The sequence below is a fragment of the Helianthus annuus genome, chromosome 17 (genome assembly GCF_002127325.2).
Source record: "Helianthus annuus cultivar XRQ/B chromosome 17, HanXRQr2.0-SUNRISE, whole genome shotgun sequence".
In the NCBI taxonomy this organism is placed as follows: Eukaryota; Viridiplantae; Streptophyta; class Magnoliopsida; order Asterales; family Asteraceae; genus Helianthus; species Helianthus annuus.
In genome coordinates, this window is record NC_035449.2 from 18,595,932 (window position 1) to 18,667,027 (window position 71,096).

The 71,096-nt window shown below is 36.8% G+C and overlaps 8 protein-coding genes and 1 long non-coding RNA gene across 13 annotated transcripts in view; 7 read left to right on the forward strand and 2 right to left on the reverse strand.

Moving 5' to 3' along the window:
* Positions 1 to 3,355: 3,355 nt before the first annotated feature.
* LOC110926062 (pre-mRNA-processing protein 40C) lies at positions 3,356 to 14,205 on the forward strand. The gene is made up of 18 exons (XM_022169821.2): positions 3,356 to 3,577; positions 4,455 to 4,732; positions 4,882 to 5,001; positions 5,122 to 5,349; positions 6,307 to 6,742; positions 6,831 to 6,994; positions 7,266 to 7,303; positions 7,964 to 8,042; positions 8,492 to 8,914; positions 9,011 to 9,094; positions 10,003 to 10,143; positions 10,271 to 10,377; positions 11,087 to 11,210; positions 11,297 to 11,440; positions 12,178 to 12,324; positions 13,343 to 13,465; positions 13,712 to 13,952; positions 14,002 to 14,205. The coding sequence occupies exons 2-18, from the start codon at positions 4,463 to 4,465 to the stop codon at positions 14,073 to 14,075; spliced, it is 2,943 nt and encodes a 980-aa protein (XP_022025513.1). The 5' UTR covers positions 3,356 to 3,577; positions 4,455 to 4,462; the 3' UTR covers positions 14,076 to 14,205.
* A 3,420-nt stretch (positions 14,206 to 17,625) lies between these two features.
* LOC110920870 (pentatricopeptide repeat-containing protein At2g26790, mitochondrial) lies at positions 17,626 to 24,068 on the forward strand. Of its 5 annotated transcripts, XM_035986739.1 has the most exons (8): positions 17,626 to 20,426; positions 20,519 to 20,740; positions 20,820 to 20,964; positions 21,055 to 21,164; positions 21,557 to 22,044; positions 22,379 to 22,436; positions 22,914 to 23,067; positions 23,555 to 24,068. In XM_035986739.1, exon 1 carries the CDS (start codon positions 17,833 to 17,835, stop codon positions 20,275 to 20,277), a length of 2,445 nt encoding a protein of 814 aa, XP_035842632.1. In that variant the 5' UTR covers positions 17,626 to 17,832; the 3' UTR covers positions 20,278 to 20,426; positions 20,519 to 20,740; positions 20,820 to 20,964; positions 21,055 to 21,164; positions 21,557 to 22,044; positions 22,379 to 22,436; positions 22,914 to 23,067; positions 23,555 to 24,068. The 5 variants fall into 5 exon arrangements, with proteins under 5 accessions (XP_035842632.1, XP_022020771.1, XP_022020775.1 ...); XM_022165079.2 differs by having other exon boundaries at positions 22,379 to 23,067; XM_022165083.2 differs by having other exon boundaries at positions 20,820 to 20,931; positions 21,017 to 21,164; positions 22,379 to 23,067.
* Positions 24,069 to 27,208: 3,140 nt separating this feature from the next.
* LOC110925845 lies at positions 27,209 to 30,042 on the forward strand. Its single transcript, XM_022169674.2, has 2 exons — positions 27,209 to 29,534; positions 29,615 to 30,042. The coding sequence occupies exon 1, from the start codon at positions 27,230 to 27,232 to the stop codon at positions 29,531 to 29,533; it is 2,304 nt and encodes a 767-aa protein (XP_022025366.1). The 5' UTR covers positions 27,209 to 27,229; the 3' UTR covers position 29,534; positions 29,615 to 30,042.
* Positions 30,043 to 34,946: 4,904 nt separating this feature from the next.
* Positions 34,947 to 35,645, reverse strand: LOC118489119. The gene is made up of 2 exons (XR_004886277.1): positions 35,339 to 35,645; positions 34,947 to 35,247 (listed from the first exon to the last, which is right to left on the reverse strand). It is a non-coding gene; the product is annotated as an uncharacterized LOC118489119 (long non-coding RNA).
* Positions 35,646 to 36,631: 986 nt separating this feature from the next.
* On the forward strand, positions 36,632 to 38,022 carry LOC110923803. The gene is made up of 2 exons (XM_035986156.1): positions 36,632 to 37,882; positions 37,975 to 38,022. Exons 1-2 carry the CDS (start codon positions 36,632 to 36,634, stop codon positions 38,020 to 38,022), a joined length of 1,299 nt encoding a protein of 432 aa, XP_035842049.1.
* A 5,502-nt stretch (positions 38,023 to 43,524) lies between these two features.
* Positions 43,525 to 45,356, reverse strand: LOC118488798. The gene is made up of 2 exons (XM_035986157.1): positions 44,889 to 45,356; positions 43,525 to 43,638 (listed from the first exon to the last, which is right to left on the reverse strand). Exons 1-2 carry the CDS (start codon positions 45,354 to 45,356, stop codon positions 43,525 to 43,527), a joined length of 582 nt encoding a protein of 193 aa, XP_035842050.1.
* Positions 45,357 to 50,267: 4,911 nt separating this feature from the next.
* On the forward strand, positions 50,268 to 52,589 carry LOC110923804. The gene has a single exon (XM_022167862.1). It carries the CDS (start codon positions 50,268 to 50,270, stop codon positions 52,587 to 52,589), a length of 2,322 nt encoding a protein of 773 aa, XP_022023554.1.
* Positions 52,590 to 62,691: 10,102 nt separating this feature from the next.
* LOC110922170 (40S ribosomal protein S3-1) lies at positions 62,692 to 65,370 on the forward strand. The gene is made up of 6 exons (XM_022166482.2): positions 62,692 to 62,915; positions 63,001 to 63,148; positions 64,391 to 64,562; positions 64,654 to 64,708; positions 64,770 to 64,898; positions 64,992 to 65,370. Exons 1-6 carry the CDS (start codon positions 62,886 to 62,888, stop codon positions 65,196 to 65,198), a joined length of 741 nt encoding a protein of 246 aa, XP_022022174.1. The 5' UTR covers positions 62,692 to 62,885; the 3' UTR covers positions 65,199 to 65,370.
* A 5,431-nt stretch (positions 65,371 to 70,801) lies between these two features.
* LOC110921447 (transcription initiation factor TFIID subunit 15) overlaps positions 70,802 to 71,096 on the forward strand; it is a 3,567-nt gene continuing 3,272 nt past the window's right edge. The window contains exon 1 of the mRNA XM_022165767.2: positions 70,802 to 70,959. The gene's annotated coding sequence lies outside the window, so the exon portion shown is untranslated. The remainder of the gene's footprint in view (positions 70,960 to 71,096) is intronic.

A 71,096-nucleotide genomic window follows, 5' to 3' on the forward strand; every position in this document is an offset into this window, starting at 1 on the left:
CGCATTAAAGTATTATATGAGGTCTAGGCCATTGCTTCCACAATATCAGAAGACCAGGTGTAATACTCCAGATATCAAACAGTATAAAGACCTAGTATCTCAGAATCAGGCAATTTCTCAAACAAGATTTCGGGGGTTACCCATATATCCGAGAGATGTTCCCCACGAGATAAGCAAGTCTTAATATTTAGGTTTATATCTCGAAAACAATTTACTAATTATGTGAAGCCTACTGGCACATCATTAGTGAGACTTTGTTTAAAATCATTTTGACTTTTATAATTTGATTGTACTGAGATATATATGTATCAAAATGTGATTGGGCCTTTAATAGAATTTCACATGGACATTGACTTTAGTTAATTGATCATCACATGCACTTAACTCATGACAGCCGACAAAACTTATCACTTCATTGGACCAAAATATTATGCATTAATTGAACAGTGAATATGGTGATCTTTAATGTCCGACAATGTTGACTAAATGCTGATCGATCGGACAGGAGGTTGATCGATCGGACAGGATGTTGTTCGATCGGACAAAGTGATGTTCGATCGGTCAGCTGTTCGATCAATCTGACAGTCAACCAAAGTCAACAAATTTAATGAATGACAGTAATGTGTCAATGAATCGGCTTGCTGACAAATCGGTTGGCAAGTCAACAATAGTCAACAACTTTAAATGGAATGCAAAGTATGGTGCAGTGGATCGGATAGCTGATCGATCGAACAACTGTTCGATCAAGTAACACTAATGCTGTTCGATCGGATAACATGCATGAACAACCATGACGAACATTTAAGCTAAGTCGGCCAGAAAATCTCAGATTTCTCCCAAACGGCTTGGAATTTTAACCTGAAAATTTGTAGGCATATAGATAAGCTAATTTCGCACAACATATAAAAAACCAGCAAGTTTGAACCGTAAAATCTTGTGTAATTTAGCGATTTTCAGATAAAAATGTGAAAAAATGAAGAATGAAGAAATTAGACAAATCTGGATGAAATTTGGATCTGATTCTGATGAAATCCAGTACGAATCTCTGCGTTTGATCTTCGCAACCGAGCTCCTGCTCTGATACCCCTCATTAGGACCGGTTTTCGACTCCGAAACGATTGCGTATGACACGTTCGACGTGCGGAATCCGTGAACATGCGTGACCGAACACACGAGACGTAATATAATCGTGATTCTATTAATCAGATCTGAAATCGTACAAAGCACCACGAATCACCTTTTGCCTTTCTCTCTCTAGCCTCTAAGCTCCAAATCTCTAATGTGGCAAAAGTTCTAAACTTAACATCTAAGCTTCCTATTTATAGGCCAAGGGGCTTTAATGAGATTCCTCATTATTATAGAAATGCCACCTTGCCTTTTCCTAGATATCTCTAACTATTACAATATAAGCACGTAAATTCTTCTATTTCAGCTACGAATCGGATTGACGGATGCGATATACATAAATGCACTAACAACTTGAGAGCAGAGACTGTGGGCTTTGTTGAAGGTTTGAAGCCCGTTTGTAGATCCAGTTTATCGGAGGGGGCCGGTAAGCCCAAACAAGGTAAAGTGTAACTCACAAATTGCATTCTTATGGTTTGATGACATGATCAATCTGTGTAGTGTGTACCCTAACTTTTTTTTTTGTTACTTGTGATTTCAAAACATGAACACTTTGTATCCCTCGTGTATAGTTGAGCATCTGGTATTGGGTACTGATATTGTATTAGTCCCGTATTGGTATCGAATTTCTCATACCAAATTTATTTTTATCGGCACCTGCTGGCTTCCAACAAAAGTGCAGGTCGACAATAGGGGCTGGATTCGTGGTGGTGACTGGTGGTTTGCCGATTGCAGCTTCACAGTAGAACATAAACATCCAAAGGGGAAAAAGAGGGTTTCGGTGTTGAGAAATGAGACTTGAGAGCAGAGACTGTGTGGGCTTTGTTGAGGGTTTGAAGCCCGTTTGTAGATTCAGTTTATCGGAGGGGGCCGGTAAGCCCAAACAAGGTAAAGTGTAACTCACAATTTGCATTCTTATGGTTTGGTGACGTGATCAATCTGTGTAGTGTGTACCCTAACTTTTTTTTTGTTACTTGTGATTTCAAAACTTGAACACTTTGTATCCCTCATGTATGGTTGAACATCTGGTATTGGGTACTGAATTTCTCATACAAAATTTATTTTTATCGGTACCAGTACTTACTTTTTGGTATTTTCGGTATCGGTACCGGTTCGGTACGGTATCAGTATCGATAACATACCGAATTTTACCTTCAAATACCGATATCGTACCGGTTCTGTACCGATACCGTACTGTACCATATCGAATATTTCGATACCAGTACCTAGTTTTTACGATTTTCGGTACCGGGCCGGTATCGGTACCATGCTCATACCTACCCTGTTGTCATATCTCTGTTAAATTACCATGTGAAATTACATCTTTACCCCCAAGCCATCTAGAAGTTACATTTATCATCTCTCTCTTATATCCTTTACTTTTCTCTCTCTAGAAAACCACCACTATCGTGAACCTTCGCCACTACCGAACACCACCATCCTAACCTCCTTACAACCACCACTATTCCAATCACATCCACCGATGCAAAACCCCGCCACTTTATTAGTGTTATATATTCTGGTCTGAATTATATCATTCTATCTATCTTTATAGAAAACCACCACCATCATCATCTTCTCTGATTCCATTTCACTCTCACTCGTACGTATATTTATCCTATAATCTGAATTCTTCCTTTATGACGACATTTCACCACGTATCCACACATGAAAAAGCCCTACTTTAAATCCACAGCCCTCGTTCATTCATCGCTTAATTAATTATATGTATTTGACATTACTGTTTTTCGATTGTTGGTCTAGATGTGTTGACGTGCTTACTGTATTCCAAAGCTCGAGCTCAGCTTGAGCTATTTTGAGAACAACATCAAACGAGCTAAAAGCTCGGCTTGAACTCGTTTCAATATCGCTTAAACGAGCCAAAACTTGGCTCGAGTTCGGCTTGCCAGTGTTATCATCATTATTATTATATTATATAAAAAATAAATTTTTGTTTGTGCTCGTTTAGGCTCGCTGGTCTAAAAGAGCTTTGTATTTCAGGCTTGAGATCGGACTTGATAGTAAAACGAGCTCTATTTCAGGCTCGAGCTCGGACCCGTTAATGCTTAACTCGTTTGAGTTTTTAACCGAGCCAATAACGAGGAGCGTTTGGGCTTCTTCACACCCTACAAACTACGATCGTGTAGATAAAAAAAACCCGGACCGGATCCACAAGCCTACGATACACACCAAATAAAGCGAATGTGGGTTTAGGAAAAAAACAGTGGTAAAAACAAACAGAAAGCCCTAAATCAATCGACACGAGTGAGCAAAGATACACCACCGAAAACCCTCTCGTCCGTCGTCGTGCGTCGGTTCCGTCGCCGGCGTGCTCCGCCGTTAGCTTCATTGCAGCTATTCACCACTGTTATCTGTCACATCTTCATTTTAGGTCTACCGTCTGCTTCCGTGGGCTTTCGTCCACAACACAGGCTTGTTTACAATTTCACAAGTATAATTTTCTACACTATCGAGAATGCATCGAGTTTTAATTCATAATACAGCTTAAATTATTTGTTAAGGATCTTACGGAAAGTTTCTACTTCAAAAGTTTCTGATACTCTAATCATAATCATAGGAGAATGAGTATTTGTGATTGAATTGTAATTAGGTTTATTATTATCTGACTGTATGTTATATTCAACTGGACATATGAATGATTTAATTGTAGGTTAAATAGCTGCTATAGTTACTGGTGCTGGTAACTTCTATATGAAGATTCACTGATTCGTTACACATATGTTTCTGTTGAAAAATTTAAGTTGCACACTTGCTGTTGTAGATGAATTTAAGCTGCACATTTGCTATAATAGTTATTAATATCAAATGTTTTATGTTTTAAGGTTGAATGTTGTGATGGGTTGTATACATAGTTTATGAACTTTGTTCGATTAAAGTAATAAATTAGGATGACAATTGTGTTCTGTAACATTGGCATTTTAGTAGTTTGCTATCGCCAGGAGTCACCACTCACCATCCGATCGTAACAACATTGCTAATAATATACAATCCAAATGACGGTTTTAGAGAATACTACTGACTAGTGCATTGAGCCTGATTTCTTTCTTTTAGAAATTTCTAGAATCTAGATGATAGTAGGATGGAGTTGATTTACGTGGGATAGTAATATAGTATAGTGAATCTAAAATACTTGGATAAGGCCATCAGCCATCTTTGGTTCTGTTTTCACCATTTTGTAGAAATTTGCTGATGCCATAAATAATAGGCTGAACATTATGTTTAAGATGGAGACAATAACTATAGTTGTTTTTGATAATCAATATTTGATGAATTCTGATATTCTTTATTTTCCGGATATTATTATGCAGATAAGATAATGGAATCAACATCTCAAGGGCCAGGCTCTGATCCACCTGTTGAAGGGAAATCTTCTACATCTTTGACTCCAACTGTGGCACCTGCTTCAGTTGCTGGTACTCCCACTTTAAAGGATGAAGGCATTGTAGGCACTGAGTCAACGCATGACTCTGACTCAGCAAACCGTGTTAACTCACATGGTCATGTTGCTTCCACCCCTTCATTTTCGTACAATGTGCCTCCAAATGCTAGTATAAATTCTGAGAGCCCTCATCCATCTTCCAGCACTGTTAGTGGATCCCTTTGTAACCTATTGTTTTTCTGCTTGCTGGAAGCGTGATAAATTTTCCATTAAATATTACATGACCTCAATATTTTTCCAAATTAATGCAAACGTTATGTGTGTATTACAAACTAACGTTCTGATTATAACTGCAGGCTATGGTAAATTCACCAGGTTCTTCATCTCTTCCTAGACCTCCTGTTCCTGCTAGTTCTGGTCCTTCGTTTTCATACAACATTCCGCAAGCCGATATTGTTTCATTTCAGTCGACAATGGTAAGGATCGCTACGAAACTATTGTCAATTCACATTCCTGAAATAAACCTGTTAGTTATGTTTTCTGTTAACCGCTTTTTACATATTTGTGATGTCTTCTTGCTCTTCACTCCTTTTTAGGTGGCTGACTCAGCAAAGTCTGAAGCGCCAAAAAATGTCTCAACTTCTGCTACATCCTTGCAACCTCCTGTTTCTGGACACCCGACACACCCCGGTTCATTTATGCAAGGAATGAATACACAGGTCAGGCCACCACCTTCGTCTGTTGCTGTTCCAAGAGAAGTGGCATCAGATGCTGCTAATTTTTCTTATAATGGAAACCACCAGTTGCTGCAGAAGGATCAGTCTGTATGTACATCTTTTGAGTCTTATAATTGAAATTGTCTGCAGGCATGATTGGTTATACCTTTTTTGCACCTGATATTGGCATAATCATAGGCAATAGGCTGTATGGATTTTTTGTTGATTTAGTAATTAGCATGGAAGTTAAGAATTAGGGGTGCAAACGAGCCGAGCCAGAGCTCGATGAACTTTTGAGAGCTCGAGCTCGGCTCGGTTCGAGCTTTGTTTTCAAAGCTCGAGCTCAGCTCGTTGGTAGTTTCTCAAGCTCGAGCTCGAGATTGGCTCCTTTATTATATATTAATTAATATATTTAAATAAAAATAACATAAATAATAGACTCTTTTAGGCTCGCGAGCTCAATAAGTGAAGCTCGGGCTCAGACTTGTTTACCTATCAAGCTTATTTTTAGGTTTGGGCTCGGCTCGTAAACAAGTTTAAATAAGCTCGCCTCGGCTCGTTTACTAGACAACTTTAAATAAGCGGTAAATGTTATTAAATATTAATAAAAACTAATAATATTACACTAAGGCTCGACGAGCCTGACGAGCTTCACATGCCAGGCTCGATAAATAAACGAGCTTTATTTTGGGCTCAAGCTCAGCTCGGGCTTGATAAGGCTCGGCTCGTTTCAAGCTTTTCTCGAGCTGATCTTGAATAGCTTGTGAGCCGCTCGGCTTGTTTGCACCCCTAGTTAAGATCATAGTCAGTCCAGCAAATTAATTATGTAACAAAAGATTTGGACTGTGGTGACAAATAGTAGTTTAAGTATGTTGGATGTTGCTACAACTTCTGTACTGTTAAAAGAATTTAATGCTTATTGGTTAGTGTTTCATAATGATAAACATTACTATATGTTTTGGTTTTGTGATCATAACCATTACCATTACCAGTAGGAAGCAAATTGTACATTTTTTGAGAAGCTTCATCTGGAGACTAACATGTCATGCGATCTATATGTAACAGAATGTTACCGGGCCTACTGTGTCTCCTGCTACATCCGTTCCTCATCCTGTTTCACAGCATGCTTATTCGCCTTTAGGTGCCGCATCATCAAATCCGAACACTGCTTCACCACCATTTAGGATGCCACCTGGACCACCTTTTCAACCGCCTCCAGGTGTCCCAAGGACTCCTGTAACACCTCAGCAACCATTTTATGGCACCTATGCTTCCAATCCCCCCATGGTGGGCCCTCCTCAAGGAGTCTGGCTTCAATCTCCACCAATCGGAAGCTTGTCTAGACCGCAACTTTTACCATATCCACCTGCGTTTCCTGGCCCATTTCCTTTGTCAGCTCAACGCACGCCACTGCCATTGGTCCAACCATCCAATGCTCAGCCTCCTAGTACATCAATTGGAGTTTCGGGCAGCGTGGCTCAAGAATTACCTCCAGGGACTTGTATGTGTGAATAATAAATAATATTGTGAATTTGTGATTTTCAGATGATAATATTGTGCAATTTGTGATTCACGTTTATGTTTTGCAGACAATAACAAGCATCTAAATGCTGTTGGTGTAAAGGAAGAATCTGTTGCTGGTGATCTGTTGGATGCTTGGTCAGCACACAGGACTGAAACAGGAACCATATACTATTATAATGCTGTGACTGGACAGTCTACATACCAAAAACCTGTTGGTTTTAAGGGAGAGGTACATCTTTTTTGTTTTGATTGTTCTATGTGCATAATATGATAGATACTAAAACCTATGAAATGTCTACTGTATTTGAGTTTTAATTGATGTGGTTTTCTCTAATCTGGCGTTCAAATTCATGTAGTTTCCTTTTCTTTTAGGTAGCAAAATTTGAAACCAGCTTGATATATGTTAGCATCATTGTACTGATCTATTGTTTTATGTGTGCCTTTCCCGAATGAACTAATGGTTTCTTTTTTTCTTTTGTTTTCTACTTTTTTGTTGGCAGCCTGATAAAGTTTTTGCACAACCAACTCCGATTTCATGGTGAGTGATTTGCATGAATAGTTTGTTTACACTTTTTCCCTTTCTTCACTCTAAGTCGTGTTTGAGATCTATGCAGTTAATGCGGTAAAATATCGGATATCGGTCAAGGACCGATATTTGAAATATAGGTTATCTCGGTGAGATATCGGTGGGATATCGGTAATTTTAATATAATGCAGAATTTATATATATAGCAATTTAACACCAATAATTCAATGATATATCGGTTATATTGGTCAAACGTCGGTGATGTATCGGTTATATCGGTGATATATCGGTTATATCGGTCAATATCGCCGATAATACCGGTACCGGTATTTTGACCGATATTTGACACCGATATTTTACTAAGGGACCGATATGACCGATATATCACCAATATTAACTGCATAGTTTGAGATTCAAAGGAACAAGTATCAGTATGGTATTGTGAAATTACTCTTTTTTCAATAGAGAGAAATATAATGTACAACTTAGATCTTTTGGCTGTTCTTGAGTGAGGTTATATACTTCTATAAATGCTTTTAAGAAGATATACGGTGATCAACAGCCTCAGCCCTATATTAAAATTGAAGATAGAAATTTTACGATGAACTTTTTTTTATGGTATTACGTTACTGTAGCTTTCTGTTCTCTTAATTTATTTTGTATATTATTCAGGGAGAAGTGTGCTGGCACAGATTGGTCATTGGTCACCACAAATGACGGGAAAAGATACTACTACAATGCTAAAACCAAGGTAACACAAGCTTTTTGCTATAATGAAGTTTTATTACTTCAAGTTGACTTGCATTATTTTTATATGAGTAAATTGCCATTTCAGTCCCTGAGGTTTGGTCCAAATTGCCATTTTAGTCCATTTTCTTGCCATTTTGATCACATTCGCCTAACTCAGTCTAAAAATCTGGTTATAACCAGGGGTATTTTTGGCATAACTGTTGTGTAGTGATAACTAGGGGTAGTTTACAACATAATTTATAAACCTCATAATTATTTAATGCCAAAAATACCCCTGATTATAACCTGGTTTTTAGACTAAGTTAGGCAATGTGATCAAAATGGCAAGAAAAAGGAAAAGTCAAGGACCCAGAGGAGAAAAAAAAACTATTTGGACTAAAATGGCAATTTACACTTTTTATATTGACATGTAATCTCAGTTTCGATGTTTACAATTTTTTATTATTTCAGCTGAGCAGCTGGCAAATACCAGCAGATGTGGCCGAGTTAAGAAAGAAGCAGGAAAGTGATGCTTTAAAAGAACAATCAATATCAGTGCAAAACGTAACTACTTTAACTGAAAAAGGATCCGGCCCATTAAGCTTGAACGCCCCTGCTATTACCACAGGTGGCCGTGATGCCATATCTCCTGTCTCATCATCTGCACTTGATTTGATAAAAAAGAAACTGCAAGATTCTGCAGCTCCTGCTACCACTGAATCTGATCTGAACGGTTCTACACCAGTTGATCAAGCAGGGAAGGGCCCACATGGTGAGAACGGAAAAGACAAGGTCAAAGATGATAATGGTGATGGAAATGTTTCAAACAGCTCGTCCGATTCAGATGATGTGGACACTGGACCAACCAAAGAGGAGCGTGCTATCCAGTTTAAGGTATCTTTATGTTGTTGATAACTGTAAACCAATATTTTTTTTGATTTTTCTATTATGTTTTTTTATATTGAACTTTTTTACTTGTGGAATATCCAGGAGATGCTCAAGGAGCGTGGGGTGGCCCCGTTTTCAAAATGGGAGAAGGAGCTTCCTAAATTTGTGTTTGATCCGCGTTTTAAGGTTACTGATATGATATTTTACTGTTGTTTATATTTGCGTTATTTCCATTGCATTTTCAGCTGATTTTTCATGCCATATGCTGTTTGAAACACTGCAATACAAATTCGCAACATGCTGCTTAAATTTTCTGTCTACATCAGTTTGTCACCAAAGAAAACATTTAATGAATCAAACTATGATAATTGCGTTTTGGTTTTGGTTTTCCGCAGGGCCGGCCCATTAGTGTAATTGGGCTAGGCGACGGCCTAGGACCTCTGAAAAAACAGGGCCTCCAAAATTATAAAAAATCTATATTTATAAAAAAAGAATATTATATTTAAGGTTATTTTTGTTAACATTAATACAATTGTAGTCTAGTGGTAAGAATAAGGTTTGGTTTTTGTGGAGGCGTGGGTTCGAATTCCACCTCCTACCCATTTTCAAAATTATTAATCAGCTCACTCACTCTTTTAATAAAGGGTTATAAATGCATCTTTTTTTAATCACCTCTCTTAATTTAATAAGCTAAAATATGTTGTCCACACAATTTTTAACATGATATGTCCATGTAAAATTTTATTTAAAAAAAACGTTTCTAACTAATAACAATAGTATACTTAAAATAATTAACATGTTTTAATTCCTTGTAAATTGTTATTTGTTATGTTAAACTCTTTTAACCAACTTAATTTGATTTATGTATTAGATACCAACATTATTTGATTAGGAAAATCATCTAGTTTATATAATGGTTAAGTGTTTTATAAGTTTCTTCCTAATATATTTCATGTCAGATACAAACCGAAATTACGAGTCTAGAAAAATTGAATAGGGCCTCAAATTTTTAATTCGCTTTGGGCCTCCAAAATTCTAGGACCGGCCCTGGTTTTCCGTCTACTGAGTGTATAGGAACAATGTTCCTCTTGCAGGCAATACCAAGTTATAGTGCTCGAAGAGCCATATTTGATCATTTTGTCAGAACTCGTGCTGAAGAAGAACGCAAAGAAAAACGAGCCGCGCAGAAGGCTGCAATCGAAGGTTACAAACAGTTACTGGATGAGGCGAAGGAGGTTTGATTTAAGTCTGTCTCTAATTTAAATCTCAAAAGTTCCATTTATATAATCATAGCCTGTAATGTAATCAAATTATGAATAATATGAGTTATAATTTGTTGCCATTGCTGTATCTATCTTTTAGGATATCACCCACAACACTGATTATCAAACGTTTAAAAGAAAATGGGGCCACGATCCAAGGTTTGAGGCCTTGGACAGAAAAGAACGCGAAGCATTACTAAATGAAAGGTAGTTACTCTTTAATATTTATTTGCAATTTAGATACAACTCTTAGCGAAATGTGTTACACTTGGTATGTTTACAATGCAGAATCTCACATTTCAGTACATTCATGGGTTTTTTAAGGGGTGCTAAACGGGTCGTGTTCATGGGTTGGGGGGTTCAACCGGACCCGAACCCGAAAATTTTAGGCGAACTCGAACACGTCCTGAACCCTAAAATCGTGTCAACATATGAACCCGAACGTGACCCGAACATTCTCGGGTTGACCCGAACACGACCAATTCCACCCGATTTTATTTTTTAGTTTTTTCAGCAATTTAAAATAATAAAATTAAAATTTACTAAAAACACACAAATTTATATCATACAGTTACATTTAAACTATAAAATCTTATGTCAATTTCTCTTTTTAAGTGATAATTATGGCATAAAATACACACCCAATTTAATTTATGACATAAAATAAATTGTGAATTTTATATAATATAATATAAATGGGTCAACTCGCCCAACCTGACCGGGTTGACCTGAACCCGACCCGTTTAGCTAAACGGGTTCAACCTGAAATTGACCTGAACTCGTTTAGAACTTTAGACTAAATCCAAACCCGTGAATTTCGTGTTAGGTTTGTGTTGTATTTTGGGTCATGTTAGAAATTCACACCCCTAGTTTTTTTTATGTTGTTTATAATGTTCTGATATTTATTTTGTATCAGGGTTATTCCACTAAAGAGGTCTGTTGAAGAAGAGGCCCGTGCAAAACGGGCAGCTATTGTTTCTAGTTTCAAGTCAATGCTTAGGGAGAATAAGGATATTTCTTCAACTTCTCGTTGGTCCAAGGTTAGTAAATGTGTAGAAATCTGAATTGGACTTTGTTCTTTTTCGTTGATCATGCGTTAATTTGTTTTTAACGTTTGATCTTGAAGGTTAAGGATATGTTTAGAAATGATCCTCGATACAAATCTGTTAAGCATGAGGATAGGGAAGACATATTTAATGAATACATTTCTGAGCTAAAGGAGTCTGGCGTTGAAGCTGAAAGGGCAGCAAAGGCAAAACGTGATGAAGAGGTATAATAAGCTTTTTCTTAATTTCCTTTTTCTCGAATTCTCTTTTGGGCGTGGTTATTATGCTGCCTTCTAAATTTTCATGGAATTTATCGTAATTAATCACTAATTCATATAAACAAATTACTTTATGTTCTTTTATGTTTAGTCAATTATGTTCATTTGTATTCATTTATGTTTGTTCAGTTATGGTCATTTGTGTTGTTTATTGTTTGTTTGTCTATGTTCGTTTACGTTCATGAACTATTCGTTTAGGTTTTAAACGAACGAACATAAATGAACACGAACATGCTCATTTTTTTAATAAAAGAACATGGACAGAAATGTGTTTGGTTATACGTTCGTGTTCGTGTTCGGTTAAAGTTAAATGAACGAATACGAACATGCCTCTGAACATGCCTCTGTTCGTGTTCGCTTGGTTCATTTACAGGCCTAATAATATACATGCACATGTTGGTTAGTGAATGTATATACTAGCCCATAAGAAGGGCATTTCATAAATTACATATTTACTTTTTTGTGTTTCCAAAAGGTTATTAAAATCTCAAGTGTTACTAATTGTAGATGGTATAATATATTTATTCTCACATCTTTAAGGATTTAGGGTTTACTCTTTACACGAATCTCCTAATCATCGTGCTTTTTGTTGCTTTATCGAACCTTGTCTTAAACAAGTAGCTGGTATAATTGTTAGATATGTCTAAGGTTGTTATAAATGCTTATGTCATAAATAAATGCAGGAGAAATTGAAGGAAAGAGAGCGGGTATTGCGTAAGCGAAAAGAGCGAGAAGAACAAGAAGTGGAGAGAGTGCGTTCTAAAGCTCTCAGAAAGGAAGCTATCGAGTCATATCAAGCATTACTTGTAGAAACAATCAAAGATCCACAGGTCCTCTTTTATCAATTTTAAAATTAACTTCTTGAAAAGTTGAATATTTATATCCGATAGTTGGACTTATTTCAAACATATATAAAAGTCATACTCGATAATCAGATTCATTTGAAACATATACAAAGGTTACAACAAAAGTTGTGCATAACTTGAACCAATCTAGATAAAACGATGATAAAGTTCAACTATAACATAATTTGCAAATTGCAGTTCATATAAGAAACCTACATATCACATAAGACACAAAGCTCGATAAGAACTCGAACAAGCTTGTTTTATAGCGCTTGAGTTCGAACTTGATAATACTTTTTTTTTTCAGCCATGGCTAAGTAGTTAATGCGGTAAAATATCGGATATCGGTCAAGGACCGATATTTGAGATATCGGTTATTGCTTTGGGATATCGGTAATTTTAATATCATACTAAATTTATATATATAGCAATTTAACACTAACAATTGTAATAAGTAAGAACTGACTAAGACTTAAAACACTAACATTTAACAGTAACAACTAACAATTAAGACTTAAAACACTAATAGCAGCAATAAGAAGAAAAATGAACGGTAGAAATAAGAATGGTACTGGTATCGGGAAAATCGGTGATTTATCAATCAAATATCGGTCCTATATCGGTCAAATGTCGGACAATGTCGCTGATATTATCGGTACTGATATTCTGACCGATATTTTGTACCGCTATCTCGGCAAGGGACCGATAACCGATATATCACTGATATATTGGTTGATATATCGGGATATTAACTACATAGAGCCATAGTTACAAATGTACTGGTCTAATAAGAAGTAGAGTACAGTAGTTTTTTTAATCGTTCTACCGCTCATATATGTTGATGAAAAGGTGGATGCTATCAGTATATTTTGTATTTAAAATAATGTTAATAGAAGGTACCCGAAGTAACTAACCAAATTATAATTTCTACTTGTTAAATCATAAGTATAAAGTATAAAGCTATAATCAGTAATTCTTGATGTTTATCCTTTCGTATGTTCAGATTTCATGGATGGATGCAAAGCCTAAACTAGAGAAGGATCCTCAAGGGCGTGCAGCAAACCCTTATTTAGATCAATCAGATCTCGAAAAGCTTTTCCGTGAACACACTAAGTTATTGCATGATGTAAGTTGTTTAGACCCATGATGACTTTTTGTAAAGGCTCTTTAACCAAACCTGCGTATTAAAAACTACTTTTTTCGGCCTAAACTTGCTTTAACCAAACCTGCTATATTTTTTTTTTTCAATTATTTATTTATTTATTATTATTATTATTATTACTATTATTATTATTATTATTATTATTATTATTATTATTATTATTATTATTATTATTATTATTATTTAACTTTGTGTGTTGTCGTGTTTCAGAGGTGTGCAAATGAATACAAAGCTTTGTTAGCTGAAGTAATAACCACAGATGCAGCTACAAAAGAATATGAAGACGGTAAAACAGTTTTTACTTCATGGTCAACAGCCAGACACTTGCTCAAAGACGACACTCGGTACAACAAAATGCCAAGAAAAGACAGAGAACCTTTATGGCGGCGGCATGTCGAGGACCTGCAACGAAGGCGCAAGTCAACAGTTGACCAAGATATGGAAAAACATGGTGACGGTAAAACAGCTAGTTTAGTTGATTCTAGGAAACACCTTTCAGGGTATAAGAGAAGCCATGATCGCCGATAGCTTTATTTGGGGCTACATGTCCGTTGACATTTTATCAGCCTCTTAACTGCCTGCTCTGTGATCTCTTAAATATTCTTTGTTTTCCATGTATACTATGTTATGGCTATAGATATGATCGTATCGTCTAGTTAAGGTGCGGGTGTTATGGTTAAATTAGAATTTTTTTACTTCTGGTTTGCCGATGTTTTGTTCTTTTTTAACTCTAGGAATTGTTTTTATCTGCGATATTTTAAAAAGTAGAGAAGTACTTATCGGTAGAGCCAAAATCTTTTGCAAGATGTTATTAGCGACAGAAACTGGCTGCAAGGAAAATACCTGAAAAGAAATTTCCTGCAAACACTGTTTTTTTTGCACTTCTTGCCTACCCGTTTTCTATCTTTTTAAATATTTAGTAATATTGTTTTTTTCCAAGCTGTTAGTAAAAGCACTTTAAATTAATAATTTGTCATTTTTAAAGTGCAACTGTAGAAGATTATTTTAAATAATTTTACCTGTGAGTATAAATACACCATAAAATTGTAGACTCACACTGTATACGTTGAATTAATATTACAAAATTTCCTTATTAACACAAGGGTAGTTTGGGCATTTATAGGCACTTAACAGAAAAGCTTATCGTTTATTTTTTCAATTTCTGAGACCAAAGTTGCAATACATGCCACAAGGACCATTGGTATCCAAGCAATCACCTTGAGGCCTTTCACTACGTCACTAATGACTTGGTTGTTAGAGCAGACAACACTACATGTAACGTTTGGTGATAAATTAGTAGTACAATAAATAAATACGATTAGTTTTGGGCTTAATGGTATTGATTGAGAGGCAAACTTCATAGTTAAGTGTGTTTAAATAAGAGTAGTTTAAAGATAGGCGACCTCATCTCGGCAATAAAAAACAAATCTATGAGCTCCTTGTGGGTAAAACAGACAATATTAATGGTATGAAAAGCCCGATGTTACAGTGACAACCCACGTAGGCATCCACATAAGTATCATGTTACGATCATTGCCTACCAGAAATGTTATGTAGTCATCTTGTAATACTTCAACCAAATTGTGTGAATATATGTCACCACTATCAAAACATATTTTTATAATTAATAAAAAGAACATGCGAAACCAGTTGTGCACAAACCAAAAAGGCATGACTGAGTCGATTGACTAGTGAGCGGATAAACTATCGTTAGGAGCAATACCCATTGAGTGCACAACACCAACATTAAAGTTGGACACACAATTTGCTACTTATGTGCCACACGTCACGGCTTTTATGGAGTGTGGCCGGTATTACCATTCACCAAAAGAAACACACTTATATATCAAAAGTTTGATTCATACTCATCTACCAATTTCATGTGCTAAACATACGAAGAAACCCACGAGGGTTATCCAAATGCTTAACCGTGGGAGAGTTATCTGATCTTCACAAGCTCTGATTCAAAGATGATTCCTGCAAAACTAGCAACATTGTGAACTCGTTACAAGAAGAAGATGTTGGGGTTTATTCTCGTAACCATAATCCAGCGTGAGAACAAATATCATTCTTTCTAGAGAGAAAGAGAGTTTAGAGTGAGAGTAATGAGAGCAAATTGAATAGAATGCTTAAACCTTCGTAGAAGTGTGGTATTTATAGCCGAGCGGTTGGAGCAGGGCCGAACCTATAGTATAAGTAACTCAGGCTTGGGCCTAGGGCCACCAGAAAAAGGACCCCCACTTAAAAGAAAATTAATATGCTAAGTATTAATAATATTAGTGCAAAGTTATTGTTTTAGATTTGTTTGATTTTTATACAAGTAAACCACTCTCCGTTATAGTTGTGTAGATTATTGTTTGGTTTCAAATACGTATAAAGAAGTATCGTTTATAATAATCAAAGGAGAAAAAAGGTGTCACGTCCTAAATTACCACATGCAGAGTTTTACCGTGAGGCGTGTGACTGAGCAGGATCTAGCGACTAATAATGTTGAACCAATCATTTAAAACCGTAAAAACTCACTAATAACATGATTAGCGATAAAATTTAGTTGTCTAAACACAGTTTATGATGCAGCGGAAAAATAAAGTAAAACCCATCAAGAACTTAAAAACACAAGTTTAATAAATGTTCAAAACATAAAGGTTTAACGAACCACCCACTCCAGCCGATTGCAACGCCCGTCCATAGCTGTGCCTACTTACCTGCAAAGCATGCAAGTACGCGTCAACAATATAGTTGGCGAATTCACAAATCATAGTTTAGCAAAAGTAAAGTTCATAATGTTTTTGATTTATGTATGACTCGGATAGCTAACCCTCATCACATGACTAAACTGTGTACCGAATGCTGACGTTTCGTTTGTGCCCTCATTAACGTCTATCAACATTAATGCAAGAGTGAAGGTTAGACGTTTACGCCCGGCTTTCAGCACGGTGTGAGGTTTGTCAAGCCTAATAGCGCTATCAACTAATACCCCGCGTATGCCCATGACTTTATAGCCTAGTAACATCTTGGAGGTGGGATAAGGCTTTGAAACCAATAGGTCTTGGGTTCGATTTCCACAAGGGGTTTTCCCATATTTACTGAATTGGTGTATAGGCATTATGCCTAGTGGAGATGAGTATAATAAGATTGGTTCCGCTGGTAGCACGATGATACTCTATGAATTGGTGTATAGGCGTTATGCATAATGGAGATGGATATAATCAGGTGGTTTCGCTGGTTGCACGATAATACTCGAGTATCCAAATTTTCAACATATACAAAAAGAAGATGGGTGGTAATAGTGGTGGCCAATTATTAGCTGAATTGGGCGGCCAGGGTAATAGTGCCAGACACTCCCCTATTGGCCCAACAAATTTACACTTTTACTCCACTTTAAAATTAGGATTTTACCATCAGTTTAAAAATATATTTTTGCCCCCACATGAAAATAAATTTACGTTTTTGCTCTAAGCTAAATATTAAAATTTTTCTCTTAGTTCAAAATTACGATTTTGCCCCGTTTAAATTTACACTTTGGCAATTAGTTTTTTCCCTTAAAATTACGATCTTGCCATCAGTTCAAAGTTATGTTTTTACCCCCACTTAAAAATAAATTAACGCTTTTGCCCCCAGCTAAAAATTTCAATTTTGTCATCGGATCAAAATTAGGATTTTGCCCGTTTAAATTTACAGATTTGCCCTTAGGTTTTTTCTCACAACTACGTTACGATTTTGCCCTCAACTTAAAATTTACATTTTCTCCATCGTTTTTGTTTGTTTTCCTGGTTAAATTACAATTTTGCCCTCAATGTAAAATTACAGTCATGCCGTTAGCTGCCTGTCACTCCCCCATTGGTCCATTTAATTTACGATTTTATCCCTGAGATAAAATTATGATTTCGCCCTCAGTTAAAAATTACGTTTTTCCCATCGTTTTAGTTTTTTTTAGCAAAACTATAAAAGTTTTTTGTTTTCATTGGTTAACTCCATTTAATTTTTTCCAGTGTGAAGGAGCTGCCTAAACTCGCTCATTAATCCTGAAAAATTACAGTTTTACCCTGAGCCGAAAATTACGATGTTATTATTGTTTTAGTTTTTTTCCTAGTAGTAATTATTCGGCGAAGCAACTACTAGTTTGTCGTTAAAGTATAGCCCCTCACCTTCTTCCCCCACTTCTTCCCCTCTGCCGTCACTCCGCCGTAAACAGCTATCACCTCAATAACATATGTTACATAGCCTTTGTGGTTAACCCTTTGTTGACATAGAATTCAAAGGATGTCAAGAATCTATTGTTCGTTTCTTCACTACCTCTTTCACAGAAATTGAAAACAAATGCTATCTCCATGTGGGTTCCCCTAATCAGGTCAGTTTATCGCCGAAATTTGGTCAAATATGACCGCATTTCCCGATTCAGTTCAGTTTCATCACTTGCTCAGTTACCTTTCTCCGACGTATCAGACTCCGGTTCAGAAGAAAACTACCCACACCCCTTTAACAACAACAATATTGCCGCATTTGATCATGCCCACCAGGTGTTTGATAAAATGTCAGTTATTGAAACCTTAAACTACTTAAAAGAACAACCCAATACAGCATTGAATTTACTCACCCGATTGAAACTATGTGGTTTTACCCATGATGTTGCAACTTATATGGCTATTATAAGGTTTATGTGTTACTGGGGTATGATTAGTAGGTTAAAGTTTTTGTTTTTAGAGGTTATTGTGGATAAAGATGGGGCTTTTGGGTTTAACGTTTCGGATTTGTTTGAAGGGTTGTTGAAAGAGTTTAATGTTGGCGATCAACATTTGTTTGTTATAGCAGTTGATGCTTTGATTAAGGCTTTTCTTAACGTTAGACGGCTTGATCAAGCGTTTGAGGTTTTGGTAAAGATACAAGGTCGATTTGTTCTGTCTGTGCGGACGTGTAATCTTTTTTTGAACGAGTTGGTTGAAGAGGGTGAAGTAGATACCGCTATGGCGGTTTATGAACATTTAAAGACGAGCGGTTTTTGTCCAAACGTGTGCACGTATGGGATTGTGGTTAAAGGACTGTGTAGGAAAGGACGCGTGAATGAAGCTGCAGATGTCTTCAGAGAAATGGAAGAAACTGGAGTTGAGCCCGATGCGTTCACGTTCGGTTCGTATATTGACGGGCTTTGCTCAAATGGCAACACAGACTTGGCTTTTGTGTTGCTTAAAAGGTCGCGAGACGATGGTTCACCCGTCGATGTTTTCACATACGCTTCTGTCATTCGTGGTTTTGTAAGAGAGTTGAAGTTCGACTCTGCAGAGAACGTTTTTCTTTACATGAAACAGTCGGCAATCGTGCCTGATGCTTATTGTTACGGGGCGTTAATCCAAGGGTACTGTAAAAGAAACAATCTTCGAAAGGCCTTGGATCTTCACGATGACATGAATTCAAACGGTATCCAAACTAATTGTGTTATCTTGAGCTCAATTATGCAATGTTTGTGTCATTTGGGGATGTTGTCCGAAGCTGTGGACCGGTTTACAAAAGCAAAGGAATCCGGTGTTTTTCTCGATGAAATTTCGTACACGATTGCTATTGATGCTCTATGCAGACAACGGAAAATCGGTGAAGCAGTTTTGTTGCTAGACGAGATGAAATTAAAGAAAATGAACCCAGATGTTACGCACTACACAACTTTGATCAATGGATTTTGTCTTCTTAACGATCTTAAGAACGCTTTAAAAATCTTTAATGAGATGAATGAGAATGGCTTGAAACCCGATACGGTTATCTTCCATGCGCTTATTGGTGGGTTTTTAAAATGCGGGCGTTATAAGGAGATGATGATTCTTTTAGATAATATGGTGGTACGCGGTTTAAAGCCCACAAGTACTACGCATAACATCGTCATCGATGGCTTATGCAAAGGTGGAAAGATGAAGCAAGCAGCATCATTTTTTAATAAGCTTGAAACAAAAAGCTTGAATAATTATGTTGCTATGATAAATGGCTATTGCGACTTAGACAATGTAGACAATGCATATGAACTTTTTGTTACATTACCCGAGCAAGAAAAGACCGGGCTTCTGCTAGCAAAAAATGGCTGCTTTAAACTTCTTACTGGCCTGTTTGAAAAACGCAAAACCAATGAAGCAATTAAGCTGTTTAAAACAATATTGGGATCAGAAAATGGACTGTCTAAGATTATGTATAGTAAGTTAATAGCTGCGTGTTGTCGGGCTGGAGATATGATAACAGCCCGTGAGGTTTTCGTTACGATGATTGCAAGAGAAATACCACCTGATGTCATTTCCTACACGATTATGTTACATGGTTATTTTAAGATGAATTGCTTAACCAAAGCTTATGATATTTTTCGTTGTATGATACATGATGGTATACAACCTGATATTATAACTTATACGGTATTTTTGGACGGGGAGTCTAAAGTAAAACGAAAGGGATTTATCAGTAGCGAAAACGGGAGCGAAGAAAAGGGTTTGCAAAGATATTTGACTAAAATGCAAGAGTTGACTCCTGATCTTATTCACTACACGGTCTTAATTGACCATCATTGTAAGTCAAACAACTTACAGCATGCGAAGTTTCTTTTCAATGAAATGATTGAAAGAGGTTTAAAACCAGATACGATAGCATACACATCTCTTATACGTGGCCACTCACCTAAGGAATATGTAGAGGCTCAAGTACTTTATAACAATATGCTACGGGCGGGGGTCCCACAGGATTCACGATCCGTGCGAGCTCTAGAAAGGGTGAAGCTTACAATTCGTGGAAATCAATATGAGGGCTAAAGATTTTATGCCATAAATTATTCTTTTTGTACACAACCGACTAAATGTCTTAGTAGCATGAAACTATACATAAGTCACTTGTATGTGTCCATATTTAGCACGCGCCTGCATTGGTCTTAGTAGCATGAACGTACAACGCTAAAACCAAGGTAACACGAGCTTATATCAAGTTGACTTGCATTTTTATATTTTTTTACATTTCTTAATTACTAAGTGTATAGATACAATATTCCTCTTGCAGACAATACCAACTTATAGTGCTCGAAGAGCCATATTTGATACTTTGTTACAACACTTGCTGAAGAAAAAGAAAATGAGCAGCGCAGAAGGCTGCAATCAAAGGTCATCAACATTTGCCTATGCTATCATACAGCTTTTATGCATTGTTTTAGTTATGTCACTAGGTGCTTGGCCCGTGTTCCTTGTTTTCTTTCCCGTCGTTGGAATTTGCATCTGGTTACAGGTAATAATACTTGTTGATAATATTATTAGTATTCATTTATTCTGATTTCTGTTTTTACATGTATGTATTGAACTTGAAGCAATATTACATACCTTCGGCACGATTCGTTGGAGTATGCAAAGCGCCCTGTCATTCAGCACTTTTTCGAAACAATATCCGGATCAACGACTATTAGAAGCTTTGATCAAAAAGTCAAAAACACAAGTTCAAATTCTGATGTACATGTATGATTAATTAAGTTTTTTTTTTTATACTTACAAGTTCAATTTCTTTTAGTTTTGCTAATTATTGATGTTTGGAGCTTTGAATTCCAGTTGTCATTGATGATTATCTAGCTTTGATGGATGGTTTAGTTGAAGCAATTCGACGTAACGTCAAAAGGGTATATGCTTTTTTTACCAATTCCCAAATCTTATTTGATCAGGTGAGTCAATTCTTTGTTGATTATTGTATGATCATTACATTCATTTATTCAAAAGCATATGCAGGGCGGCTCAACCTTTTGGGGCCTCAAGCGGATTCTAAAATTGGGGCTCTTTTCGTAATTAAAAAGAGAATTTTTTTATGCTTAGGATCCAAACACTTGGTAATATGATGACACATACTTTCGTACACGATTTCTAAAAGGCACAGAATTACACAATTTTAACAGAAAATTTGAGAGGTTGAGAGATGAGGGAGTTGTGATCGTAGAGGAAGAATTGAACGTGAACCGAACGTTGTCAAGCCCTAATAAAACTTGGGCCCCTTAAATATGATGAAATCTTGTTTTCTGTATCATCTTATATTACCATTTGAACAATTATCTTTTGGCAGATTACAAATGAGGAAGTGCCTGAGAATCCACTTCTCATGGCATTGAGACAAAGAACATGTTAAAAATCTTGAACATTTGGTTCTAAAATGTGTTCCTGATGTCAATCTCGAGCCTCCATTGCACCTGGCGCGAGTGGCAAGAGCGATCCAACTGTTGAAAATTGTTTAATATGTTGTGAAGATAAACCATCGTTCATGATGGTCACACTGAAATGCTGTTCCCATTGCTTGAAGGCTTATGTTGATGAAAAGTTGGGCTATCTGAGGTTTCCCATTAGGTGGCTGAGCCCAAAATGCAAATATTACATTTCTGTCCCTGAACATAAGTCTTTTCTTCCTGTTGGCTCTTTTATGTCGTTACAGGAAGCTCTTTTGGAACCAAATGCGTGTGCGTGCGGCTGACAAGTTTTACTGTCCTTTTGCTGACTGTGCGGTTCTTCTTGATCCTAGACCTTCATTAACCATGGGGGTCCCACGTACTCCATCAAGTATGTCAACTCACTTTTGTTTTACAGTAGATGTAGAAAAATGTATGGGTCAAGTTGGGTTAGGCTGACCCGTATTTTGGGCGAGGTTCAACTATGTTTGCCTCACACAACCCATTTAACCCGTTAGAGATAAAGCATAACCTTAACCCCATCATTTTCATATTTTAAAATTATAAAACCTCTTATAAAAGTCTAATTAATATAATTTTCATATAAAGTTGAAACTTGTGCCGTCTTTCGGTGAAGAGAGATCAATGTCAACTGTCACTCCACTTTTTTGCAAACTGTTACTAAATTCTCTATTTGTTCTCTGTTTTGTTGAATGATTTTGCAGGTTCTATTACGAAAAAGTCGATTTCTGGTGGTTCTTTACTTAAATCCGGTGGACGATGGTGAAAGTCAAACATTATTGCCTTGACTGTAACTTGAGATAGTTTAGCATTGCTTATCTTTTTTATTATTTTTGTCGAGTCAAATCGAACACTTGTTCATACCGTTTTATTCATATTACGACTCTATTTTTTGTTGTTTTCTCTTTTGTTTTGCTAACTGTACCGTATTTGATCGAAATTGGTGTTGTTCTTTACGGTACTGACATAACTCTTTATGGTTATCAAACGATTTAAAACATGGATTGGTATTCTTTTAGACCTATCGGATCGATAATATAGATATACAAGTTATATATGATTTATTTATCGTTTTAAGGTTAGAATTATAGAAAGAATCTGTTTATCGCGCCGCAACAAGCGCGGGTTTACCACTAGTATACTTAATACAGAAGTACCAAGTCCTTTGATACACAAAACATTGCATTTAAAAAACATGTTTGTTGTTAAGGTTGTCATAAATGCTTACTTTATAAACAGATGCAGGAGAAATTGAAGGAAAGAGAGCGGGTATTGCGTAAGAGATAAGAGCGAAAAGAACAAGAAGTGGAGAGGGTGCGCGTTCAATAGTGCTCAGAAAGGAACTATTTTGTCATATCACGCATTACTTGTATAGACAATTAAAGATCTACAGGTAGTAGCCCTTTATCAATATAAAATTTAGTATTTTAATTGTATAGTTCTTGTGATTAAATCTGATATGTTAATTAGTTATAAGATCGAGAAGAGAGTGAAAATGTTGTGTGTCAACCAATCCGTATTAAAAATTACACCGTTAAGAACTAGAAAATCTAAGGCTGATTTTATAATAAACTAAGATAGTTGGTCCGATCCGAGAGGGGCTTGTTTCCAATACAAAAATACTAAAATACTGATAATCAAAATAAACAAGCCATAGAAAACTAGAACATGAAATGGAATACTTAAATGAGAAGTAAAAGAGTTACTTCCTAAATTTCAGCCCCTAAATTCAGCCTTTTGACTTTGACTCTCCTAAAATTCATCCAATCCAGATGTGAATTTGCAGGTTCACATTATACTTTTTTCGGGTTTTATCTATCTAACCTGCAAAGCTCAGCTAGATTTGTATCTCTTTTAATTTTGTGTTGTCACATGTTCAGAATGCAAATGAATGCAAAGCTTTGTTAGCCGAAGTAATAGCCACAGATGCAACTACAAAAGAATATGAAGACGGTAAAACAGTTTTTACTTCATGGTCAACAGCCAGACACCTGCTCAAAGACGACAATCGGTACAACAAAATGCCAAGAAAAGATAGAGAATCATTATGGCGGTGGCATGTCGAGGACCTGCAACAAAGGCGGAAGTCAACAGTTGAAGAAGATATGGAAAAACATGGTGATGGTAAAACAACTAGTTCAGTTGATTGTAGGAAACACCTTTCTGGGTACAAGAGAAACCATGGTCGTGTATATCCTTTTGACATCTTATCAGCCTCTTAACGGCCTGCTTATGATCTGTTATATTCCTTTACTTTGTTTATTTTGTACACTATGTGAAGGCCAAAGATATTACCGGACCGTTTTGTTACAGTAGGGCTGTTATAGATATAAACAAAGCTGTTTTAAAGATGTTTTGAGGTTAATTATACAAACTGCTTGTTTTTTTAGTTAAGTTGATTATGTAATAGTTAGTGAACGACCCATTTGTTTGAAGTGGTCAAATGAAAGGATTTTTCGTTGGACTTTGTGCGTTTGCAAGTGAGACAAGTATTGTTTGACTATTGGGTGTTGTTTGGAATATCCAAGTGACAAGGGGGGGGGGGGGGGGGGGTTTGTTTGGAATTTCTATCTCCTATATATAGTTGTTTTGAGTGTCACTTGCAAATTAAGGTTTTAGATTTGGGGGAGAGACTCTCTCGGTTTCCATGATCTATGCTCTATCGGTTTTGATAGGATGACTTATTATGTGTTGGCTTGTAATCTTATGATGTCCGAATCAATACAAGAAAGTTGTTTATCTATCTATAATCTTCCATATATGAACAAATCTCACACTAATTTTGTTTTTCGGTCCTAAAAACGAACTTTCGTACAATGTATATAAATAAATATCAAAATGTATATAAAATAAAAAAATTCAAATGCATATATGACAAAAATACTGCATGTAAATAAATGATATATCATATATATAAATATCTAAAAAATAAAAAAATTATATCATGTATACAATTAGGTAAACATATACACTTTATCTGGTAATCGGATCGGGTAAACGGGTATATCAACATATCTCAAACCCGCGAAAAAAATCAAAAACTAATCCCAAATCTGATTACACGACCCTAAACCCAATCCCAAATGTTTCGAGTTTACTCATCTTCGGATTCGATTGTCACCCCTAAGCCCATTGAACAATGTGACGGAGCAAATGTATTGTTATTGTTATTGTTAGTGGCATGGTTGTAAAACAAGGTTTCCAAGGCCGAATACTCCCCGACTAGTCGCTACAAGGTAGGTTGCCGAGTCGACTTTCTTTGACTCCGCCTAATTACTCGAAATCAGTTAAACGTGATCAACCTCGGCCAAAATCGTATCTAGTAGGTCAACTAGAGCCGAGTTTGACTTATAAAATAATAAAAGATAATTTCTATGCCTATCATATTAAAGAGTTAATATCATTTTCACGTATTTTGTTCTAGATATTAGTAAATTTATGTTATTTGACATATATATAATTTCCAAAAACTAATTTCTTTATACTTTAACATGTCCGAGTACTCTCAACTCCCCGGTCCACCGACTAGGGAGCGCCTAACGACTTTTGCAACCATTGTTAGTGGTAGTGGTAGTGGTAGTGGTAGTAGTATAATTATTTACAATATGTTGTATGTCATGAATCAAATTGAGCGGAAATTTTATGCCATAATTATAAATTAAAATATAATTATATTATATGCATTTGTGTTTTTTTTAGTAAAATTCAACTTTAATATATTAGTTTTCAGAAGAAAATAAGAAAAATAAAAAAATTCGGGTTGAACGGGTCGTGTTCGTGTCAACCCGTGAATATTCAGGTCGTGTTTGGGTTCATATGTATAACACTGTATAACACGATTTTCGGGTGCAGGTCGTGTTCGGATTCGTCTAAAATTTTCGGGTTGGGATCAGGTTGAACCCACCAACCCGCGAACACGACCCGTTTAGCACCCTATAGGGTAAAGTAGATAGATATAAGTATAGCAGTTTATGTGTAACATCTGAATTTATGAGGGACTTGAATGTGAATAGGAAGATGAAGAGTTCCAATCGAAGGGGGCATAACTAACTGACAAAGAGTTATAGTCAATCAAAGGTGATCCGGAACCGTAGTTCGAAATTCACTTATGTTTTATGATATAAGTAGGAGAAATTGGTTGAGTTTTCGCAGCAAGACATACATGATATGAGTAATGATTTCGGATTACTAATATGATCAAATATATGGTTAGAACGAGGGCCTTTTATTGCTACAATAAATTGTAAACTGGAAGTTAAAAAAAATTTCTGTTTGACATTTGGGTTTTTTTATTGTTACTATTATGCTGGAGGAATTCGAATTGGTAAACGTTACAAAAGATATATTATTTATTTATTTATTTATTTGTGTCTTCTTTTGTGCTGAGGGAACAAGCATGGGGGCTGGGGCTATGTTATTGCTCACTGTCACTTAAAACAGTCCATAAAACAGTCCATGAGTCGTCTAATTCCATATATCAGTGTTACTTTTTTTAATTATTATTTACTGATTGTCTTAAAATAGCCAATTGATGATTATATAGAATCTAAAGGCAAATGATTCCAGCCAAGCTGGTTGATGCATTGGAAATGACGGACGGGGAAGGACTTAGGTTCGACCTTTGATCCCACCCGAGTTTTCTATTAAGTGCATTTACTCTAGAGGGTCGGCTCTTGTGGATGGTGCAACTCGTGTCATGTGGCAGGCGTAACGCCCCTCTCGACCAGGCGTGGGCCCGGTTAAGACAACATAGTCCTGGTAGTGAGTGGTGGCGGGCCTGCGTCTTGTGGGTGTGAATTAGTCGTCTGTTGTGAAGTTCACCTGTCAAAAATAAATATAGAATCTGAACGGTACAACTTAAATGACTTCAACCCCCCCCCCCCCCCCCCCCACACACACACACACACACACACGATGTAGTTAAATTATGTATTTAAACGTGGTACTTGCAAAATTAATTTGAACCTTTTAATTTATTTAAATGCTTTTATGGATTTCTCATAAATCCTTTAATTAAGTAGATATATATATTTTCTAGGAAGGGACTGTTTGAAAAAGAATAATATTATTGGTATCCAATAAAAGCTGCTTTTCGTTACTTATCATTTATGTATTTTTGACAAGTGTGAATACTCTAACTTAAAACAGTACAGAAACTTAGTGCCATCTTAACTAGACTAAAATGAGAAGATTTGTGTAACAATTGGTTATACTTCATACACAGATCAAGTCTCAAATATCACATATTCCTTATATTCTATTTATGTAATATAATTCATGTCCTGCTTATCTCTTCTGATGAGTTATAACTTATATCATCAATCATCATCATTTCATTAAAATGAAGGAAGAAAAACAAGGCCACATTAATGACTAAGGATAGTGATAAGACCAACGTTTTCAACATTACATTTCGTGTTATAGATAATTAGCATCAACTTACTCATTACTTGCCAAAAATCTTCAGCACTACATTTCATATATCTTCTGTTTTATAGATAATTAGCATCATTACTTGCCTGAAAGAGTCTTTACTTGCCTAAAAGAGGCTCAGCATGAAGTCACATGATGGATATCCATGTTTCAGAATTGTGGACCTTGTGAGCACGCTGCACTCGTTTGAGAAAGAATTCCGCAGAGCCATCAGCCTTCACGACATCAACCAGTTGTATAATTCTTGTCAGATGGAAGGGGTGACGGTAAACAGTGAAAAATTTAGAGAACCTATGGTGTGGATTGGAGTCTATGTTGCAGTAGCATCGTTTTTCTGCATCCTCGCCATGGTGGCAGATTTGTTACATGGCTTCCAAAATAAAAAGTTCTGGTTTCCGTGTAAATATTTTTCTCTCAATGCCGCATCTATCACGGTGATAACTGTCACCATGAAACTTACCGTCGATGTGAGTGGTGAGATGCCAAGTTACGTGGACCAAGCAGCCAAGCTAGGGAGTTTGGGTTTCATGTGCACCATGATGGCCAACTTAATGCCGTCTTTGGCATCTATGGACAACAAGACTCTGCTTGCGAACGTCATAGGTTTGTCTATTCTGGTTCTCACCATGATTGTGAATGTATGCATCCAGTTAAATACTAGAGTTATCGATCGTTACCCTTACGATGGGACTAATATTTCTTACATGGACTTTGCTATTGTCGCATACATCTACACCGCCATAATCATCCTTTTACTAATCATAATGATTTCTTCATCTCTAACAATTCCCGCCTCTAAGGAAATTTTAGAATCCAAGTATCAAGCCACACACAAGATACATTTAGCTAATCAACGTCATATCCGAATGTCTATAGTTGAGAAACTAAGACACAATGTGACAAGGTATTGGGTCATGGCAGAAACCGGCAGCCCTCAGTTTGTGATGGCCATTAATCCATTATCCACCGCTTCTGCAATAATCTGTGCACTTAGTCTACTTGTGACCCTAAATTTGGTGCGTGCAAGTCCGCTTACATCTAGTTGGCATAGGAGATTGATAAGATATGAATCACCATACGAGTGGACAACAAGTGCCATTTTTATAACGCAGTCCATTGGAGTTGTGGTGGGAACCATTGCTCCTATATTAAGATGCTTTTCGGTTTTTAACTACAAGTTGGTGATCACTAAATGGAATAGGAATCATTTCATGTTTTTTAAAGTAGAGAAGTACTGGACCCAAAAGTTGCATGAGTGGAAACAAAGTCCTATACTGTTTCTGTTAAGCAGTCCTAGATTAAGAAATCTCGTATGTAATGCTAAAAATACCATTCTAAGTTTTTGCATCGGATTTCAGAAGGGAATTGTCGCATCGTGCAAACTGATATGGCTCATTGCGATAACGATTCCATTATTAGCCATTACGTGTTTCTATCATTTGAAGTCGCTAAAGGCGAGGTGGTTTACTCCACCCAACTCCCCGAGAACGGACGATATAGATATAGACGTTAGAAACTACGTCTTACAAATTGACGTTGAGATGGAGCTTGCTGAAAAAACACTGAAGGGCATTTCAAAATCTATAAATTTCTTCATATCGAAGGCGGAGATGGAACAAAACAACAATCTTTTAGAGCTTCTCGAGAAATCTACCGGATTTAAAGGAGTAGAGATCTTCGACTCTGATCATGTTCAACCTTTGCTTTGTGTTGAACATGTTAACAGTTGGAGTTTACCGATTGTAACGTTAACATGCATCGCTGTTGCTCTCCGGGATATCCATAAGCACGCTGTTCAGAATCTGTTCAAAAGTGTTGGTGAAGGTCTGTCTTACACCCATCTTGTGGAAGAAAGCCTCAATTGTGCGAGTGAATACGTAATTCTTCGAAAGGCCAGTGTCGGCTTATGGCACGAGGTCGAAAACAACTGCAGATGGTTGGACATTCCTCTGGCAAAAAAAGAATTCAAAGGGAAAACAACAATAGAGATCATTAAATGGTTTTCGGATAAAGCTAAAGAAATTGTGACAGAAATCAAGGAAAGCACCAATGGAGAACTGGTGGAGAACCCTTCTAAGACGTTGATTGCTGCCAATTCAATGTACCGGATCACACAGACAATCTTGCTTAGATCCCAAAGCAACAAAGAACCAATTACCAAAAAACAGTTGTTTGCCCATTTAAATGGCATGATTGCAGACATATTCTCTGCTTGCTTTACCAACATACCTCGAGTCATAACAATGAGATGCCACGAAAGCGTGATCGAGAAAAGAGAGGAAAGTGTGAAGGTTGCAGCAAAGCTTCTTGGTAAGACCACAAAGATAATAGAAAGACTAGAGACATGTGAAGTACCAAGCATGGATGCTGACAAGATGGCATATGTTGATGAGTGGCGTCTTTATCTGATGCAATCTATCCCATAAGGTAACATCATAACTAAGTTTTGCTTGCTAAGTTTTCTATGTTTATTTAGTCTAAGTGTTTCTATTGTACCTCTCTTGAAGGTGACGTAGGGCGATGGATTCAGCAGCTACACAAATCGTCCATCATAAAGCCTTTTAACCGCGATCTGTCACTGAATTTGCATTCTATTTTTTTTTTCTTTCTTTCATTTTGATTTTTACTTTTGTATGAAGCCTCAAATGTATATTATATAACAGTGGATGTTTTGCATGTGCTAAACCTTTTGCTCATGTATCGAAACGGTTCCCCATCCTCATGGCTCGTGTGACAAGTCCAAAAGATTGATGAATCAGGCAAGAGGTCCTGTCTCATATATATTCTGTTTGATAAGTTGATTTAGGTCAACTATAAATTGTTATTGTAGGTCATGCTATTTATCTGTAAGAGAGAGTCATGATGTTAAAGCAGTCAAATCAGGCCATAAGATTAATATAATCAGTGTTCATTTATATCTAAGATATTTTGATCAATGCACAACAATTATGAGTTTGGACTATTATACCATTACACTGCTTTCGACTAATTACCGTGTGTTGTGTAATGGTGAAATAGTTTCACCACATATATTGTCGTTTATGTATCAAATTTATTAGTGTACAAATCACTATCCCATAGGTCAAGTCGATCTATACTGTATACAAAATACAAACCACATCCTTCATATTGTATTATCTTATCTATATAATATAATTTATTTAAATTTGTCACTTGTGAGTTATGTTGTCATCATTTTATTAAAAACGAATGAAGAAAAACAAGGCAACATAAATAGTGACTATTGATGAGTTGATGACCAATGATGGTGTCATGGTGATGAGGCCTTCTTTTTCAACATTAGACAGGTGACCAAGATAGATGGTGAGAGAGTCATGGGTTGGGTTGGTCACGTGTTTTGTTCTTATCTTTTGATTTTCTAACCGTGTAGTGACGGACCCATGATTTATTTTCTGGGGCCATCGCAGGGTTAACCATGATGTGGGTTTGGGACTGCCAGTTTAGTTTCTCATAGTTAGGGATTAAATCCAAAATTTTGACATATCACAACAACCATTTGTGCACTTAACTCAAAACCTAAGGGTTTAAACCGTAATTTCTAAACTTAAGATTTATAAACCGATAATTTTTTTAACCGGGTCAAGTATAACCCACTCCGAATCAGATCTGCCTTTAACCCGGTCTAAAACCCAAGGCCAAACCTAAACCCAATCCACCAGTTGAAACCCTAAAACGAAATCAAAACGATCCCTTCTCTCTCGCTTCCGGTAGTCCACGCCGACGGCTCCACCGCCGCAATCCACACCAAACCACTCAAATCAACATCCCTAACATCACTCTACACAAACATCGATGAAGGATGATCGATCTACCCTGTGTTCGTGACCTAGCCGATCGAATCACTTGCTACCAGATCGGATCAATTCGGTTACTACACTTTTAAATTCGGTACTGAAATTTCCGCTTACAAACTGTGATAGGCTCTTCTCTACTCTACTGATGAAAAAATCGTATAAAAATTGTTTGGGAACTGTGTCAGCTTGGGACAGGCTCTGCTCTACTGATGAAAAATTCAGTAAATACCTCAGCAGTTGTGTCCTCTCTCAGTTGCTTTATTCCTGTGAGATGGAGGGGGATGCCGAAAACAGTTACAGTTTTGGTAAATCTATGGTGTGGATTGGGATCTACATTGCCAATATGCTGTATGGTTTTCAATATAAAACGTTGTGGTTTCCGTGTAAATATTTCAGTCTTAATGCCCCGTATATTGCGGTGATCGTCATCACCATGAAACTGCCCGTTGACTTGAGTAGTGCTATGCCAAGTTACGTGGAACAAGTAGCCAAACTTTAAAGCTAGGCTTTTATGTGCACAATGATGGCTAATATGAAACTGCCCGTTGACTTGAGTAGTGCTATCCCAAGTTACATGGAACAAGTAGCCATTAGCCAAACTCGAAAGCTTGGCTTTTATGTGCATAATGATGGCTAATTTAATGTATTCTAGTTATCACCATGATTGTGAACAATGATGAGTTTATAGGTTTGTGTATTCTAGTTATCACCATGATTGTGAATATTTACATTCAGATAAGTAATCTTATCTATGGCTGTTGGCTGTATCCGTATGGCTGTATCCGCTATACGGCTATGATCCTACAGTTGCTTAATATAATGATTTCATCATCTCTAACAACTACAACCTTTAAGGAAATTTTGGACTTCAAGTACCAAGCGATGAACAAAATATCCTTAGCTGATCAATGTCTACAACATATCTGAATGTTTATAGCTGTGAAACCAAAAGGTATTGGGTCATGGCAGAAACTGACAGCCCTTAGTTTGTGATAGCTAGTAGTTCATTATCCACTGCTTCTGGACTGATCCGTGTAATTAGTCTACTGATGAACTTATTTTTGGTGCGTCAATGTATGCTTGAAGGAAACTGGAAACATATAACAGATAAATCGCTTTACTAATGGTCAAAAACTATCATTATTGGAGTAGTGGTGGGAGCCATTGCTCCAGTATTTAGATGTTTTTTAGTTTTGGAGCAAACCATGGTCTTATGTAGAAGATTTATTGGTGATTTAATCTTTTCTATTTGTTTGTAATTGATGCATGTATATATATGGAAAATTTTGCACATCCACATTCTTATCTCTTTGTTATGAAATTATTCTTGTTATAGTGTTATGGCTTAATTATGAGTGATTGCATGTTGATGGCTGGTGAGAGATACCACTTTCTTTATATTGGAGTATGTTGAAAGCAGGGTGATACAGGGGTCGCTCATTTTAATGGCTGATTGCCTGATTTAGAGCTGCAGGTTTTTGGTTGAATATTTGGTTTACTTGGCTAGCGAGCAATTATCTCCTGAATTATGGTCTGATCAAAACTCTTTCCAGTTAAGTTAAGATGATTGCAAGATAATGATATCCTGATATTGGAGTGAAACGGTAATACTTGGATTACTTAGACCGTGCGGTATGGGGGTCGGCTCCCCTCCGTCCCGGGTCGTCTGGCTCATCCCACACCGCCCCCTCTGGGGTCGTCGCGTCGCAGGCGTCCTCTACAAGACGGAGGCGACGAGCAAAGGATGGTGGCTGGTTGGCTGAGTTGCAAGGATGGTGGGGCCCCCCTCTCTCTCCTTTAATATATTGGTTTTTTATTATGTTGGGCAGACCTCCGCACCCTTGGGTAGTCCTCAAGGGGATGATCCTCCTCCCGTGGTGATGTGGCGCCTACATGGCGGATGGTCTCAAAGAGACTAACTAAACCATACCCAATGGTCTTATGCGTCATTTTTGGGATGTTTTGGCATCTAAACTTGCCAATTAGATGTAATTGACCTTTTCTTCCTATCCTATCTTTTGATTTATGATATGAAAGTCTCGTGTTTACTATTTTTTTTTACAGTTATACCTTTAAGTGTGGAATTGTTACACACCTACAAACATGTGACCTTTTTTTATCAAGGAGAATCAAATGCTTAGAACCTTGGTTTTAAAAAGCGCGAGGCTCGCCTCAAGGACACTTTTTTTAAACCCAACTTAGAACCCTTGTAGCCTCACGCCTAGGCTGCCGCAAGCACACTTTTTTAAACCCAACTTAGAACCCTTGTATTTGTTGTTCAGCAGAAAAATATGCATGCGAATGACGTGCTAACCACACACCACTAAGCGGAAAATGATCATACGTGGTCGTGTGACGTGTTAGACCAACACATCTTACAAAGCCATATGAGTTCGTCACATAATATTGGCTGAATGATGTTGTTGAAAGTATATGGGTTTCTTGTCATTCGTTGGACTTGGTATGCTGTCATGGGCTTATTGTGTTGGCCCAGTTTATGTATCAGGTTCGTGTTATAATGTTTGGTTGAGTTTTGTGCACAGGTAATAGTGAAAGGGGCTGTATGTAAAGTCGCAGGGGCTGCGATCATCTTGGTGAAGAGTTTTGGACTCAATTGTAACTTTTCAGGGGCTAAAGTGAAACATCTCATCAACTTGATATAATCTCTCTGTTGTATTTTGAGAGAGATTGATCTTCTGGAGTTGATGATCATCTTTGAATGACCATCTGGATATTTCTTTGTATTTCTGTATCGTTCTCTGATCTTACTATTTTGTAAGATCTGTTGGGTGTTTGGGGGGTAATCACTTTGGGTTGGTTTAATAAGAGATTTGCCACCGTTTTGTCGCTATATTTTGTGTTCGTTGTGATTTTATTTTGCTATGTGTTGAAATCGGTCATAATACCATTGTTTTTAACAGATGTGCTGTACTAATACAAAAATGACGACATGACAACACACACCGCTGACGAAGTCATACGGCTTGTATAGCCATTTTTCTTCTGCCAGTGTATGATGACGTGAGACGGTGTGCATACAGTAGCACCCTTTGTTGTTATGTTGATGATGCCTTAAGTCATATGTGGCTTATAATGAACCATATTTAACGCCTCAAGTCAGTCAACGGGTGTTTATCAATAAGAGACCAAAGAATAGTAAATTTTCTACCTAAGGAATAATAAATAGGGATGTGTAAAAAATACCGAAGCGTATCTGTAATTGGGAAAAACTGATCCAACTTGTGAATTTGGTTTTGGTTTTGGGTTCGGGTTCGGTTATCGGTTCCACAAATCTTCCTTTTTCAGATGACCAAACCGATTCAATTGATAAACTGAATAATAACCGGATAACCAAATTGTATATAGTGAAGGAATTGGTTTACTTGGTTGAACGTTTCGATTTGACAGAATTTGAATTCGGATCTGTTCAGTTTTTGGTTAAGAGAAAAGCAAAACCAATATTGGAACCTTAAAACACCCAACTAAAAAAGATTGGGACGAACTACATCAAAGCCCAACGACTCTTCCTTTTTGTTCATTCTAGCCTTTTTTTCGTTGCTCTCCTCATTATTTATGAATATTGTTTTTTATTTCAAAAGTTAAATAGTAAACCCCTAAAAGTTAATAATTTATTATATTTACCTACTATTTATTAGCAAAAATACTTTAAGAGAAATTTACTGTTGAATTATGTGTACACTTATTGGGCTACATGTACAGTGTTAAATCCACTACCTATCGTCCCATTTGGTAAAGTTCATTTTGTGACTATCCATGTGTCATCATCACTTTTCATTAATTACCAAGATTTTTTATTCAAGTTTCTTTTGTCTTTTCTTCTTTTAAACTAACGAAACTCTAAATAAATATCACTATCACTTTACTTTTAAATTCACATTTATTCCAAGATTACACGTATTATTAGCTAAATTCTTTAAAACTTCAAAATTTCTAAATACTAAAATTACTACAATTTATATCTATTATATTAAATAATATTTACTATAGCAAGCTTTGATTATTTTTCATAACTGATACCAGTATTTGTTTTTATGATTTTCATTCAATGCAAAACACGTGTTGATATCCCATTGGGCATATCGCTTTCGGTTGCTATACTGACCGACATTGTACCGATATTCTAACAAACCAAACTGATTTCGGCCGATGTCCGTAACAACGCACGTGGAATTCCATTATATTGTATTAATTCTAACCCGCTTGAATAATGTTCTTTATCCTTTCGACCGCAACAGCCCCGACAACCCCGTCCTTGGTTTATCAGCGGTAAAATCACCTCTTGTAAGTTTTCCAAACCAGATATCCTATGATTAGGTTAACAGTATGAAAATAGTAACACACAAATTCGATCATAGCCGTTACACACATGATGGAGTTTCAGTTGGGGACTGTTACCTGTTCAATGCTGAACCGAATGAAATCATGAAGACCTTGGTCAACGTAGTGTCGCCAAACTGCCCTTGTACTCCGGAGTAAACATCACAAATTGAAGAGGTTGACGATTGGTGAGTCAGATTAGGCCATTAGGGTTTTGTGAAGAAAAGATGGAAAGGGGAAAATGAATACGGAGGTATAGAAGATTGGTGGTGGAAGTGGAGAAATTAGGGTTTTGGATAATGGTTTTTGTTTTGAATCGGCTTCATTACCCGGTGCTCATATCAGACGCTGGGCATTAAGCGAAGGAAAAGTCATAGCAGCCCTCAATTGAGTGACACATGTCCAAAAATTGGTTTCTTTAATTATACTAGATAGATGTATTTATGTATTTATTATTAATTGTTAATGGCTATATAGTCGTTGGATTGCACAAAAGGTCGAAAAAACAACACTCAAACACATGGTGACTACTCCTCGAAGACCACAGTTCAACGTTCACCAATGGGGGTGTGACGGTGTGCCCGCGCGGCAAACTCATTTACCAAACAACCTCCATGGGAACACCTCAGATACCCTTAATTTTAATTAAGTTATTGAGTTAAATGTCATTTTAGTTCCTGTGGTCTGGGCTATTTTGGCATTTAATCCAAATGTTTCATTTTTCGCCTGTGAGTCCAAAAAAGTTTCACTGTTGCCATTTTAGTCCACTGGGTTAATTTCATTCATTTTTTCTGTTAACGAGAAGAATAATTCGGTTATTTTATATGTAATTCTGCCAACTATAAGTATAATTCGGCCATATAAAATGACCGAATTGCCATTCTCCTTAACAGAAAAAATGGATAAAGTTAACCCAGTTGACTAAAATGGCAACGGTGTAACCTTTTTGGACCCACAGAAGAAAAATGAAACCTTTGGACTAAACTGGTAAAATAGCCCAAACCACAAGGACTAAAATGGCATTTAACTCTAAGTTATTAGATAAGTTGTTTGACAGTGGGCTCACTCTGACATGTCACATGCTTCAATACTCAAGAGTCAACACAAACCTAAAATTTGGTCACACTTCAGTTCCATCAAAACTCTTAACATGCCATATGCTTGCATCCATATGTGATCACTGGTTCCAGTTAAACGTCTGCAACATATCAAAACCCACATTTATATTTGTAAACCATAAATCTCTTCATATGTTTACCTCTGGAAGATTAGTGCCGGTTGTGGCCAGTGTTGTTCATTCTCGAAACATCTGTTTTTTGTAGTTAATTACCATCAACTTACTCATTACTTAATTGGTTCAAAAATCCCAACATGCGTTCACACAATTATTCATCTAGTAGATGCAGGCAAGTTGTGGATATTTTGCACGATTCTCACACAATATTATTAAGTAAAATCATCACCGAGGATGATTTCGGCCAATTGATATTTTCTTGTTATAGGGATGAGGATACTGAAACAGGTGAGAGGTTTAGTGAACCTATGGTGTGGATTGGGATCTACATTGCAACAGCCTCGTTTTTATGTATACTTGCCATGGCTGCTGATTTGTTGCATGGTTTATGGAATAAAAAGTTGTGGTTTCCATGTAAATATTTCTCTCTCAACGCGGCATCTGTCACGGTGATAACTATTGCAATGAAACTGCCTGTTGATCTAAGTAGTGGGATGGAAAGTTACGTGGACCAAGCAACCAAGATAGGAAGTTTGGGTTTCATGTGCACCATGATGGCCAACTTAATGCCTTCTCTGGCGTCTATGGACAACAACACACTAGTAGCAAACGTAATAGGTTTGTGTATTCTCGTCATCACCGTGACTGTGAATATTTGCATTCAGATAAATACTAGTGTTATTACTAATAAGACATATGGTCCCCAGTATGATGATATTGTCTTTGACTTCGTTATGGTTGCATACAGCTATATGACTATGATCCTTTTGTTACTAATAATGATGGTTTCTTCATCTCTAACAGTTCCATCCTTTAAGGAAATTTTGGAATACAAGTATCAAGCCATAAACAAAATATCTTTAACGACTGACCAAAGTCACATGTTTACAGTTGAGAAACTAAGACAACACGTGAGAAGGTATTGGGTCATGGCAGAAACCGGTAAGCCTCAGTTTGGGATGGCTAGTAATCCATTGTCCACAGCTTCTGGAGTAGTTTGTGTAGTGGTTTTCGTCTTGAACTTTCTCATGGTGTTCAAATTTCTGTTTGGATTGTATGGTCTTGAGAGGCTACTATACGTAGCTATGAATCTATATGCATCGCCATACAAGTGGTCAACACTTGCCATTTTGTTAACGCAGTCCATTGGAGTCGTGGTGGGAACCATTGCTCCTATATCAAGATGTTTTTCAGTTTTCAGCTTCAAGTTGTGCACTAAATGGAATAGGAATGATTTCATATTCTTTAAAGTAGAGAAGTACTGGACTCAAAAGTTGCAAGAGTGGAAACAAAGCCCTGTACTTTTTCTGTCAAGCTGTCAAAGATCAACAAGTCTCATCTATAATTCAAAATACATCATTCTAAGCCTTGGCATTGGTTTTCAGAAGGTAATTGTCATATTGTGCAAAGCGATACGGCTCATAGTGATAGTCGCCTTAATATTTTTGGCAATTTGTTATTATCATTGCAAGGCAATTAGGCGGTATACTCCACCCAGCGCCTCAAGGACCAACGATGCAGCAGATGAAGACCTGAGCAGATATGTCGTACTGATTGAGAATGAGATAGATCTTGCTGAAAAAACACTCAAGGGAATTTCGAAATCTATGAATGCTTGCATATCAAAAGTCGAGAAGGAGAAAAACAACCATCTTTTAGAGGAGCTTCTCGAGAAATCTACTGGATTTGAAGGAGTAGAGATCTTTGACACTGACCATATTCAACCTTTGCTTCCTGTTGAACCTGTAAACAGTTGGAGCTTACCGATAGTAACCTTAACATGCCTTGCTGTTGCTCTCCTAAATGACGGCGTTGAGAGCTTGTTAACAAGTGTTGGTGAAGGTCTTGCATTTACCCATCTCGTGGAAGAAAGCCTCAATAATGCAAATGAATATGTAAATATTCGGAAGACCACTCTAATTTTATGGCATGAGGTTGAAAACAAATGCAAGTGGTTGGATACCCCTTTAGCAAAAAGTGTTTTTAAAGAGAAAACAGCAATAGAGGTTGTTAGATGGTTTTCTGATAAAGGTAAAGAAATTGTGACAGAAATCAGTACCAAAGGAGATCTGGTTGATAAGACGTTGGTTGTTGCCAATTCAATGTATCGTATCACACAAACAATCTTGCTTAGATACCAAAGCAACATACAACCAATTGCCAAAGAGCAGTTGTTTGCCCATTTAAAAGGCATGATTGCAGACATATTTTGTGCTTGCTTCACCAACATACCGCGAGTCATAACAACGAGATGCCATGAAAGTGTGATAGAGAAAAGAGAGGCAAGCGTGAAGGTTGCAGCAAAGCTTCTAGGTAAGACTACAAAGATAATAGAAAGACTAGAGACTCGCGTTCCAACCATACCAGATGACAAGATGGCATATATTGATGAGTGGCGGCGTCATTATATAATGAAGTGTTAAGGTACTAATTTTTATCTCTGTTATTTGGGGCATAGCTAGTACCTTAATCAGCTACAGATTTGACTTTTGAGTCTCATAAGTCATAATATGTTTTAATTAATTACAACAGATTTATTCATCTTTATCTTAGGTACCATCTTGACAAGTTCTAGCTGATACATTTAAGGAGACCACTTATACATATCAGATATTATTGGATACCCAAAGGGTGACAGTATGACAACACTGTTTTAAGGTGACCATTTCACTACTGAGTACTCCATGCTTGCTGTAACTCTAGGTCTGGGGCTCCCCTAGCTTGGTCCTAACTTAATTGTTTATTTCTTATAGTATTTGCAAGTTGTAACCCTGAAACCTAATTACTATAGGAGAGTTGGGTTGTTATCTCTCGAGATACTAGAGGTACTGATGCTTATTGCTATAAACATGTAAATCAAAACTTTAATGGTGGTTGTAAAAGCGTTAGTTATTATGTAGATGCAAACCGTTGTTAATTTCTATTGGATTTGTATTATGGTATCCGTGAGGCTTCTTGTGTTAGCTCTTATTATTATTATTATTTCTTTTTTACACATATTCGCAATGGCCGTTGGTGTTAATGACAATTGTCAAGAATCATGGATTAACACTCAAACAAGAAGAATACCCAAACCAAAGTTTTATTAACCCAAAGAATGATCTGACGAATAAAAATTGTGTAAGACGAATGGATGAGAAGCGGCAATGCATATGGATGAGAACCGAACGATGCATAAACTCCCTCTAAGCCTTACAAATGCAGCGCTCAATTCAAAGATCTAGCTACTCAAGCCCACTGCATACAAGTATAACACAAAACATTAGACAAAATAAACTATATGTGTTTGATAATGAATTGACCTTTTCAACAAGTACAATGATACTCATTATAAAGAGTGATGAGTTTTTTTGTTGTTTAAGGCTTTTGATAGCATGTAACATTTTGTGTTAAAAACTTGGTAATTATGATTTATGAGTTTAAGAAGTTACAAGATCTTAATTTATAAGACCAAGTGTAATAGAATAACTAAAGTGAAAAAGTTACTGTCTCGTCAGTATCACATAGGCAGTGGTACATAATAAATATGTGTAGTAGCTAAACTAAAAACATAATTATTTTTAAAGTTATATTTTTTAAAATAAAAAGTGGATTGGATTATGATTGGTTGGAGAAAAAATCAGCTCTCACAACAATTTCCTTCACGCCCGTTATTCTGGTGGCAACACCCACCTTTGGCGCCCTTCTTTGGCTACTCGTAATCGTGTTTGACAACCGGTTGGTATGCCGTGGAATCGTGGATGCTTTAACTCCTTCACTATACACGGCCTAACTATAGACATAAAAGAGAATCAAAGAAGTGTAAATTGCCAAAATCATCCTCGAGGTTTGGGACTGTTTGTCGATTTTTTGTACCACAGTTTCATCCAAAGTGATTTTATGTACCATATTGACATAGTGATAGACGATATGATACAAAAAAGTCGTTTTGGATAAAACATGAAAAAAAGGACTTGTTTTGGGCTTTAACCCTACCTTGTTAAATCGGGTTTTAACCCTACCCCATTAAATCGTTAATTTCTTTGTAACCCCAAGACTATCCACATTCACAATCCAACTCAACCCAACCTTTAATAAAAAACTAATTTCTCTCTCTTCCACATACACAACCCAACCTAACTCAATTTTAATACACATTCACAACTCAACCCAACCTAAATTTTTATTAAATAAATGTAAATAATAATTGAAACAATTATTTTTTAAAAAACAAATAAACGTTACTTATTTTTAATATAAAAATTAAAAGTTAAACAATCAATATATATAATATACTGGAAAATATTTTTTTTTTTCAAACGAACTCCGTTTTTAATAAAATTTATATCGTAATGTTCAGAAATTTATTTTAGGAAATACGGTGTATTTAGTTTTGTTATTCAGTTTAAATATTAAAAATTATTTGAGTAATAAAATTATTGGGGGAATTGGTAGTTAGAAAATAAAATACAAAAAGGAAAATTAGGTGATGAAACTAATCCAATTTTAAAACTAATCCAACCTCTTGCAACCTTGGGTTGTTTGGCCAACCAGGTTGTGTAGAAAAATAGAATTTTTCTTTTTCTTTAATTTATTTGGACAGAAAGTCACAAACGGTGATAGTCTAACCATCTTCAAATATATATGGTAACTGCGGTCCCTACACAATTTCCCCCGGAAAACTGTAGCGACTCAATTGTGACCGGAACTCTTCATCATCACCGAAACCTTAACGGCAACAATGGCAACTCAATTGAGCAAAACGCGAAAGGTTACTCCCTCACCAATCCTGTTTTTTAAATAATATTATGTTTAGCCTTCCATCAATCTAAGTTTATTATGTTTTTGTGTATCAGTTTGTAGCAGATGGCGTGTTTTTCGCTGAGTTAAACGAGGTTCTTACTAGAGAACTCGCGGAGGACGGTTATTCTGGAGTGGAAGTTAGGGTTAGACCAATGCGTACCGAGATTATTATAAGAGCCACACGCGTACTCAAAACGTGTTAGGTAAAGTTTTAATTTTTTTCAGAGTAAATTACAAGTTTTGTCATTTATACGGGCCGTATAACATTATGGTGCTGGCACAGACTTTGTTAGTTTTTTAAATTCTATACGGGCCGTATAACATTATACGACCCGTATATACCATGTGAAAATAAGTTTTTTCCATGTGTTAATATCAGGACCCTTAATATAACCGGTGTTCATTTATATCTAAGATATTTTGATCAATGCACAACAATTATGAGTTTGGACTATTATACCATTACACTGCTTTTGACTTATTACCGCGTGTTGTGTTGTCGTTTACGTATCAAATTTATTAGTGTACAAATCACTATCCCATAAGTCAAGTCGATCGATCTAACAGGGGTTTCCTCGCTTGTGAGCTTAGGGGTAGTGCTTTCACAGAGGGTCATGTTGCTTTAAAGGCTGTTTCGGGAAAAGTGACTAAACACCAGAAAGCGTGCCTTGACAACCAGCACGTGTTTATCCAATTTGCTTTTGATACTTTCGGTTTTCTGGCGCCAGAGGCTGTGGACGTACTTAGTCGAGTTCAAAGGGTCATGCATAGTAATGTTATGACCCTGAGATCTATAGACGTTGTTTTTAAAAGACTTAGTTTTGCTATTCAAAAAGGGGTACCGACGCAGCTTGTTGCCCGTTTACCATCTATCTCGATGTAAATTTTTATATATATTTGAATTTATATTATACTACATGATATAATTTATTTAAACTTGCCTCTTGTGAGTTAAGTTGTCATCATTTTATTAAAAACGAATGAAGAAAAACAAGGTAACATAATTAGTGACTATTGATGACCACCGATGGTGATGAGGCCTTCTTTTTCAACATTAGACATGTGACCGAGAGAGATGGTGAGAGAGTCATGGGTTGGGTTTGTGTCACGTGTTTTGTTCCTACCTTTTAATTTTCTAACCGAGTAGTGGCGGACCCATGATTTATTTCTGGGACGATCGCATGGTTTAACCATGATGCGGGTTTGGGACTGCCAGTTTAGTTTCTCATAGTTAGGGATTCAATCCAAAATTTTGACATATCACAAGTTCACAACGGCCATTTGTGCACTTAACTCAAAACCTAAGGGTTTAAACCGTAATTTCTAAACTTAAGATTTATAAACTGATACTTTTTTAACCGGGTCAAGTATAACCCGCTCTTTTAACCCGGTCTAAAACCTAAACCCAATCCACCAGTTGAAACCCTAAAACGAAATCAAAACGATCCCTTCTTCTCTCTCGCTTCCGGTAGTCCACGCCGACGGCTCCACCGCCGCAATCCACCCCAAACCACTCCAATCGACATCCCTAAGATCACTCTACACAAACATCGATGAAGGATGATCGATCTACCCTGTGTTCGTGACCTAGCCGATCGAATCACTTGCTACCAGATCGAATCAATTCGGTTACTGCACGTTTAAATTCGGTACTGAAATTTCCGCTTACAAACTGTGATAGGCTCTTCTCTACTCTACTGATGAAAAATTCGTATAAAAATTGTTTGGGAATTGTGTCAGCTTGGGACAGGCTCTGCTCTACTGATGAAAAATTCGATAAATACCTCAGCAGTTGTGTCCTCTCTCAGTTGCTTTATTCCTGTGAGACGGAGGGGGATGCCGAAAACAGTTACAGTTTTAGTAAACCTATGGTGTGGATTGGGATCTACACTGCCAATATGTTGCATGGTTTTCAGTATAAAGCGTTGTGGTTTCCGTGTAAATATTTCAGTTTTAATGCCCCGTATATTGCGGTGATCGTCGTCACCATGAAACTGCCCGTTGACTTGAGTAATGCTATGCCAAGTTACGTGGAACAAGCAGCCAAACACTAAAGCTGGTCTTTTATGTGCACAATGATGGCTAATATGAAACTGCCCGTTGACTTGAGTAGTGCAAGTTACGAGGAACAAGTAGCCATTAGCCAAACTCGAAAGCTTGGCTTTTATGTGCACAATGATGGCTAATTTAATGTATTCTAGTTATCACCATGATTGTGAACAATGATGGTTTTATAGGTTTGTGTATTCTAGTTATCACCATGATTGTGAATATTTGCATTCAGATAAGTAATCTTATCTATGGCTATTGGTTGTATCCGTATGGCTGTATCCGCCTTGAGATCCGCTATACGGCTATGATCCTACAGATGCTTAATATAATGATTTCATCATCTCTAACAATTACAACCTTTAAGGAAATTTTGGACTTCAAGTACCAAGCGATGAACACAATATCCTTAGCTGATCAATGTCTACAACATATCTGAATGTCTATAGCTGTGAAACCAAAAGGTATTGGGTCATGGCAGAAACTGATAGCTCTCAGTTTGTGATAGCTAGTAGTTCATTATCCATTGTTTCTGGACTTATCCGTGTAATTAGTCTACTGATGAACTTATTTTTGGCGCTTCAATGTATGCTTGAAGGAAATTGGAAACATATAACAGATAGATCGCCTTACTAGTGGTCAACAACTGTCATTATTGGAGTAGTGGTGGGAGCCATTGCTCCTGTATTTAGATGTTTTTGAGTTTTGGAGCAAACCATGGTCTTATGTAGAAGATCTATTGGTGATTTAATCCTTTTTATTTGTTTGTAATTGATGCATATATATATGGAAATTTTTGCACATCTACTTTCTTATCTCTCTGTTATGAAATTATTCCTGTTATAGTGTTATGGCCTAATTATGAGTGATTGCATGTTGATGGCTGGTGAGATATGCCACTTTCTTTATATTGGAGTATGTTGAAAGCAGGGTGATACAGGGGTCGGTCATTTGAATGGCTGATTGCCTGATTCAGAGCTGAAGGTTTTTGTTGAATATTTGGTTCCTTGGCTAGCGAGCATTAATCTCCTGAATTATGGTCTAATCAAAACTCTTTCTAGTTAGATGATTACAAGATAAAGATATCCTGATATTGGAGTGAAACGGTAATGCTTGTATTACTTATGTGTCATTTTTGGGATGTTTTGACATCTAAACTTGCCAATTAGATGTAATTGACCTTTTCTCGTGTTTACTATTTCTTTTAACATTTATACCTTTAAGTCCTCAAGTATGGAACTGTTAGACACCTACACACACGTGACCTTTTTTTTATCAAGGAGAATCAAAGACACCTACACACATGTGACCTTTTTTTTATCAAGGAGAATCAAATGCTTAGACTATGTGTTATGGGGGTTTGGTTGGTAAAGGGTTGGGTGAGAAAAAAGTGTTCCCATGTAGGCGACACATAAGCACATTTTTTTCTTACTCAGAAATGCTCAAAAGAGGTGTAATGGTAAGGGTTTGGTTGGTGATTACATCGTCGTCACGTCTAGCTTATATATTAACAAATATAATTTAATATTATTAAATACACTTAAAATTAAAAAAAAGTGTTGCCACGACTTCAAGCATAATGCTTGGGTCAGGGTGATCGCCTCGCTCATGCTGACCTCGCCAAGCCGTTGGACAATTTCCCGATGCCCAATGCGTGCAATCGATGCTACCATGTCTTTGTTGGAAAAATTTGTGTATTCCCGAAAAACCGAGTACTTCTCTAGCATCACGTCTTTGTTGGAAAAATTCAAACGAGTTTTGCAAATCTTCAACTACTCGTAAAAAAAGTCGCCGACTCATACGAAAACGTCGCCTAAAAAGATTTTCATTATAAACCGGATTTTCGGAAAAGTAGTCACGTATCAATAATTCATGAGCCGCCTCATGATCCCGGTCTAGATGAGGCCGTCTTGTTAAAGGTTGCGGAGTTAAACCTTGGGTCACTTCATTCATAAACTCGATCGTTAACTTGACAGACTCCACGATAACCGCGTCTTCTTTAGAATCCGATGATGAAGATGAAAAATCCATAGTGAAAATTATTGATTTGAAGTGTTTGAATTGTATGTGTGAGATGTAAGTTTAAATAGATTTATAAAATGAAACAAAATATTTTTTATCCGCGCCTTCTTACGTGTCCTATACTTGCGCCGTTTGTCGTGACGGTAACTCATGCTCTTAGAACCTTGGTTTTAAAAAGCGAGAAGCGGACAAAAGCGACAAGGTCTAAAACTGAGGCGCCAAACGCAAAAGTGCACCGCTTTTCGTACCCGAGTATTATATTTTTTTTTTATATTTCCTATAGGTTATATTTTACCCAATATTTAGACGCAAATAAGCATTATTATTGAAATTACATACATATACACCCTGAAACGTATGTTAAACAACTATCGGGTGCACGAAAAATGTTCAAAATAAATGAGGCGCGCGTTTCAAGTGTACCTCATAATTAAATTTTGCCAAAAACCCGGTTGCGCGTTTTGTATTCCTTGCGCCTCGGCGCCTAGGCTGCCTCGGGCACACTTTTTTAAACCCAGCTTAGAAGCCTCGTATTTGTTGTTGGGCAGAAAAAATGTGCATGCGAATGACGTGCTAACGATACACCACTAGGTGGAAAATGATCATACGTGGTCGTATGACGTGTTAGATCAACACATCTTACAAAGGCATATGAGTTCGTCACATCATATTGGTTGAATGATGTGTTGTACTAATACAAAAATGACGACATGACAACGCACATCGCCGACGAAGTCATACGGCTCGTATGACCATTTTTCTTCTGCCATATGTCGTGTATGATATGGTATATTACGAAAAGCTTAGAGAAAATGTGTAGTCCAAAATGCTTCTCAAGTTTCTTAATTAGGCTAATGCTTCTCACATGATTCTAACCCTATACATATAGTATCAAAATTTTACTAGTATTTATAAGAATTTACGTGAATATCAATATTAATAAAAAATATGTATGTTAAATAACTAAAATATTTCAACAATTGAAATTTATTCCTTGAAAAATGATATCGATTCATTAATATTATATATATATATATATATATATAGAAATTATGTTTTATTTTTTAAGTCAAATTTGTCGCTAGTTGACTGACTAAATTCTACTCTGGCCGAAATTGACTGCCTTTAATCGATTCCGAGTAATTAGGCAGAGTTGAAGAAACATCTTATTGACACCGTACTTTGTAGCGATTACTCGGCCTCCTAAAACTAATTTTACAACCTTGATTATCAATGAATCCATTTTGGTCCCGACCTAACTTATCATTACCCAACAAACAACAATCAGCCTATGATTGTTACTCAGCCAAGCATGGTGCAACCCACATCAGCTATTGATCCAGTTTTCGTTCACGATTTTGGGCCTGGACGTTTTTTCTGTTTAGGCTAATCAACAAACTTCTCCTCATTTTGGACAATCTTCACCAAATTTTGGGCGTTCTGCTGATTTGTCTAGTTTTTGTGAGAAGGTTGACTTTTTGATACTCGATTTTGGTGCTATCGTGCATATGACTACTTATTCTTCTCTGGTTTTTGATGCTACCCCATACACTGATTCTGAGACTTTCATTGTTGGCAAAGCTAAGTCTCTTCCTATTTCCCACATTGGTACTGTCTTACTTTAGAGTAAATTGCCAAAATCGTACCTGAGGTTTGGGCATGTTTGTCAATTTCATCTAAAACGATTTTTTTGTACAATATTGTTCTTCACTTTTGAGACCTTTTGCCATTTTCATCCAAACGTCTAATTTAGGTTATTTTTTCTCTCATATATTTGGATGAAAATGGCAAGAAATCCCAAACCTTAAGGACGATTTTGGCAAAAAAAAAAAAAAAAAAAGCTAGAGTTTGGATGAAAATGGCAAAAAGTTCTAAAAGTAAAGGGCAATATGGTACAAAAAAGGTTGTTTTGGATGAAACTGGCTAACATAACCAAACCTCAGGGACGATTTTGACAATTTACTCCTTAGTTTATGTCTTTATTTATCTAGTCATAGTCTTCAGGGGCGGACTTAGTATAGTCGTAGGCGTAGCCCGGGCTACGGCTCAACTTTTAAGCGGTAGTGTAAAATTTTTTTTTTTCCGATTTTTATACTAAGGATACCCCTCAACCGCTACTAGGACACCCCTCAAATTTTTTTTTTAGAAACTGATATTAAGCCCAAATTAATTGCCAATATTAATTCATAAAGCCTAGCACAAATGTGATATGCTCAATATTGATTCGTTAATCTAAATACTAATAACTTAAAGAGTAAAATGCACGGATAGTCCCCGTGGTTTTGCAAAATAACATCTATAGTCCCCAACTTTTGGAAATTACACCGTGCTCCCTGTGGTTTGACAGTTTGTTACTCGGATAGTCCCTGGAGTGGATGATGGTTAGTTTTCTCCGTTAAGTGCATGTAAAATGACAAATTTACCCTTCATCTTCTCCACTCTATAAAACAAAACAACCCCACCCACCCCCGCCTTTCTCTCCGTCTCCCCCCACCATTAATCACGTTCTTCCTTATGTTAACAAGCTTCGTGATTATCAGAACAGAGGTCAAAACACTGTTTTCTTTGATGGGCAGGTGAAATTCTTGGATTATTCATTCATTATTATCGTTTTTTCGCAAACAAGCGATTACATAAATGTTGCAGGACCGGCTAGCTAAGGTGGTCTCTTTTGTATCATCATTGCTGGATGACATAAGCCTATTCTAATAATAGCTTCTTCCAGTGCTCTTTCCTTGTGGGAAACCGAGTTTTCAATGTGGTCAAAGACCTCTTTCCTTGTGGGAAACCGAGTTTTCAATGTGGTCAAAGACGATCACTGTTGTAACATACAAAGGGACCAAAGATATTGCCATTAAAGATTTAGAGTGTCAAGTCCTTTCATCTTCTCCGGATGCCATCTTTGAGGTACATAATGGATAGTATATAACAAAACTAACATGAATTCATGTTTGGATTTTGTTAATCTTTCTGTTTCCACCACCATTAAAGGTGGGGGTGGGTGGGGTTAGGGTGGAGTTGTTTTGTTTTTATAGAGTGAAGAAGATGAATGGTAAATTTGTCATTTCACATCCACTTAACAGGGAAAATTAACCGTCATCCATTCTAGGGACTATCCGAGTAACAAACTATCAAACCACAGGGAGCACCGGTGTAATTTCCAAAAGTTGGGGACTATATGTGTTATTTTGCAAAACCACAGGGACTATCCGTGCATTTTACTCTAACTTAAAAAAAAACTAGTTTATAAAATTTAATTCGGTAAGACCTAAAGGCCTTTTTTTGGCTCGCCTAGGGCACTTGAATTTTCAGGATCGGCCCTGCCCCGTAATGTAGCTAAAAAAATTTCCGTTCTATAGATGTATCGTAAAAAAATTGGGATACCCCTGAATATTTCTTCTAGTTCCGCCACTGATAGTCTTATTCTCAAGCATGTGCGTGTTGTCCCTGACTTAGCCAAAAACCTTTTGCTATTACACAATTTATCATTGGATACAAATGCTTAGGGAGGGTAGGGCACCCTTGTGGGTTGGCTCCGTGGTTTCGAACCCACCCGGTAATATCGTCGTCACCCCCACGGGTAGGCCTTGTGGGTTCCTCGTCCGGGTAAGGTTTGCCCTAGCGATTAAGGCCTTGAGGCTCGAGATGTTGGAGAGTTTAAGGTTTAGGGTGTGTGTGATTGTGGTGGAGTAAAAGCGTGGGGCCCATGGTTCTAGAGTACTTGTGGGTAGGTGCCACTAGTATTTTGATGGTTCTAGAATACTTGGGTGTAGAATTGATATGACAGCGCAGAATTGGACGAAGCTAGACTAATACCCTTGGGTGACCCTTCCACCCTTATCTCACTAATTAATGGTTGGTGGATTTAATAAAGGGGTCTTTTGTGGTATTGGTTCACGAACATGGATTTGAAGCTTCATATAAGATTATATGGGTGGAATTATATTTGAAGGATCAATAACGTGTTACAAATTGTGTGTTAAAACATTTAATTCTGGGTTAAATAAGAAGAACAATATCGATTTAATGGTAGAAATAAAAGAATATGACTTAGCTTTTAATAAAAGGATATTTAAATATTAAAAATAAAAACCACACCTATGTTCACAGGGATGGAAATTGGGTCTTAGTTGGGAGCTTGTTACTCTAATAATCTAATTTTGTTATCAAAATAGTTTGGGAAAAACTCGTTCAAATTCAAAATTAAGTTTTTTTAACGTCGAACAAAGCCCGGTCTGCCGAGTATACACTTATTGGGAAAAGGTCACGCACGCCCGGGATTGTAGACAGTGCGGGTGGCCCGGTCCGTCACCAATTCCAGAGGAAACCCACCGCCCCAAGGTCTATTGTACTATTGTAGCATAACTGTTCGTCCAAGTAATTTTTAACCGACAACTAGAGCATCGCGTGCACTCTCTCACTCACTGATACGTCCAAGTAATTTTTATTATAGTTTTAGCTTTATTTTTTATTTTAAACCACCCCCATCCCCGTCTAACTTTCACATGCTTTTTTAGTTTTCTTTAATTTTAAACCACCCCCACCTTGTCTCACTTTGACAGTTTCACATGCTTCATGAGTTGAGACAAACCTAACGTTTGACCAGACACATTCCTCATATTCCCACTTCATTTCTTTTGTTTATTTTTTGAACGGCTCCCACTTCAATACCATCCGAACTATTCATTTGTTGAGAGGCTTGCATCCATATGTGCCTGGGATTAGCTTTGTAAAATTATAAAGTTCCGAAACTTTTCTTTTGTCTTCTAGTACATTCTGTTCATTGTCAAAGTCTGCCTCCACATTGAAAGTAAGTTTCATACTTGAAGTGCAACATTACCAAACATTGAAGTGTGAATATTATAAACGAGATGTTATATATCTTCTTGTATATGGATAATTAGCATCAACTTAATCAACATGAGCCCAGACGATTTTTCATATGATAGATGTCACAGCATTGTGTCCCTTTTACAAGATTCTCAAAAAGAATTAGGTAAAATCATCGGCAATGATGATATCTACCAATTGTTTTTTTCTTGTGAGAAGGCGAAGGACACCGAAAGCAGTGACAAATTTAGTAAACCTATGCTGTGGATTGGGATCTACATTGCAGTGGCGTCTTTTTTCTGCATCCTTGCCATGGCTGCCGATTTGTTGCATGGTTTCTGGAATAAAAAAATTTGGTTTCCATGTAAGTACTTCTCCCTTAATGCGGCATCCATCACTGTGATAACCGTCACAATGAAAATACAGGTCGATCTTAGTAGTGGGATGCTAAGTTACGAGGACCAAATAACCAAGGTAGGAGGTTTGGCTTTCATGTGCATAATGATGGCCAACTTGATGCCTTCGTTGGCGTCTATGGACAACAAGACACTGCTAGCAAACATAATAGGTTTGTGTATTTTTGTTATCACCGTGATTGTGAATATTTGCATTCAGATAAATACTGGTGTTATTAACGATTATCCTTTAGGCAGCGAAGGCGATAGTTTTCACTTTAAGTTTGTTATGGTTGCATACATCTATATGGCTATTATTTTCCTATTACTAATAATGATGATTTCTTCATCTGTAACAATTCCAACCTCTAAGGAAATTTTGGAATCCAAGTATCAAGCCACAAACAAAATATCTTTAACTCATCAACGATTACAACATACCCAAATGTCTAGAGTTGAGAAACTAAGACACCATGTGAGAAGGTATTGGGTCATGGCAGAAACAAGCAGCCCTCAGTTTGGGATGGCTAATAACCCATTATCCACTGCTTCCGGTGTAATTTGTGTAATTGTTTTGGTCATCAACTTGCCTCTGTTGAACAAGTATCTGTTTAGCTTTAGCAGTATTTACACACTACTGCATTTTCTTACGAGCCTAGGCGGATCGCCCTACAAGTGGTCAACAATTGTCATTTGTGAAACACAGTCCATCGGAGTTGTGGTGGGGAGCGTTGCTCCTATATGTAGGTGTTTTTCAGTTTTCAGCTTCAAGTTGGGCACTAAATGGAACAAGAACGATTTCATGTTTTTTAAAGTAGAGAAGTACTGGACCCAAAAGTTGCATGAGTGGAAACAAAGCCCTGTAACTTTTCTACCAAGCAGTCGAAGATTAAGAAGTCTAATCTATAATTCAAAAGGTATCATTCTAAGCCTTTGCATTGGAATTCAAAAGGCGACTGTCATATTGTGCAAGGTTACATGGCTTTTAGTGATAGTTGCTTCAATATTTGTGGTAAGTTGTTTTTATCGTTGGAATTCTTTGAAGGCAAGGTGGTTTGCTCCGCCCATCGCCTCAAGAACAGGCGACATAGATGAAGATCTCAGCAATTATGTCTTACAAATCGACAATGAGAGAGAGCTTGCTGAAAAAACACTGAAGGGCATTACAAAATCCGTGAATTCTTTTATATCTAAGGCTGAGAAGGAACAAAGCATCAATCTTTTAGAGCTTCTCGAGAAATCTACCGGATTCGAAGGAGTAGAGATCTTTGACAGTCTTCATGTTCAACCTTTGTTTCCTGCTGAACTTGTCAATAGTTGGAGCTTACCAATAGTAACCTTAACATGCCTTGCTGTTGCTCTCCCAAATATTCATCACGACGAAGCTGAGAGCTTGTTAACAAGTGTTGCTGAAGGTCTTTCAGTCACCCATCTGGTGGAAGAAAGCCTCAATACGGCAAATGATTATGTAAATATGCGGAAGACGACTCTGATCTTATGGCATGAGGTCGAAAACAGTTGCAAGTGGTTGGACAATCCTCTAAAAAGAAATGCCTTTAAAGGGCAAACAACAACAGAGATTATTAAATGGTTTTCTGATCAAGCTAAAGAAATTGTCATACGAAGTAACGAATATAGCAATGGAGACATGGTGGAGAACCCACCTACGATGTTGATTGCTGCCAATTCAATGTACCGAGTCACACAAACGATCTTGCTAAGATTTCCATGCAACATAGAACCAATTACCAACAAGCAGTTGTTTGACCATTTAAATGGCATGATCGCAGACATATTCTCTGCTTGCTTCACCAACATACCGCGAGTCATAAGAATGAGATGCCACGAAAGTGTGATAGAGAAAAGAGAGGCAAGTGTGAAGGTTGCAGCAAAGCTTCTTGGTAAGACTACAAAGATAATAGAAAGACTAGAGACTCGTGACGTTCCAACCATAGAGGAAGACAAGAAGGCATATCTTGATGAGTGGCGCCTTTACTTTCAGCAATCTATCCCTTAAGGCAACATCAATTGATTCATTAAGTACATATGTCCATCACATGTTTGTATGTAGACCTGATATGTAGTTAAATTGTATTTTGCTTTTCTATGTTTGGTCTAGTTATTCCTTTTGCGCCTCTCTGAAAGGTGATAAAGCATCTTAACAACAATCTTTCACTGAAATTTGCATCGCAGGTTTTGTTTATAAACTTTAAAGTTCCTCATGTAACTCTAGATGCTTAGTATTTATCTAAACTTCTTTGTTTATAACGAATTGGTTTACCCATCTTCATGTGACCATTTCTAAAGATTGACTTGAAATGTATTGCTATAATTTTCTGCTACAGGATTATTTTGTCTAATGCAGTTGGAGTTCTTTGATCTCATGAGCCTGGGTAGAGGCCATGTCGCGTATATCATCTGTTTTTAATGTCAGTCAGTTGTCGTTCAACGAGGACTACAATTCAGATGTAATTTTTCCTTGTCAAGCTTACAGTGTTTTGATTTGAAGTATTATTTAACAAATCAACTTGAAATGTGATGTTCCACAATCTAAATCCATCGCTAAAGAGCCAACATCTTTTGAAAAATGTTATTAGCAAGTGCAACGGATTGGGTGGTGCTAATAGAGAACACAAGAAAAGAAATTGCCAGTAAATTTATCTAATGTTTGCTAATTAGCTACAGAATACTTTAGTCATTGCTAATAATTGGTGTCGTTTGTAATTGGCAAGTTCGCAACTAAGGTGCTGTTTGTTTTTGCTTAAAACCTCTGCAAAGAGCCTATGTCTGCAGGCGGGCAGACATAAGGCCTCGAAGACTGTTTGTTTTTTTTCTTTAAACAGATCTGAAGTTAACTTTTTTCATCTTAAAAAATAAGCTTTAGATCCTTGCTTAAAACATCTTCACAAGAACAAAAACAAAAACCCTAACACAAATCTCTTTCACTTTCATCAGTCGACCATGAGTTCCCTCCCTAAACTTCCCCTCTTCATCACCTTCAACCCACCTTCTTCCTTTACCACACTCACTCCTTGAAAACCATGATGAGAGAGGAAGATCAGCAAGAGAAAGAAATCGGAGGACAGAGAGATGAAGAAAGAGACAGAGAAGGGCGATGGCGGCGGCGGTTCTGGTCACCCGCCGGAGACGGTGCTGTGACGATGATGATGGCAGACGGTCTCCTTCTCCGGTAACTTTTCAACTCCCTCTCATTTTCTTCAAAGATCCTTACAGATCTGAGTTTTCTACGGCTTGATGTTGGTTGTTCAGATGAGAGAAATGACTATAGACGTTGTGGTGACGGTGGTGACCTACGATTGATGTTGTGGGTTACGAGAGAAAAAGGGGAACAAACCAATTTATATTTTCAGTTATGAAGACGGTATGAATTTATAAAAACAAACAGTCTTATATTTTCAGCTTACAGAGCTTCAAACCACATCTTCAGTTACAGACATGAAAACAGATGAAATCAGCTTGCAGACAGTGTATGTCTGCAAAAACAAACAGCACCTAAATGTGTCCTTTGTAATTGGCAAGTTCGCAACTAAATGTTAAATCGTGGCTAAGTTTAATCATCTAGCAATGAATATTTTATAATCATTTAGCAACGACTTCATATATTCGTTGCTAACTTTGGTTTAACGAAATTCCACGTTAAAAAAGGAAGGATGGAGTGTCGTAGACTTGGAGGGACATGTGCCAGCTCTACAAGTGGACTAGCCCCACATTGGCAATTCATCTTTATTTAGTTACAGTATAGTGAAATGAAATATTACATCAAGATATAAAAAAATAAAGATACTTGCATCATTAAACTAATGACCAATTAAATATAATCAGAGAGCTGTTTAAGGATCAATAGTATGCTAGAAATTGTCTTAAAACATGTTAATTATTGGTTTTATAAGAAGTTACAATATTGATTTGTAATTGTGGATATAAAATTAAAATTAAGAGTGAAGCTATACGTGTCATATCTTACATAAGGGCTATGTTTGGTCTCACCCTTTTTAATCTTATATCCACAATTAGGCCACTGGGGGCGCCCCGTGATGGGGGCTGAACACGCATGGAATGAAATAAAACACCGCCGCCGCCAAGGTTTATAACACGTCAAAATGAAAACGCGTTGAATTTTTCACGCGTGATGAAGTATTGGGTGATGAGGGAAATTGTTGATTGTGAGGGAAATTGTTGGGTGTGGTGGTGAGTGATGGACATTTCCACTAAAATCCATCATAGAGATAGTGATGGAATAATGCTTGATGACATGACGGAACTTGATTGAAAGTTGTGAGTGAGTGATGAGTGGTGGACGCCCCTATCCCTTACTAATTTAGTAAGTGAACGGATGTACATTTAATAAAAATTATAGGCTATTAGAGAGAGTATACATATAGCAAAACTCAAATAGTCAAATGTTAACTAGCTTTAAATAAAAGAATATGGAAAAAAAAGTCCATATGGGCCTTTCCAACCCTTGTGGCTTTAAACATGTCCTGTTCATTCATAGAAACGTGAACACTCAACACATGTTATTACCAATAAAATATATCGATTTGCACGTTCAAGACAGACATTCTCACATGCAAGTCACAAGACCATTCAGTATTCCCACTTAGATTCCAAAGTCTGACGGTCAGCATCAAGTTTTACTCATTCATTGGTTAAAATATTCAATATGAGTTCCGGTGTTACATATGATAGTTGTTACAGAATCGTGAACCTTTTAGAAGATTCTCACAAAGAATTAAGTAAGATTCTCACAGATGAAGACATCAGGCAGTTGGATTTGTCATGTTCCAAGGTTCAGGATAGCGAATTCGGCGACAGGTTTAGTGAACCTATGGTGTGGATTGGGATCTACATTGCAATAGCGTCGTTTTTCTGCATCCTTGCCATGGCTGCCGATTTGTTGCATGGTTTCCGGAATAAAAAGTTCTGGTTTCCATGTAAGTACTTCTCTCTGAACGCCGCATCTATCACGGTCATAACCATCACAATGAAACTGCCGGTTGATTTAAGTAGCGGGATGCATAGTTATGTGGGCCAAGCAACCAAGGTTGGAAGTTTGGCTTTCATGTGCATAATGATGGCCAACTTGATGCCTTCTTTGGCGTCTATGGACAACAACATACTGCTAGCAAACATAATAGGTTTCTGCATTCTCATTATCACCATAATTGTGAATATTTGCATTCAGATTAATACATGTGTTATTGCAGATAAGGCTTTAAATTTCGTAGCTTTCTCTGTTCACTTTGACTTCGTTATCGTGGCGTATACCTATATGGCTATGTCCAACCTCTAAGGAAATTTTAGAATCCAAGTATCAAGCCACATACAAAATTTCATTAGCTGATCAACATATCCAAATGTCTACAGTTGAGAAACTAAGACAATATGTGAGAAGGTATTGGGTCATTAGTTGAACCTGTAAACAGTTGGAGCTTACCGATAGTAACCTTAACATGCCTTGCTATTGCTCTCCTAAATATTCATAAGGACGGAGTTGAGAGCTTATTAAGAAATGTTGGTGTGTTGGGTTCGTAGGCTTTAGGGTAGCTGGCCCTAATTAGGGTTAGCCGACCCTAGTTATTAGGCCTACTTAGTTAACTTGTTGACCAAGTAGGAAACCCTAATCTTGTTCTATAAATACCTATTATGTAACTGTAGTCTGTGTCATTCTGAAAACAGTTGTGAGCATCTAATAAAGTAAAACCCTAGTTGCAACTCGTGGACATAGGTCACCTTGACCGAACCACGTAAATTCTCATGTTCTTTATTTTCTGCTAGTGTGTGTGTGTTTGTTTCGCTTCCCCTCGAGCCTACTCTGATCCGATACCCCTAACAAGTGGTATCAGAGCCAAAGGTTCAGTTAAACACACGGTTATCGCAGGAGAGGGAGAGAGCTGGACGAGAGATCTTGATCTGCTGTTGCTGCCGTCGCCACTGACTTGTTTACGGCCCGTACCTATTCTCTGGTTACGGCTCGTAAGGTCTAGGGTTTGCGTCGCAGGGTTTGCTGTTGTAGATCTGGTGGTTTGGGGTATTTGGCGATTAGGGTTTCGGTTCTTGAACCCTGGTTATTCGCTGATTTTACGCTCGGATTTGCAGGAGAAGTCGCTGGTTCAGGAACTTCGGGTTTCTGGTTTATTGAAAGTTGCTCGGGTTTTGGTTGCTTGGTTCCTTGTGGTTTTTTCTGGTTTTCTCGTTTGCTATGGCTGAAGACGGGAAGTTCCGAATCGAGAAGTTCAACGGTACTGATTTTGCATGGTGGAGAATGCAAATAGAGGCGTTGCTTGGTGAATGCGATTTGGATGTGATACTGGAAGAAAAACCTACTGGAATGGATAAAGCTGCCGAAGCAATTTAGAACTCAAAGGATAAAAAGGCAAGAGGTAAAATTACATTGGCTTTGACAAGGAGCGTTGCATTTAATATCATGAAAGAAACAACTGCTCGTGGTATGTTAACAGCTCTGTCAAATATGTATGAGAAGCCGTCTGCCAGTAATAAGGTGTTCTTGATGAGGGAACTGTTTAATATGAGAATGAACGAGGGCAGTTCAGTTGCTGATCACATTAACGAAGTCAATTCAATTTTGTCCAGGTTAGCAACTGTGGGCATGAAGTTGGATGATGACACTCAGGCTGTGGTTTTGTTATCTTCCTTACCTGATAGATGGTCAGGATTTGTGACAACGGTCACTGAAACTGCTGGAACTGGAAATTTGAAGTTTGATCGGGTCCGGGATAGTGTTTTGGGTGAAGACGTTCACCGGAGGAACACTAATGGAGGATCTACTTCTAGTATGCTCAGTGTTAGCAGGGGAAGAGGTAAAAACAGAAGCAATGGGAGTCGTGGGAAAAGCTTGTCTAAAGCTGGGAAGAATGTGAGGTGCTGGAACTGTGGTGAAAAGGGGCATGTTAAAAACGAGTGTCCTGATCCTAAGAAAGAGGATGGTAAGCAGCATGTAAACAGTGTTGTGTCAGATGAATCTGACGGTGACGTACTAGTTTGCTGTGAAGAGTCTATAGATTCTTGGGCTATGGATTCTGGTTCTTCGTTTCACGCCATGCACAGCGGGGAGACGATGGTGAATCTGAAAAAAGGAGACTTTGGAAAGGTACGATTAGCTAACGGTCATGTTCTTGATGTTACGGGTATGGGAGATGTCAATCTGAGGACTCCACTGGGCACTACATGGAACTTAAAGAACGTCAGGGTAATTCTAGGTTTAACGAAAAAACTTATTTCTGTTAATCAACTGGATAAACAGGGACTAGATGTTAAGTTTGGTGGTGGGAAGTGGAAGGTGATTGATGGAAATCTTGTTATTGCCTGTGGGAGGAGACGAGGATCGTTGTATCTAGTTGAGATACCTGCTGAGGGAGTAGCCGTCCCTGTACAACATAAAGTCTGGTTCACTGAATCTAGTAAGCGGAAGAGGGTTCAATTTGCGAACTTGAATCCTGGTGCTTTGGGGATGTCAGTTGAATGTGGTCTGGGGTCTAAGTTTAAGCCAGTCAGGGGATTTGGTGATAGTGGGAGCACGGGTCGTGTTCCAGGTATAATCACAAAGAACAGTTGGGTTTTGAAGACGAAGGTTCCGACTGAAGAAAAAAGCTCTCCTGGAAATAGTTTGCAAAATGTGGAGAGTGGTATTAATTCTCGGTGTATCTCTGGAGCTGGTGAATCGTGCAAGCCGGTTGAGACAGAGAATGGGTCTGATAAGACTGTTGGGTTGGAGCTTGTGGGAGCTTTAACTGGTCTCTCAGATACTTGATGAGAGGTGTGGTTGCAACTAGGTGGCTTGGATGTGACTGAAGTCTTAGCTTGTTCTTGGAACTGGAGGCTGGGAAGACTTGAACGTAAAGATTACTGAAGTTACTGGTGATGGGTTTCTTGGATGCACTTTGTGGACTATGCAAAGCCTCCGAGTGGGAGATTGTTGGGTTCGTAGGCTTTAGGGTAACTGGCCCTAATTAGGGTTAGCCGGCCCTAGTTATTAGGCCCACTTAGTTAACTTGTTGACCAAGTAGGAAACCCTAATCTTGTTCTATAAATACCTATTATGTAATTGTAGTCTGTGTCATTCTGAAAACAGTTGTGAGCATCTAATAAAGTAAAACCCTAGTTGCAACCTGTGGACGTAGGTCACCTTGACCGAACCACGTAAATTCTCATGTTCTTTATTTTCTGCTAGTGTGTGTGTGTTTGTTCCGCTTCTGCTCGAGCCTACTCTGATCCGATACCCCTAACATGGTGAAGGTCTTGCATTTACCCATCTCGTGGAAGAAAGCCTCAATAATGCAAATGAATATGTAAATATTCGGAAGACCGCTATGATGTTATGGTATGAGGTCGAAAACAAATGCAAGTGGTTGGACAATCCTCTAGCAGAAAATGATTTCCAAGGGAAAACAACAATAGAGATTCTTAAATGGTTTGCTGGTAAAGCTGAAGAAATGATGACAGAAATTAAGGAAAGTACCAACGGAGATCTAGCGGATAATCCTCCTAAGACGTTGATTGCTGCCAATTCAATGTACCGTATCACACAAACAATCTTGCTTAGATATCAAAACAACATAGAACCAATTGCCAAAGAGCAGTTGTTTGCCCATTTGAAAGGAATGATTGCAGACATATTCTGTGCTTGCTTCACCAACATACCCCGAGTCATAACAACGAGATGCCATGAAAGCGTGATAGAGAAAAGAGAGGAAAGTGTGAAGGTTGCAGCAAAGCTTCTTGGTAAGACTACAAAGATAATAGAAAGACTAGAGACATGTGAAGTACCAAGCATGGATGATGAGAAGACGGGATATATTGATGAGTGGCGTCATTATATGAAGTGTTAAGGTAATTTCTTAATCTATCTATCAACAGAGTTATTCATCTTTATCTTAGGTACCATCTTGACAAAAATTCTAATGACCCTAAAATAGCTGATATATTTAAGGAGACCACTTATACATATCAGTAGTGGCGGAGCTTGACGAAAAGTTGCGAGGGGGCGGAAAGTCATGGGACCCAATTTATATATTGTATAAATATTTAGGCAAAATAATTGGAGGGACAATCCTATATAATTTTAAAATTTTCAGATGAAAAATAGAAAATTTTACACTTCTAACCGAAATATTTGGGGGGGGGGGTTGCACCCCACACTTTACACTAAGCTACGCCACTGGATATCAGATATTATTGGATCCCCAAAGGGTAACAGTCAGGGGCGGACCCAAGTTATGGGGTGGGTCGGCGGCCGCACCCCTTGAAAAAAAAAATTTAGTGGTATTTTTCGCGAAAAATCCAGACCGCACCCCTTGAAAAATTCCGACCGCACCCCTTGGAAATTTTCGTCCGTACCCCTTAGAAAAAAATGTGAACACGGATTGAAACCCGATCAAATTATGTAAACAAGTTAGCCTACTAACCCCTTTAATAGAACATAAATTCAATCCATCAAACCCAATAACTTAATACCCATTCAAGCCCAACCCAACTACTAGTTTTGTTAAACAAACCAATCCACATAATAAAAAAAATAAAAAAACCCAAATCGCTGCCACTTGCCAGCGACTCCCGCCCTCCCTCCCCCTCACTTCAGCGCCAAGCGACAGCATAATTCTGGTCGGCGAATGCAAAATTTCGGCTGCAAACTGGTTAATTCAGGCCGCCCCTGACAGGTACATGGTTTTTACTAGGGCTTATAATAATTACTAGGACTTGAAATTCAAAATTTTGGTTGGCAAACATGTTTGTTGATTATATGATTGTTGGTTGGCAAATAATAATTACTAGGGCTTGAAATTCAAAATTTTAAATTGAAAATTAAGTAACGTGGGCTATGCTTGAACACTTGAAGATCCTTGTTTATTTTGTATGTGATAGGATTGGGAATGAACAATGAGTAGAGAAGTTATGCCGCGATTTCTCAAGAGGAAGGAGTTGAATCACTTTTTTCGCCGGATTACTTTAATTAAAGACCAAGGTATGTTATAGATAAGTTTTTTTGTTCTTTTATTGAATGATTAAGAGAAATAAAAGTAGGGATGGTTTGAACTTTGATGTTTTTTTGTTTGTTAATGTGATAGGAAATTAGGAACTAGGGTTTGATTGTTTGAGAATTGAAATGGACCCGACTCTATCTAATTCGACCCGCTATGAAACTTTGTTTGTTTGTTTTTAATTGTTTTAAATGACCCGACCCGATCCGACCCGCTATGAACCGATTTTTTATATAGCTAAGGGTCTAAAATCTTTAAAAAATTCCCGCACCCCAGGAAAAAAATCCTGGCTCCGCCACTGGTAACAGTATGACAACACTGTTTTAAGGTGACCATTTCACTATTGAATTTAAGTACTTACTATTGAAGCTGAACGCCAGGATTTGGAGCTTGATCTTTCATGTTTGGGAGCTATGAGTACTCCATGCTTGCTGTAACTCTAGGTCTGACGCTCCCCCTGGTCCTAACTAAGATCCTCCCTTGCTCGTGTAAACTTGTTTATATGATTATTGCTATTAACATGTAAATCAAAACTTTAAAGGTGGTTGTGAAAGCGTTAGTTATTATGAATATGCAAAGCGCTGTTAATTTCTATTTGATTTGTATTATGGTATCTGTGAGGCTTCTTATGTTAGCTCTTATTATTATTATTATTTTTTTACACATATTGTTAATGACAATTGTCAAGAATCATGGATTAACACTCAAACAAGAAGAATACCCAAACCAAAGCTTTATTAACCCAAAGAATGATCTGAAGAATATAAATTGTGTAAGACGAATGGATAAGAACCGAACGATGCATAAATGGATTTGAACCGAACCCAACGATGCATAAACTCCCTCTAAGCCTTATAAACGCAGCGCTCAATTCAAAGATCTAGCTACCCAAGCCCACTGGATACAAGTATAACACAAAACATAAGAATAAACCATATTAGACAAAATAAACTATATGTGTTTGATAATGAATTGACCTTTTCAACAACAATGATATTCATTATAAAGAGTGATGGTTTTTTTTTTTTTTTTTTTTTTTTTTTTTTTTGTTGTTTAAGGCTTAATAGCATGTAACATTTTGTGTTAAAAAATTGGTAATTATGATTTATGAGTTTAAGAAGTTACAAGATCGGTTTATAAGAACAAGTGTAGTAAAATAACTAAACTGAAAAGGTTACCGACACGTCATCATCACGTAGGCAGTAATGCAATAACTGAACTACATAATAAATAGGTGTAATAGCTTAACTAAAATCATAACTGTTTTTATATTTATATTTTTTTAAATAGAAAGTGGATTGGATTATGATTGGCTGGAAAAAAACAGTCCCCACAACAATTTCCTTCACGTCCGTTATTCTGGTGGCGACACCCAGCTTTGGCGCCCTTCGTTGGCTACCCATAATGGTGTTTGACAACGAGTTGGTATGCCTGGACTCGTGGAGGCTTTAACTCTTTATATACACGGTCTAACCGTAGACATAAAAGGGAATCGAAGAAGAGTAAATTGTCAAAATCATCCTCGAGGTTTGGGAATATTTGTCATTTGTTAGTTTCATCTAAAAAGCTTTTTTTGTACCATATTGTCCTTCACTACGTCCCAAAGTGAAGGGCAACATGGCACAAAAAATTGTTTTAGATGAAACAAACTCAAACCTTAGGGATGATTTTGGCAATTTAGTTGTCGAAGAACAATATTAAAAAAGCCCACCAGTCACTAGAGGTGCACAAACCGGTTAATTTTAATAACCGGTTATACCAGTTAATTTGACTTTTTGACATTAACCGGTTCATATTGAACCGGTTATTTTTTTAACTAGTCCGGTTAATTACTTTAATCAGTTCGTGTAATTAACCAGTTATTTTGCCTTTTTTTTAATTCTTTGGTTTTTTTTCGATTAACCGGTCTATCATTTAAAAAACCGATTAAAAAAGAAAGATATTAATAATCGGTTTCTATACTAAATACTTATAACCGGTTACTAAGCTACGGTTAAACAAACCAATTATTTCTAAATCAGTTACAATTTCATTTAATAACCGATTACAATCAACTAACATATTATTTTGTGCAACTCTACCGGCGACCACTACGTCCACTTTGATGGAAACAAAAAATTGGGCCCTGTTTCGGGCTTTAAACAAACCCCGTTAAATCGTTAATTTCGTTTGTAACCCTAATCATCTTCAAATATATATGGTAACTGCGGTCCCTACACAATTTCCCCCGGAAAACTGTAGCGACTCAATTGTGACCGGAATTCTTCATCATCACCGAAACCTTAACGGCAACAATGGCGACTCAATTGAGCAAAAAGCGAAAGGTTACTCTCACCAACCCTGTTTTTCAAAATAATATTATGTTTAGTCTTCCAAAAATCTTACTTTATTATGTTTTTTGTGTATCAGTTTGCAGCAGATGGCGTGTTTTTCGCCGAGTTAAACGAGGTTCTTACTAGAGAACTCGCGGAGGACGGTTATTCTGGAGTGGAAGTTAGGGTTACGCCGATGCGTACGGAGATTATTATAAGAGCCACACGTACTCAAAACGTGTTAGGTAAAGTTTAATTGTTTTAAAATTTGAATGTGATTATACGTGTTAATTTTGTATATATGTGTGAATGTGAAGCATTAATGTGTTTTTTGTTATTTTATTTAAACTTGTGTTTATGATTTTTGTTTTTTTTACTAGAGAACATAGGTATGTATGTGATTAATAATTTTGAATAAGTTATGAATGTGATATGTAATTGTTTATGATTAATTGACTCAAGCTATTCTAGAATGGGTTATCTTATGTTTATTTCATCCTAGATTTAAACTTGGGTTCGTATGAGCTAAACTAGTGGATTTGGACTTGCATGTTGTGTTGAAAGAAAATGGTGTGATCTTGTTAAGTTTTATAAGTGATTTTTTTTCTATTTTTTGTAAGGCTGGCCAATCAGGTTTCTGACGGCGCGCACAACATAAGTTTCAAACATGATTACGACTCGTTTAACTACTTTCTACCTCATGTTTATAAAACAGTTTTATGTTTTATGTACAAAGATGAATAAATGATAGATCCTAACATTGTAATTTTAATTACTTTAAAAATTAAAAAAGTCAAAGGGTGTATTTATCAGTCAAACAGGTCTAATCGTGTCTTAACAGGTACCCAATTGCCAGCCCTAATTTTTTGTGCAATATTATGTACTATGGTTGTGTGTTGTAGGGTGGCGCCCCATGCCACCTCACCGAAATAACTAACTAAACATTGTGCCATGGCGGTTAAAGAGCGGGGTGTTACCCCCTTAACGCTGTTAACACAAGGATGGGTGAGGTCCACTACCCTCCAGGCCTCCACCAATCACATGCACACACACATTTATTTTTTTTATTTTATTTGTTTTTTTTAGTTAAACCACAACCTCCTTGTTAAAGGATGGGTTAGTTAAAGCCCACTGTCTATGTGGCAGTGATGTGGCATGTCATTATTACACTATTTAGTTAAATCACAACATATAGCCTAATGCAAAAAGAGTTTGTTTGTTTTAAAGCGCCATTTTCAACACAAGATGTCATATTCTATGATTGGTGTTGAAACTCTTTGTTTCTTAGATCATTATCCGATAACCTTAATCTGTAAAAGACGGTTGTGGTTGTTATTAGTGTTTGTGATGGCAACTGATTCATTGTTGCTGTCAAGCTGGGAGCATTAACAGTGTAAGATGATAATAACTAGTTTATTTTACTTGGATAAAGTTGTTACTAGACATCCTGAATCCGTGGTTGTTTACATATGGAATCTGGTTTCTAGGCGAGAAGGGAAGGAGGATAAGGGAGCTGACATCCCTCGTTCAGAAACGCTTTAAGTTCCCTGAAAACAGCGTGGAACTTTATGCTGAGAGAGTCAACAACAGGGGGCTCTGTGCCATTGCACAAGCCGAATCTTTGCGTTACAAGCTTCTTGGCGGTCTTGCTGTCCGCAGGTCTATCAAAACTTTCCTTCTGTGGAGATGATGATGTCATTCAAACGTCCATTTACTAAAATAAACCGATGCTTTATTTGACTGTGTTTAGGGCTTGCTATGGTGTTTTGAGATTTGTTATGGAGAATGGAGCAAAAGGATGTGAGGTATGTAGATATTCCGTCGATTTGTTACTACTAACTACTAAGCATTGCTTATCAATCTCAGGTGATTATTAGCGGAAAACTTAGGGCTCAACGTGCTAAATCAATGAAGTTTAAGGACGGGTACATGGTGTCATCTGGTCCAGTCAATGACTACATTGACTCTGCTGTGAGACATGTGCTTCTTAGACAGGTAGACTCATCTTTTCTCTATCTTATATTTGTCATATTTTATAGTTTTATTATTATACTTGAATTATATCAAAGTTGTGTAATTTGCTTGCAGGGTGTTATTGGTATCAAGGTTAAGATTATGCTCGACTGGGATCCTACCGGCAAACTTGGCCCCAAGAAACCGTTACCTGATAATGTTGTTATTCACATGCCTAAAGATGATGTCATTGCACTCCCACCCAAAGAAGTTGAGGAATACAAGCCACCGTTTGTTGCTGCTGATGCGCCTTTGCCTATGCCGATTCCAGTAGCTGTTTGAGGGTCGGTTAAAGGCGAGGTTATCTTTAGATTTCTCAACTATGGAAGATCATTTTTCTTGGTTCTTTTGAGTTTTGGTGGATATATCTTTTTTTTTCTTTTTGAACTGCTAGTTCATGAGATTTATTTTTTTATCAATATTATTTTTGAAGGACTGAAAATTGCAATATGAAGATTGATTTTGAGGGTGGAGATACAATAGGAAGTTTATTTGGCTAGGAAGGATAGGAAGTGATCTTGACCATCCATTAAGTTAATCAAGGGCTAAGATTAAATCAGGGAAATTGAAAGTAAGAAAAGAGGCGCGTGAGTTTGTTCAAGGGCATTCTAGTCAATCCAAGCCAATAGTTTCTCTCTCCTCCAATTTCCCCCCCCCCATTTTTTAAACGTTAATAACTCTTTCATACGACATTATTTTTTTATAAAAATTGCACCAAAAAAACGAGCGTTTTTTTATCTTTAAAACGAGTATACTATTGCTATATTTAAAAAAAAAAAAAATTTAAAACCCAGTTGCGTAAAACGCAATAGAAAAACCATCAGTTACGTAAAACGCAATGAAAAAAAAACCTAAAAAATGACATTTTTCTAAAACGCAATGCACCAAAAACACAGAAATGACTTATTTGTAAAACGCAATGGCGAGAAAACACATAGAAATGTCTTATTTGTAAAACGCAATGGCTAGAAAACACATAAAAATGTGTTTTACCTAAAACGCAATGCACCAAAAACACAAAGAAATGACTTATTTGTAAAACGCAATGGCCAGAAAACACATAGAAATGTCTTATTTGTAAAACGCAATGGCCAGAAAACACATAAAAATCTGTTTTTACCTAAAACGCAATGCACCAAAAACACAAAGAAATGACTTATTTGTAAAACGCAATGGCCAGAATACACTTAAAATGTCTGTTTTCTAAAACGCAATGGCCAGAAAACACATAAAAAGTGTTTTACCTAAAACGCAATGCACCAAAAACACAAAGAAATGTCTTATATGTAAAACGCAATGGTCAGAAAACACTTAAAAATGACTCATTTCTAAAACGCAATGGACACATAAAACTGTCTGTCACTGTGAACTGTTTGAATTGTCTACGAATTACTGTCTTCGAAATGAGCCAATTTCTGGAAAATTAATTACTGTCTTCGAAATAGGCCAGCCAGGGGCTCTGCCCCTTGACCCCGCCAGGGGCTGCCGCCCCTGGGACCCCGCTACCGGGGGCTGCCGCCCCCGGACCCCCGCAAAGATCGTAAAACGCAATGACTAAATCAAAAACCCATATCATGAAAATGAAATTAAAGAATTTCTTACATGGATCGAAGCCGATTTCTTCATAAATTGACAAAATTTGAATGATAGAAACACTTATCAACGCTCGAATCGAGTGATTATCTCCAAAATCACCGGAAAAAACGAGATTTTTTTATGAAATTAAACTGGGTTTTCTTCAAAAAAAGCTGAAGAACACGTTGATCGGGTTCTGAATCATTGATTGGTGATGAAAATCGCACTATAATGTAGTGATTATTGAGATAGAAAGTGAAGAAATAGTTGAAGATGGTGGGTTTTGAAAATGGTGGGTTTTTGAATTTACTGGGTTTTGAAAAAGGAAGAAGAAGGAGTTGGATTGACTAAAATACCCTTTCTCTTTATTTTAAAATTTGCCACAGGTCATAATTCTATGGCTTCCTATCATTCCTAGCGAAAATTAACTTCCTATTTGATCTTTTCCCTTGATTTTGATAGCTGTATTTATGGTGTTTTTACTTTTTTGGCGGTTTGAAGATGAAACTAATAAAACTAAACATTCAAACTGCCTATATGACTGGTTTCGAAATATGACTTTGTAAAAACAAAACAAGTTTGTTTAAATATTATAATACTAGTTTTAAGTTACCGCGTGTTACATGGGTGACTTCACAATAAAATATATTATTTAACATTGTTGACATATTTTTTTAATGAAAAAAATGTTCAATTACTAACGATAATATTAAATTACACTAAATTGAAAGAAATGACTTCATCTCTGGTTTTTACTCTTGATAAAGCGACGTACAATGACCATGAGTGAAAACGGGTTGTTTCAAGTACAAACCAACCCTAGATAGTTATTATTCTTGTCTTTTGTTGATTGTCATCGCGAAATATATATAGCTAATGGAAATTGTCTCATTTGAAATGCGAAAGGAATCTTTTTATTTGAAGGTATCAAATTAATTCTAGGTAGCATAACTATAAACACAATTTGATACTAAAGATTTAAAACGTTATAAGTTTGATTTCATAATTCAAAAATAGTTCCAATGAATAACTAATAACTTTGAAATGAAAAAAAAATGTTTGATTACTTATGTAAAGATTAAATTATAATGAACTTAGAAAAATACGAAATAATCACAAGTCGTTAAAAATTTCTTTATACACCACGTTTGTTGTTTTATAAGGTTTTACATAAATACAACTACCAATAGGGTGGTGGTCCTTAAACACCTGAGTTTGGAAGGGGAAAAATCTTTGGTTCAAGTCACGTAAACAACATGGATTAAAAGAAATTCGTTGTTAAAAAAAAAACATAAAATTGTTGTGAAACTAGCCTAATAGCAAAAGGAATATAAAGAAGAATATGGAGAAAGAGATTGATCTTATTGATTGAGGTGTATATTACAAGAGACTATATATAATAGAGGAAAACTTGTGGAACAAGCCTAATCTATTTTAGGTGTTGATAACCACATTAATAATAAATATATTCATAACACTCCCCCTTGGTTATCAACATAATACGCTTGATGCTGCCTCGTTAAAAACCTTGCTAGGAAAATCCGGTGGGACAAAACCATAGCTAAGGGAAAAAGAGTGCAGCGTGTAATGCGCATTATCTCCCCCTGATACTTCTGGATCAGGTATGTTGCCTCATTAAAAACCTTACTAAGAAAACCCAATGGGACAAAACGTAGTCAAGGGAAAAAGCGTGCAACTTGAATAAGTCTCCCCCTCATTTTAACATGTATCCTTTAATTGACGTGTGTCCACCTTCCTTGAAAGTCGAACAAAGTTTTTGTAGCAAATGATTTGTCGCTCGATCCCTTAATGTGCAATCCTTTATGTTGAGTAATGTTGTATAATCTTCTAACGAGACTTTAGGTACATCCTTTCAAAATATCATATATCCACGATTGTATTTTGTTACATTCCTGCATCTACAAACAAACTTGTTTGATGGGTTAGTAAAATATAATCAAATATCGTTTAAACCTGAAATATTTCTTTGAACTCATTCCAATGTCTCTTCGCTTGACAAATGTTATATCATGACAATAAGCTCAAATGAAAGATATTATAATCATACATATCTAGCAAATCATATTAATGCACATATGCATAACTATGGTACTTCTAGACTGAAAATCTCTACTAAGATTGAGTTAATTACCTTTCAAAATCTCTTTTTTATTTCTTGAAAAATAAATTTCCTTGTTCCGCGTATAAAAGGTACCCGTTTTTGTTGAAGATATTTACATATATTACTTTTAAATTTCAACCAAATATAAATTTAATATTAAATCTGGAAAACATTTTTTTTTTCTGACAGACATCTAGAAAAATACGAACCACTTTTTCGCTAATGTAATTAATATGAAGAATACAAAATAATCAACCAGTAATAATGTTTATTTGTGAAATATGGAAAGAAAAATGATTTTGAATGATTTTAATACAACACAAATCGGCTTTTTTTTTCATTTATTGCCCAACAATCAAATAAATCAAGTTCACAAACATACAATTATGATGCATAAAATTAAATTACTTACCTCATCGATGACTTGGAAACGAATCAGAGAAATTTTCGTCGATTCAACGAAAACGATAAATTGATCTCCATGGCATCCAGCCACCTTACATACATCAGGTCAAGAGTTCGCGAGGACGGTGATGGCGATATTCTCTTTCTTACAATCCCCTATCTTCCTACCAAGGGTTTAGGAATTTATGTGAATATGATAATACGATTCAGTGTCAAAAGCAACTCGTGCTGATAACGTGTTGTGAAACTAGCCTAATAGCAAAAGGAATATAAAGAAGAATATGGAGAAAGAGATTGATCTTATTGATTGAGGTGTATATTACAAGAGACTATATATAATAGAGGAAAACTTGTGGAACAAGCCTAATCTATTTTAGGTGTTGATAACCACATTAATAATAAATATATTCATAACAAAAATATAACTGTTTCTGCGGTCAACAACATAGAGTCAACCATGCATTTAATTTTCAGATTGTGTTATAAAAATACAACATTGCAAGAAATTCGAAGGCGAAAACACTTGCATCTTTCGCATGCTTGAGATGATAATACAAAGAGAGTGAGTAGAAAATCTGAGAAAACAAAGAAAGTGAGACTAAAATCACTTGCTTTATCATCAATTCAACATCTATGATAGCGAGACTTAACTCACTTTGCTTTATCAATACTCTACTATTAGGGCTGCAAACGAACCAAACGTTCAGCGAACAGTTCGTGAACCGTTCGGTAGGAAGTTCGTTTGTGTTCGTTCGTTTATTAAACAAACGAACACGAACAAGAAATTTTGTTCGTTTAGTTAAATGAACAAACATGAACAGAGGCCATGTTTGTTCGTTTATGTTCGTGAACATTCGTTAACGTGTTCGTTTGTGTTCGAAAGTTCATTAGTGTTTTTAGTTTTTATATTTATTTGAATACTTCAAAATTCCGACAAATTAAATATCTAATAAGTGTCAGTGTATTATATATTCTGTTTATGAACGATTATTTGTGTTCGTTTGTTTCCATTTGTGTTCATGAACATTAGTTTGTGCTCATTTATGTTCGTCAACGTTCGTTTTTGTCTGTTGCCTAAAATTAACAAACAAATACAAACGAACACGAACAAGTTCATTTCCTTAACAAACGAACACGAACATAAAATCTCGTTCGATAAGTGTTTGTTAACGGTTCGCGAACACATATATTTCTTAACAAACAAACACGAAAAACGTCTTGTTCGTGTTCGTTCGGTTTGTTTGTAACCCTATCTACTATCACTATGCATAGACTCCTGTATTACAGAATGTTGTGTAATAAAAATTATATAATTTTATAATCTATAAAAAATTATATAAAGGTCTATAATCTATAAAAAATTATATAAGTGTTTAAAGATTCAATAGAGGTGCACAAAATAACTGGTTAATTAACTGTAACCGGTTAATAACCGATATAGAATTAACCGGTTAGTGATTATTTTTAACCATAGGTTAGCAACCGGTTATAAGTATTTAGTATAGGAACCAATTATTAATCGCTTTTTAACCGACAGACTGGTTAACTAAAAAAAACCCAAAAAATTCAAGAAAAAAGCAAAGTAACTAGTTGATAACCGAAGATAATCGGTTAATTAACCGAACCAGTTAAAGGCAAATTAACCGCTATAACCGGTTAACTGAACCGGTTATTAAAATTAACGGGTTTGTGCACCTCTATTTCCCAATAGATCACCGCCTTATAGGTAATGCATTCAATTGAATTACAAGTTTTTATACAAACTAAATCGGGCCAAGCCAGAACCAGGCCCATATGCGCACACGTAGTAATATTGGTTCTGGGCTTGTCTTCCATAGCTAAAGAGTCAAAATCAAAGAACGAAGAAGTTGGGTGTATCTTCTTCTCTACCACGGCGCCCTACTCCGATCTTGCCTTATCGATTCTCGCCGTTTCTTTCTGGTAAATACACATGTAGTTCTATCTCTCTTTCTCATATTCCTGATATAATATCCAGTCAATATTTATGCTCCATCGTTCTTTTCTCATAACAAAAAAATCAAAATTAGGGTTTTAAAATATGTAAAAATGTGCCTCTG

Bases quoted from the DNA above. Each gene is read 5' to 3' on its own strand.
- LOC110926062 (XM_022169821.2), top strand. From the start codon at position 4,463: ATGGAATCAACATCTCAAGGGCCAGGCTCTGATCCACCTGTTGAAGGG. The intron at 6,995-7,265 runs GTACATCTTTTT...TTTTGTTGGCAG, and splicing joins CTGTTGGTTTTAAGGGAGAG to CCTGATAAAGTTTTTGCACA. The intron at 12,325-13,342 runs GTCCTCTTTTAT...TCGTATGTTCAG, and splicing joins AAACAATCAAAGATCCACAG to ATTTCATGGATGGATGCAAA.
- LOC110920870 (XM_022165079.2), top strand. From the start codon at position 17,833: ATGTGGGTTCCCCTAATCAGGTCAGTTTATCGCCGAAATTTGGTCAAA.
- LOC110925845 (XM_022169674.2), top strand. From the start codon at position 27,230: ATGAAGTCACATGATGGATATCCATGTTTCAGAATTGTGGACCTTGTG.
- LOC110923803 (XM_035986156.1), top strand. From the start codon at position 36,632: ATGCGTTCACACAATTATTCATCTAGTAGATGCAGGCAAGTTGTGGAT. The intron at 37,883-37,974 runs GTAATTGTCATA...CAAGGCAATTAG, and splicing joins TTGGCATTGGTTTTCAGAAG to GCGGTATACTCCACCCAGCG.
- LOC118488798 (XM_035986157.1), bottom strand. From the start codon at position 45,356: ATGGATTTTTCATCTTCATCATCGGATTCTAAAGAAGACGCGGTTATC. The intron at 43,639-44,888 runs GCAACACTTTTT...AAGCATCTGTAG, and splicing joins GCATTATGCTTGAAGTCGTG to GATCATAGCCGTATAGCGGA.
- LOC110923804 (XM_022167862.1), top strand. From the start codon at position 50,268: ATGAGCCCAGACGATTTTTCATATGATAGATGTCACAGCATTGTGTCC.
- LOC110922170 (XM_022166482.2), top strand. From the start codon at position 62,886: ATGGCGACTCAATTGAGCAAAAAGCGAAAG. The intron at 64,709-64,769 runs GTATGTAGATAT...TATCAATCTCAG, and splicing joins ATGGAGCAAAAGGATGTGAG to GTGATTATTAGCGGAAAACT. The intron at 64,899-64,991 runs GTAGACTCATCT...ATTTGCTTGCAG, and splicing joins GACATGTGCTTCTTAGACAG to GGTGTTATTGGTATCAAGGT.